This window comes from Dermacentor variabilis, chromosome 6 (genome assembly GCF_050947875.1).
Source record: "Dermacentor variabilis isolate Ectoservices chromosome 6, ASM5094787v1, whole genome shotgun sequence".
NCBI lineage: Eukaryota > Metazoa > Arthropoda > Arachnida > Ixodida > Ixodidae > Dermacentor > Dermacentor variabilis.
This window is the reverse complement of record NC_134573.1, coordinates 99,497,532-99,569,620: the sequence shown is the minus strand read 5'-3', so window position 1 is coordinate 99,569,620 and position 72,089 is coordinate 99,497,532. Positions and strand designations below refer to the sequence as shown.

Sequence of the window (72,089 nt, the reverse complement as noted above, 5' to 3'; positions counted from 1 at the left end):
GAGGCCATCCTGGAGTGGGCTGAGAGGATAAAGGAGGCCTACTTCAAGTAGTTCCTCCCCCCACCCTCTATTCTATTGCCCCCTTCCCTTTAAAGAGGGATAAATAAAGTTTTTCATCATCATCATCTCGGAAAGCGGGCCTTGCACATGGCATGCTGCACCACCAAATGCGGTAGATGTGTAAGAAAGTCAACTTGCAAAATATCCCAGGAGACCGACGGCTGGCTTCATCGCACGCCTCATGCGTGCTGTGGTAGAGCCAGATGAATGGTGGGAAAATATTGTTCTATGCGCTTTTGGCCCGATACATTAAGTCTTCCTGCTCACAACGCCTTCCTTAAGCATCAGCTTACCATTGGTGCAGAGTTGTGAAAATCGAAGACATTATAGAAGCACGGAGACAGAGAGAAAGAACTGCGTAACCCAACTGCTGTAGGCCTACATATACATGGTGCACCGATTTTCCGAAGGGAACACCAGCGCGCGTCACCCCAGCCAAAGACTCCTTTTTCTAGTTAGAAAGTGCGCTTCTACGCCTTGCATATTTGTCCAAATAATGACCACATCCGTCCTGGTTGAAGTGAAGACGAAGTGCTATATGCACATGTTAGGGATATTTCTTTTTGCATTGTTTACGATGGCAGCACTATCCGCCTTTTCCATGTCATAAGTCGAACTTGAACAGCTGTTTGCAAAACGAACTACACCACCATTAGCTTGGCTAACTGCTTCGAGCAAGCTTTAAAACTATGAAGTGGGTACCTAGGGGCAGTACGGTTAAATACATGCATGTATTCAGCTTCTTATTGATTACCATTGATATATGTATACGCAGTCTGTCCCCTATTTCCAGCACTAGTCGCTTTGGAAAGAAATTGTATTGTGCTCGATTCTGTGTTCCTAAAACATCTATGGACAAACGTACAATTTTGGCGGTAAGAGGCCCTCAGTGCCTCGAAAGCTCGCGAGTAGTCATCATTTAGCCGCTCTTTTTTTTCCATTTCCAAACACAACACGCACCTTAGTTAAACTTTTCGGCGCGCAGGATTGCATATTCGAAAAGGCTGATTGCTTGTCACGCCACAGCGTGACGATAGGAGGTTCATGGGATTGGGGGATCCGACGCGCCATTGCGTGGGCGCATTTCACCTATGTTCTGCAATCCTTAAGCCACGTTGTCTCTTCGCTCCCAACCAGTTGTCAGCGGTGGCGCTCCACTCGCGATGGCTCGCGGTGAGGGCGGAGGTAGTGACGTCACGAAGAGGCCCCTGGTGGCTACTGTCGTGACGGTCGCGTGTCTCTTTCTCTTTGGCACTGCGTCGGGTATGCACATGCTTCCTCTCGTCCGCCGACACCTTTGTGGCTAGGACTGAGCTCACGCACGGCGCCTTTGCCCGTGCGGGGAGCGCATACCTCGTGTTGATCCTGTCCGGACGCTAAGCCGAAGAACGGGTGCCTAGTGCTCGCGCGACGTCGCACCACGCCGAGCCGCACTTATCGGAGGCCCAAGCCGAAGGAGATTGCCCGAGCTCTCGCGAGCTGGCCCTTTGGTTATCGCGAGAACAAGTAGCATAGCCGCCGGCAATTTCCTAGCGGCGTGTCCCAGCTTGAGCCTGTGCTGTCGCAGCGACGTGCTACAGGCGCCCCTGACTGTATTTTCCGCACTCGGTGCGGGACCCCTTTGGTTCCCCGCCTCCCCGGGACCGGGCGTTTGTGCAGTGTCGGGTGCCGTCGGACGCAATAAACGCTTTCCGTCAACTTAGGGCAATACTGTGTTCTTGCGTGCGTCGCTCGGTAGCCCCTTGTGGCCCGTGTCGCGCGCCGCGGCGGTAGAGGCTGACGGCTCCCGCGGCCCTGTGGCTCGCTAAGCTCGAACCCGCGGTGGTCGGTACTCCGGTGGGACGCTAAGACCCGACAAGGTGAAAGGAGTAAGCTTTTACGATACAAAATGCCTGCCGCTGGGAAAAAGAGTGTCCATGCATCCTACACGAATGTTAAAGTTAGCGATACCAGCAGTAAAAGTGCAGCTCGATAAAGAGATGTTAACCCGAAGCTTTCTTTGCCTCTTATGATGACTTGCGGCGCGCTGCTGCTGCAGCTGTGCTTTTGCTCGTCCGCGCCGCTGGGTTTCTGGCAACAACACCAGACAGTGCTCGCCTCCGCGCATCCCGGCCGGCACCGCCGCGGCAGCGTTTCACAGGTTCTGCGTAAGGCATGTGCTGTGCTTGCTTTCTACACCGAAAGTACCTATGTACACGACGTCGGTCGTTTATGATTCCTTGTTTTATGGCTTTATTTATTTCAGTCCCCACTGCGTATCTGTGGCAGGGCGGACTTCTTCAGCTTCTTTTAAAGTCTGTCTGTCTATCTCTTCGCCTACAAGGCTATTACGGCCTACTAGTGCACGCAGGAAGACGGCCGGCGTCAACTGTAAGGGCCTATTTACGCTCGAGCCGCCCATCGCCACAACCCGCCCCGCACGCGTGCGGTCGTGCGAAAGATTGCACGTATGAAACACTTGTGCGCAAATTTCGGTTTACAATGTGTATGGTATACACTGTGCACACAGTGAAAATGGTAATTTGTGCACAAGTGCTGTATACGTGCGATTTTTCGCGCGACCGCAAGCGTGCGGTGCGGCTTGCGGCGATGGGCTGCTCGAGCGTAAATCGGCCCTAAGCTCACTGTCACCGTCGCGTGCAACATCATGTGAACCGATCTCAAAGATGTTAGTGACACCAGCACGACTCGTAGGGTCACAACGTCCTCGTTTTACATCAACTAGCTGTAGTAAGCAGGATCAGTGAACGGAGCGAAACTCGCTCCGTGCAGAAAGACTGATATCAAAGCAACAGGTAACGCGAAAATTGATCGTCACAATTTCAAATCGGTTTTATAGTGATGAAAATATATGCCTGCAATTCGGGCAATAAGCATGGCTAAGTCGTTACACAGTTTATGTAAGTACAGAGGCACTGGACGTACTAAGGACGTACGATACGGTGCCACGTTCTCGAAGTTGTTTTTAGTGCGAAAACATTATATGCCCCATTACGCGAAAATCCGGCGATGCAGTAGGCGGCGTCCTCAAATGATGGTACCAAAAACGGCCGATTGCAACGAGCAAAACCACATTAAAGAATGCTCGAATTTACGTCACATTTCTCAAGGAGGTTCCTGTAAACGAAGTAATGCCTTTGAAAAGAATATTAGGTAAATTTACGTCCGCTCATAAGCGCCGCGTCGTCTGCTCAGCGTCTGGTTGTCATCCTGTTACATGCTCCATGGTTAGTGGATTGACACAAACAATGTTTTGACGCCGTGACCATAAGCTGCGTTTACATGCATGTGACAGCAAGGTTTCGCTTTACCTGCACGCTTTCCCTGCCGTTACCTTGCAGCCTCCTTAGCAAGCAGTATGACCGAATGCCCTTACATGTGTTCACCTCCGTCGCAGCGTCTGCTCGGCATCTACTTGGCGGTTGCTAGCTACCGTCATCACGCGCCATGCTTGAGTGCTAGGGTTATCACGTACCATACTAGAAATTATTGATGCAGTGAACAATTTCGCTCTTATAGCGTTCTGCATCGTCAACGCATCACCAATGCTAATGTTGTGGCGCCATCTGCTAACTAGAAATTAAACCAGTTTTATGGCTCGTTGCCGTGTGTGCAATCCTAGCAGCGTGCAAACAAACAGCCGATCTCAATAGTTACGGCAAAACATACCCAATGCTTTTGCCTCAGCTTGAGATGAGACTTACGGATGACCGATTTTGCCGCTTCTTTCTTTCTAACAGGGCGGGGAGCCAGTAACAAGCGCGAATTCGTACCGAAGCGCGTTCTCGGCGCTGTATGGGTACTGCCATGGTGCCACGGTTAGGGTGGCCACGGCATTCTCTGTTTCCTTCAATACCAGCCAGATGCGGCAGATCCGACCATTCACGACCCTCTCCTATCGTTCTTTCCTACTCTCCCCTGTCGGCTCGTGTTACGGTCGTGGGGAAGAGTACCATGTGGGTGGCGCCTCACAGCGGAAGTCGGATGAAGACTGGCGGACGAGTAATAACCTGACAGATGCAGGGACGGAGCGTCTACCACTTCTCATCGGGAAAGGCAGCGGCGCGCGTTCAGACGCTCGCTTTACGCAAGCAGGCATAGCTAAATTATTCGTATCATCCGGGTAGCGTCGCATCGCGGCAAGTCACTGAACTAAGGCGCACCAACGGCTCCCATTGGGAAGCGAGAGATTGCGCTGGCATTGACAAAATAGAGGAGGCTTTGCTCCCTAGTGTAGCCAATAATAACCCAGTTACACCTGGAGCTATATACCGCTGCGCAAGGATGTTGCCTGTGTACGCCTCGTACGTTCGGCAGTGATGCAACCGGCTTCTGAGATAGTGCGTATAGTGTGAGTGTAGTGCGTGCGTCACTGCGTCACGTAACACCGCAGCCATCTCGCTGACTAAACGTGTGTCCTTGTGCGTGCGTCGTTGGCCCGTGATGGCGAAGTCAATGGCTAGGAGGTGGCGCCACGTTATGAGAGCATGAGTGCATAAAAAAAGTTATTGTCCAATTGAATGCGGCTGAGCGGTCTGTCAAGTTATGAACTCCTCTTGAGCAAGCGAGCGCGTTTTCATTTGGCTTTACTGAGGCGCAGTTCAAACGCAGGCGAGAGCTTGCGCGGACAAGGAATTCGCAGAAAAAAAATTTGACCAGCCTACAATACTTTCGCATTCCCACACGCAATCAGACTTAAGTGTCTCTGCCGAATTTTCGTCCTGCAACTGACAAAAACACATGAACACACGCAAAAATAGTTGTAATGACAAAGTTGTTCAGTAATATTTAGCTGTAGCAAGCAGGCGTCGCCTACTACAATTGTATTCTACTGAGAGCGCGTGAACACAAAAGGAAATGAAACGATGTGGCTCGCACCAGGCCATTGCCATGGACAAGCACCCCAATCAACACTTCTTCCTCAAATACTAGCGCCACTGTATTCATTCATTTAGGTGGTGATGATGATGATGATGATGAAAAAACATTATTTATCCCTCATTAAAGGGAAGGGGGCAACGGAATAGAGGGTGGGGGAGGCACTACTTGAAGTAGGCCCAGTGGCGTAGCTAGGACGTCTGGCACCCGGGGCCCGTAGGTCTTCTGTCACCCCTCCCCCCCCCCCCCCCCAGGGTGTAGCCGGCGGAAAGAGGGGTGTCTTCAAACGTATATGACCTCCTCCCCCCCCCCCCCCCACTGGCCCCCTGCACCCGGGGCCTACGGCCTCCCGGCCCCCCCTGTTGCTACGCCACTGAGTTGGCCTCCTCTGTCCCCTCAGCCCACTCCAGGGTAGCCTCCTGAAGGTGGGGCCTCGAGCTGCGCAAGGCAGCCACCCACTGCTCGTCACTAGATATTAATTGCCTAAGGAAAGGGGGAAGGGGGTGCTTAGGGCACACCCACATGAGGTGGTTTAAGTCTGCTTTCGGAGAGACGCAGAATTTTCAAGAGGGAGTATGGTAAATGGAGAGATGAATGCCGTGGAGGAGGTAAGGGAAAGGAAAGGTGCGAGTTTGCAGCTGTCGCCACAGAACTTTATACCTGCGAGGGGATTTGCCCATGAGTGGCGCAAAGGTTAAACTGTCTAATCAGTAGTGTGTGCAGATGTGGTAATAACAAGTGGTAAACAAGTGCTAATAAGCCGATCCTGCGCTGTAAACGGATTCATTTAGATTTCGTCTGCAGCTACCAATGCGATCCACGACGCAGCAAGCCAAACAGCTTGCTTGAGTTTGCTGCGTTAAATGAGTTTGTGGCCAGGTATAGGAAAGAAAGTTGTGTTGCATGACCGAGCGCGCGTAGTCTCGTCTAAACGTAATGCCGAAAAGCATGACCTATACTTTAATTTCACTCTTTGCACTGCATACTCTATGCAACAGCTTTGATTCTCCCGCGGATCTGTACCTTTGATGCGCCCTGGCACCTATCACGGTCACTTGTCTTGTCATGTGTCCCAGACAGTGGCGCGTACCCACTATGGGGGATTGTCCAAGAAGCAGGCGGTTTTCCGTAAGGTTAGAGGTATAGAGTAACTAGATTTGAATAGTGGAGCGTGGGACGATAGAACTGTAATTTAGACTTGCAATGAAAGTATTGGTATGAATCTTGATAAAATAATTTAACGTAAAGAAATGAAGAAATAGAAACTATGGATAATTGTAGAAAATCAGCAAGGTACTCTTTTTGTCTCTCTAATAAAATTGTAAACAGCAAGAAAATCATCCCTGTGGCTGGTTCCCAGTGAAGTTGCCCCAAAAGAAAGAATGTTTGTCGAGGTTAGTGATAGGCCAAGTTTGGTAAATGAGTATTCTAATATTCTTCTTTGTCTTAGAAAGCGGCGGCATGAGAGGAAATAATGTTCGATAGTTTCAGGTGCACTGCAATAAGAACATAGAGGGGACATCGCGAGACCAGACCTGTGTAAGTAAAAATTTAGAGGAGGTATACGGCATCTCAATTTTGTAAAAGATACTTCCAATTGCCTTGAAGGACACCAATTAATATACAATGGGAAGCCAAGATGGTGGAATTCAGAACACGGTGTTAGCATGGATATTGCAGAATTTTGAGATATAGCGAAATTTCTGTACCTTGCCGCGGTGACATAAGCTGATGTCGGCAAAACAGATATGATAGGGCCGTTAAGGGATGCTCGTGCGAGTGAATCTGCCATTTCATTCAAGTGCAACCCACGATGTCCCGCTACCCAAAGCAAACATACTTTTCGTAAGTACGGAGGTATCATCGAACGAATTGTTCTTTGAATTGCTGAATTTAATGATGCAGTTAGTGCTGTGCATACAGATAGCGAGTCGGTCACGATAACAGCTAATGGGTCTTTTTGGGGGAGTTTTCGTAATGCTAATATAATCGCTAATAATTCTGCCTGAAATATAGGTGTGAAGTCGGGAAGGCGAAGGGAGTAGGACCATTGAAGAGATTCAGAGAAGATCCCCACTGCTGCCTTCTCATTGCAAACAGAAGCGTCAGTAGCTACTACGTTGTCAGTGGTTAGCTGGTGCAGGTGGCCGTGTAAGATATTAATTAAATATCGCCTTGGTAATAGTTTAGCATGATTAGGAAATATGTCCTCGAACTCAATTTTGAGGTCTGTAAAGGCATCATTTGAATGGTAAACTTGGTGTATGGATACATCCAGTTTTTGTAACTGTGCTTGTACGAATACTATTTGAGGGCTGTGCAATCTCGACCACGCTACTTGGAAGAACTCAGCAGGTTCAGTGACAAAGGCATATTGCGTACGTCTTTTTGAAAACTCATAAATTTTTAAAAATGTCTGAACCGTAAGCATGCGGAATCTGCAATCTAGGGTGGGTATATGAGCTTCCTGATATAAAACAGCGTTGGCAACAAATCTAGGAAGCCTGAGGCACGACCGTAGAGCTTCTCTTTCTAAAAGTATGAGAGGTTTAATTTTGTAGGCGGGGCCACCGGAAAGTATCACGCAGCCGTAATTCTAATATGTGCCGAACATACATTTTATAGATCATCGGTAAGGTATCCCTGCGTAGTCCAGAGCGACGGTGGCTGAGCCGGCGGACCATAGCTACGGCTCGTTCTGCCTTTGTTTTAATATGTTCAATGTGACTGCGCCAGGTGAGTTTGCCATCGTAAATGACACCAAGGTACTTGACTTCGTCAACTTGAGGAATGGTTTCCTGTCGGTATTGTAAAGTAATTTGCACCTGTGCAGTTAATGGGAATACCAATACCGCACTTTTGCTAATATTTAACGACATGCATAACCCCTCTAGCCATGTCTCCAGCATTCCTAAGTAATTCTGCAACGACTGTTGTAGTGAATGTATATTATTTGCGGACGTAAAAAATGCGATATCGTCCGCGTAAACATAAACGTGTACTTCCGGACACAAAGGAATTGTGCTTAGCAAAGAAGGGTGTCATCCTCCATAAAATTTGTTATACGGCCGTGAAGAACTCTTTCTATTAATTTGACGACATTGGAAGTAAGAGAAATTGGTCTTATATTGTCTAAGTCAAGTCCAGCAGATTTTTTCTTTAATAGTGGAATAATTTTAGCTACTCTCCACTCTCTTGGAACCCATGCATTCTTGAGAGAGAAATTTATTACGTTTAAGAGGTCCTGAGGCGCATTATCAAATAAGACTTTTAGCATTCCTGTTGTAATTCCATCTGGACCGGGGGATGACGCTGGCAGCGAACTAATAATGCGTTCAATCTCTGTCGCTGTTATTATCTCAAAGCCGTCTGCCAAGGGAGGTTTCTTTAGGTTTAAGGGCAATTTATGTTTGAAACGTTGCGCAAATCCTTGAGCAATTTTTTCAAGTGATTCCGATACTTCTTTTGTTGTTAAAACGACAGAATCGACATTCACGGGCGCCGGTATAACTTTACGAGATCTAAGAAATTTAAACAGGGCCTTTTTATTGCAAGACTTAGAAAGGTATGCGTAGTGCTTGGAATCATAATACTCCTTAGCTTTTGAGACTGTTCGTTTAAATGTAGTAGCTATATATGTATAATCAGCCCAATTAACAGGACTTTGGTTGAATAATAGTTTCTTCCACGCTGCTTTTCTACGTTTAAGATCTCGCTCGCAGTCAGAATTCCACCAGGGACAATATGATCCACCCTTAGAGGATTGCCCAACAAACTGAGCTTTTTTTTTATGACTGTTTTAGAATGGAACATAGGCTCATTGCTTTAATATTCCTCTCCATGCCCTCCTGAGGGTGTAAAGCTGATTTTAATGCATTTTTAAATTTTTCGTAATTAACAAAAGTGCGCACATTACTATCTAAACTAGTTAACGGGGTAAGCAGTTCAAAAATTATAGGGAGGTGATCACTGTTAGTTCCGGAGTCTACAGCCTTCCAGGAGGTGACAGACATGCTCGAGGTAGCAAACGTAAGATCTAGGGCAGATCGCGACTGACCCCGTACGAAAGTATGTGCTCTCTAATTTAAACAAGAGAATTGATTCGTTAAGACCCAATCCCACAAGCGTTTGCCACAAGTGTCCGTTCGGAAACCCCACGATACATGATGAGAATTGAAATCTCCCACCAGTAGGATGTTTTTCTGACTACGTGCAATACAGGTATCCAGATAGCGGGTATCTTGCACTCCAGCGGGGAAGTACGTGTTAAATATAGAAAAAGGTGTGCAACCAGGGAGTATTATATCCAGTGATAAGATTTCACAGTCTGGGGACATTATCTAGTATGTTATAGTAGCTCTATGACAGATTTTTGATGAGACAAACAAAACTAAACCACCACCTCGGGATAGGCGATCCAATCGAAAACATCGGAAATTATTTAGATGAAAAGCCTGACCTGCAACAAGTCATGTTTCCTGTAAAATAATAATATCTGGAGAATATTTAGAAATAAGATATAACAAATCTGTTGCAGCGGAAAGTATGGAACGACAGTTCCGCTGAATTACTGTTAAAGTTCCTATGGTGAATAAATCCGAGCAGTAGAAACTGCTTGGTCTAAAACGCTCTCTTTTAAGAAGTCCTTCTTAGTAGGAATCTCTCTATCGTACTTCTTTGCCTTGGACTTGGTGGGAGAGCTAGGTTTTTTCTCTGTCGGTGACCTTGTTCGTTTAAGAGATCGGGGGTCCATATCTACATCTTGATTTTCCATCCCGCCTGTGTCAGAAAGACAGATCTGGTCGATTTTATTAGAAGTTGATGGCTTAGATGGCTCGTTATTTGTGGATGTCTGCGCGGTCGATATTCCAATTGGTGGACTCCGCAGTAGATCTGACACCGGATCCTCACTATTGGCTTTATTAGTTAGTTGAAGCCAAGGAGTTAGTTGGGAGGACAGCGCCTGAACAAGGGAGTCGGTGAGATTTGTCGTGATGCGCTCCATTGCTTTCTCCAATGCCTTTTCTACGGAAGCTGCCACAGCCTCAGAGATTGAGTTTTCCATAGACAATGTTTGACGGGCCGTTATACCAGCATACCCTTGAGATCTGCTCTGAATTTCTCCAATGGCCTCACGACGAGAGCATCGACATCTGTCAATTGATGAGGAATGAAACTGCTTCCTGTGAACGTGACGAAGACTTCTTTTTCGCTTCATTTCAGCCACGATGAGGCACTTGGAGTGATTTGCGAACGGAAGACAAGAACGAAGATCTGGCGATCGCGCGATGCTGCGCAGCCAATGAGCAACCCGACACGTTGACCGCAGCGGCACGCGACGTTCGAAGCACGTTCCTCGCGCAGGTGCACCGGTCCTAGGCCAGCCCAGACGGTCGACATCCAGCCGGCACGATGGACGTATCTACGGACACCGCTACGCTGGGGTCCAATGCCGAAGCCGCCCGGGACGCCAACAAAGCCGCCAGCCAGCCCGAGCTGGGAGACGAAGGCGTCGTCGCGGTCGGCCCGAGGCCATCGTCGCGGGAGGCGGCCAAGCCGTCCGGTGAGGCCACCCGCTCCCCGTCTGGAGACGACGTGGGCTCCCCGACGATGCCCGTCGTCGAGGAGGCTCCCCGCGCCGAAGGCGAGGGCGCGACTCCCGCCGCTGCCGACTCGAAACCCGTCGACGCCAAGCCGCCCGCGGATGCTGAAGTCGCCTCGCAGACTGACGATGAGCCGAGCAAGGACGCGAAGAGTGACATTGCCGACAAGCCCGCGTTCAACGCGGAGCCCAACGCGCCTCCACCGACGCGCACCTTCACCTTCAAGGTGGGAAGCCTGGCGTAGGGGTCCAGGTGGCCTTCTGCTGCGTCAGAAAGGCCCCACGACAGGCTAGCCGCCACCACCCCTCCTCGAGAAAAAATGGCCGCCGCCTGCTCCCCACAGCGTGTCTCTCTGCTCTGCTCCTAGCTCCACACAGTTGCTCTCTGAAGTGGCAGCCATCGCCCAGCGCGGAAGTCGATCTGAATAAAAAAAAATTGTGCTGTCGTTCCCGGCTATCACGTTTCCCGAGTGCTTTCTTTGTAAAGGTAGTGCCTGTCTCTACAGGTTTCATTCGGTGACCGGAGCAAAGATGGCGCACAGGTAAGTTTGCCCTTGAACAAGGGTTAGCATGTTAGTCGCGAGCACTTCGGGCTCAGGCGTGATGTTATATAGAGCATGTTGAAGCCAACATATCTAGTTTTGATTTCAGTTTTAATTTTTTGAAGTGGATGCCGGCTGCTGTCTTTCACTAATGGCCGTTACTGGGCACAGCGAACGCTAGACCCGGATACAGCGTAAACCAAGCTTGCTCGTTGCGACAGGTACGTAAGCACGCTTCTCGCGATGCTGTCGTGATTATTCCATCGTCGCCATTTCATCCCCTTCATTCAACTAGGATCATTCCTCCGTTGTCGTGCCGTCCTTTTCGTTGTGCCGTCTTCCCTCTTTAGTCATCATGGCGTGGTCATTCCTTGGTCAACACACCGTCGTAGTCACATCGTCATCATAATTCAGTCGTCATTCCTTTGTCATCATTTCGCTGTCGCCACGCCACCGTCAGCAAACTGTCATCGTCATGTCATTCTTATCATCGCACAGTCGTCGTCGTGCATTCGTGGTGATATAAAACTGTCGTGATGCCATCGTCATTGTTCCATCGCCTCTATTCCGTCGTCATTCCAACTTTGTCAACGCGCTGTCGTCACTCTATCGTCGTCTTAAAGTCGTCGTTGCTAGAACTTCGTCATCCCATTGTCGTTGTGCCATCTTATCCGCAGCGTCATTGTCATTCTAGCATCGTCATTCCATTGTCGCAGTGCAGTCATCGTCATACCGTCGTCGTCATGCCATCGTCGTCATTGCGTCGTTTCCCTGCAGTCGTCTTCATGCCACCGTAGTAGTTTTATCATCCTCATTACACTGTCATCACCCCGTTTTTGTAAGGCCCCCTTCGTCACGCCTTATCCGCCATTGTGTCGTCGTCATACAGTCGTTGTAATGCTTTCGTGGCCCTTCCATCGCTGCCATGCCGTCGTAGTCATTCTATCACCGTCATTCCATCGTCGTCCCCTATTCGTCGTCGTACGTATAGATCCGCATATTCGATCGGCGGGAGTTTATTTCGAGTGAGGTTTTTCCCTGTGAAAATGTGCCAAGCTTGGCCGTTTGCTTTTTGGACGTGGGGTGCATGGGTGGACTTCTTTTATTTCTCATTCGCGTGTCAATCTGATGATGATGATGACGGTTCCCTCAACAATGGCACAAAGTCACTATGGGGGATGTACGTACTGTTTTCAAAGCAATAAAAGTGTTACGCAGGCGACAATTTATTCGCTTCTAGCAATTTCGGGCACGCAAAGTTTGTACCGGTAATGACCAAAACATTTTTTCCAGTTTTACAACGCTGTTAAGGCATTCAACAAATAATGTTCGATGATTAGAATACTCCGTCATGCGAAATGCGATACGTGTATTCATTTCGCGATATACTGAGGCAAAGAATTTGAGGCCAAAATCACCGCAGCAAATAGCACTGGGCCAGTGCCATCAGCGCATTCGCAGACGCACGGCCTCGTCCAGCGGCAGTGGCAGAGGGAGGAGCAATATGGGAACGCTGGCATGATGAGCGGAATCGGGGCTAGCTGTGGAAAGAGAAGGCGACGGCGAATGCGCGAGCCACTGAGTGGCACGAGAACGTTCGCTCGGCTACGCCGAGGGACGGCGACGAGCCAGCTGTGTATAGAAGGCGACGGCGAATGCGCGAGCAGTGGCACGCGCGAGCAGTGGCTTTAGCGCGGTTACGCTAAGGGACGCCGATGCTGAAACCATGAACGGGCGCCCTGAGAGCTGAGCTCTCAAAGAGGTCTTGAGAACTGACGTGGACGTGACGTCCGACGCTTGGCAATCGTACATTGTAGGTAGAGAATGCTGATTCATGATACGTCATTGCAGGGACGTTAAATTGTCATGGTATTGCATGGAGACGTTTTTAAATCTTTCGTTACCGCGAGAATATGGTCGTTTTTTATAGGTCTCGGGAAAAAAATATTTACCACTACAAATAATATTCCACCACATATTGAAGCATAGCATATTTTACATAACGAAATGCTCTTTCCAAAAACATACGTTGTCAAACAAAAAATTTAGTTGGTAAAACATAAAAATTCTAGAAAGCGCCATTTTTGCGGCCAGTTGATAAAAAAATAACGTGATATTTCAATGATAGATACATTTCAAGGATAACCCAAAACTAGTGTCTGAAAAAATAAGTCCTCAGTACACAGCCGTTCTTCAGATACAAAAAAGAAACTAAGACCAGTTCATCGCTCAAGCCATGCGGTGAAGCAGTTCATGGATGTTGTGAAGCATAGGTGCACTCCGCACTTTTCCCACAAGACGCCTGCTTTCTGTTCAACTTTGCGGATCTCGTAACACATTTTGCAGCTCCGCCTTTCCGGCATCTACTGAGTTATGGTCCAATAAAAAGTCCAACGAATGTACTTCAACTAGTTCGTCTAGAGTCATGCGCCTCTTTCCAGGACCGATCGCTCTCAGCGTAGCTGTGCAACTACAGAATTATGCATCCAAGCATATCTGTTTGCATTTTTGAAGATTGTCTTTATCACCCCGGCAATGAAAAAGAGCAGAAAGAAATCTCCCGCCGTTGTAAACTGCCTTGCGCTGCTCCGTGTTGCTGGGCCGAGATGTGCTATGGGCGGCCTTCTTGGAGTGAACGGGTTTCTTTGCTGCCGATGGCAGCACATCGAAAGCAAGGGAAGTATGCACCCTGAAGATAATCATTAGAGCTCTCAGGTCACGCGTGAACATCGGCAGATAAGCCCGCACAAGGAAAGAAACCGCATAAGGCTGTAAACGAAACTCGCCGTTGAACAGCTGCGGACGTCCCAGGCAGACTCAAAACATCGTCGCTGTCACAGCTTGAACATGCTTTGCTGCCATTTTCGCAATCGTAACTCCAGTCCTCATCACTAAAGTCAAGTGCTATTGCATCATAGTTTCGAGCGCCACGGTTTTCTCGCCACGTGACCGCGCGGGACGACGCTATGGGAGCTACTTTCGATAACTGCGCAGTGACACCGGCAGCACCCCTTGCCGGGATTTTACGCGATAAGCGAAACTGAAAGTCTTGGAAACTAGTTGAAAAATGCCAGATCCACATGCTGGACATGCGGCGGACTTTCAGAAATACACTATGGTTGAATAAAACGACTCGGACTCCATAGCAAAGCTCAGCAGTGAACAGCTGGCGTCATTTCCGGGTAATTATCGCGAAAGTCTAAACTGTTTCTGAAAGTGCAGCGCCTGTACTAACTACTAGACGGTCTTAAGTGAATAAGAAACGGCTACAACATGTCGAAATCGGCGATATAAAGCATCGATCACCGGGCTTCGATTTGAATAGGCGTGGTAACGAAAGTGTTAAAGCAACGTTTTGTGTGTGATCACTCTTTGAAGGAACTTACTGTGTCTATCTTTTGTCCATTAACAACATATAGTGAGAAGAAGAAAAAGCAGAAAGTGCAGAAGGTGCAGAGAAGGAATCAACGTCAACTAGCACGGATTTACGAGCTTCTTTGAAAGGAAAGCCGAAATTATAGCAAGAAACCTCACTAAGCACACTTGAATGAAAATCAAGAGATTCTATATGCAATTACCATTGTATTGAAGCTTAATTGAAGAACCGTTGGCAAATAAGTTTTTTAAAATATGAATGTTTTATTTCACCTTAATAGTTCTCATAATTTCTCCCGTCTTCGTGAACTTTTGTCACACCAACACCACATTGCGTGGGCTAGACTTGCAATTTGTAGTATTTGCAATTTAGCCCTATGAAATACGTTGCAGATATGCCGTAATGTGAACAGTTCCCTGCAAAAGCATGTTGGATACCCGATAAAAGTCAGCTTCTTGTTGTAGAGCAAGTGGTCAACACAGGCATTTAAAGATATTACTATAACCACTGACAACGAGCTTGGCCGCCCTTGTCTCTTCCATGTACTATTAGTCCTTATAAAAAGTCGTGCTATTTTTATTCTACACGTTCGGCGCAAGCTTCACTATAACTACGACGGCGCAAGTTGTAAGCAATGCCTCGACCACACTACCGTCATTGCAGCATGTGATGCAAGTTGTTGCAAGCCGCCACACTTGACTCGCGGCTTTGAAAAAAATATCTCTGGAGATAATGATATCGTTTTGTTATTCTCATTGAATGTGTTGCGTATAGGGTACTATTCACCCGAAAATCTCTAAGCTTTTTCTTTTGCTTGTTAGTGAATGTGCATAATTTTGTAACGTTTATCTTTGCATTCCTCGTCACCTACATCTTTATGGATCTGCTGTTACGTGCTTCGCGCCATGTATTTCATGCGATAATGCGGATCTTACTTTTGTTTATTATGCATTCCATGCTAAATGATCATTGTTGTTTCCTGACAATTTCTATTAGTTGTCCAATTTGGTCAACTAGTAGACGATGCTGACATTATTAACGCGACAGCGTTAAGTAGCCAGTGTCGCAGAATATGCGGTGCCCTACATCGGACGTTGCACCAGCAGAAAAAAAAAAAAAGAGAATGAAAACACCCGTGTACCCCGACCTCTCGTATGATTCAAGCAATTGACTGAGCTAATTGAATTTGTCAAGCTAAAACACGTAGACAAATCGTAAAATATGACTTGCACACAACCTACAGACATGATAGCTCTCTGATTGTAATTTGAATGTACGAGAACACAAAATTCTTTTACGCGAGAAATCAAAGAAGCACCTTCACACACGCAAACCGCCCGCGGCGTCTGCCATATTGAGCGCGCCGGCGCGATTGGTGTTTTGGGGGCTTCGGAGTGGCGCGCCAGGTTCTTTGCATTAACTCCAGCTGGCGCTCGCCTCCGCCGCATTGCGGCCCACTCAAGAGGCCGTGGTTCTACCTTTCTCTATGGTTCCACCACAAAGCTCGCCTTCGTTCATAGCGTTCGCGGCAAGCGTTTCCAAGTAAACATTACGGTTACATACGCTCCAGCTGCCGGGAAGTGTGAGAGGCAGTCAGGGATCTTTGAATGCTATCGCGTTCCACTGTTAAAGGCGAAGCTTAAGCGTCCTCCAGATTTGTTTTTATGCCCATTTCTTATCATAACCATGTGCGCGCGTTCTCATTTTGTGTCATCTTTAGGTGGCACGACGCAGTCAAGCCGGTGAACGGCTTTCTTGTCAGTGCCTCTGCCTATCCTCTGATATTTTACTAAAATGATTTGATTTGAATTAAAGGAGGAGAAAAATCACCTAGATGTAGATGCACCGTATTACATCCTCACTTCCTCCCCGCATATTTTGTTTTACATGCAAACGTAACTGGCCAGCTCTTCAAATCGGCGGTGTTTATCTGACGCCGCATGACAAGTGAACGAGGAAGCCGCCTGGAGGTGAAGAAAATCGCGCGCCGGGGATAGTATGGAGGAGTGCGCTCAGCGCGCGGCAAAGTATCGCCACCTAGAGGAATGTGTAGGTAACGTGGAGCGAAGCCGAGGACGAAAGTAGGCGGATGCGCGCGGGGTTACCTCCTCTGGCAGTTGCTGCTGGTTTCTTATGCGATGGATGCGTAGTAAATTCGTCTCTTGGTAACGCCGTCCTCGGGAGCCGTACGCTACGCTGTGCGGACGAGTGAAAGCGCGCGACGGTGAGCCGACGATGGCGGCTCAATCTCGCGTGCTAAAGGGCAGAAAGCGCGCCGTATTCCGTCGCGCGCATTGCACCACGGCCCCGGGGCAGGATATATATATATATATATATATATATATATATATATATATATATATATATATATATATATATATATATATATATATATATGCGATGACCAGGAATGCATCGGGGCCATTATAGTGATATGCATTCAATCAGTAATGTCATGCATACACTGATATAAGAGTCATCACCATCTTCGGCCTGGTTACGTCCATTGCAGGGAAAAGGCCTCTCCCATACTTCTCCATCACCCCGGTCATGTAATAATTGTGGCGATGTTGTCGCTGCAAACTTCTTAATCTCACCCGCCCACCTAACTTTCTGCCGCACCCTGTTACGCGAGTACATTCAGTTAAAGAAACGATCACGACGGCATCACCGCCTTAAGCAGATACCTACCAAATGTCAGGTCATGACATTCATGCCATGTCATGTATGTACTGATATACACCCAGTCGAAGAAATCAGCACGACCCATCACGACAGTAAGCACATATCTAGTGCCCAAAGCTGGTAAACGTAAGCGGTTGTATAGATAGATAGATAGATAGATAGATAGATAGATTCCAAGTGTAGGCCAAGAATGCTTAGAATGAAAAAAAAAAACATCCGTTGTCTTTTGTTCACTGCAATTACATGTCACGTCACAGTACACTAACTAAGCAGCACGGCTATTCTCGAGCCGAGTGTACCGAGCCTCGAGCGTACCGAAATCTTGGAAGAACGCTAACATAATCCTAATCCATAAGAAAGGGGACGCCAAAGACTTGAAAAATTATAGACCTATCAGCTTACTGTCCGTTGCCTACAAAGTATTTACTAAGGTAATTGCAAATAGAATCAGGAACACCTTAGACTTCTGTCAACCAAAGGACCAGGCAGGATTCCGTAAAGGCTACTCAACAATAGACCATATTCACACTATCAATCAAATGATAGAGAAATGTGCAGAATATAACCAACCCTTATATATAGCTTTCATTGATTACGAGAAAGCGTTTGATTCAGTCGAAACCTCAGCAGTCATGGAGGCATTACGGAATCAGGGTGTAGATGAGCCATATGTAAAAATACTGCAATATATCTATAGCGGCTCCACAGCCACCGTAGTCCTCCATAAAGCAAGCAACAAAATCTCAATAAAGAAAGGCGTCAGGCAGGGAGATACGATATCTCAAATGCTATTCACAGCGTGTTTACAGGAGGTATTCAGAGACCTGGATTGGGAAGAATTGGGGATAAAAGTTAATGGAGAATACCTTAGTAACTTGCGATTCGCTGATATTGCCTTGCTTAGTAACTCAGGGGACCAATTGCAATGCATGCTCACTGACCTGGAGAGGCAAAGCAGAAGAGTGGGTCTAAAAATTAATATGCAGAAAGCTAAAGTAATGCTTAACAGTCTCGGGAGAGAACAGCAATTTACAATAGGCAGCGAGGCACTGGAAGTCGTAAGGGAATACATCTACTTAGGGCAGGTAGTGACGGCTGATCCGGATCGTGAGACGGAAATAATCAGAAGAATAAGAATGGACTGGAGTGCGTTTGGCAGGCATTCCCAAATCATGAACAGCAGGTTGCCGTTATCCCTCAAGAGAAAAGTATATAATAGCTGTGTCTTACCAGTACTCACCTACGGGGCAGAAACCTGGAGGCTTACGAAAAGGGTTCTACTCAAATTGAGGACGACACAACGAGCTATGGAAAGAAGAATGATAGGTGTAACGTTAAGGGATAAGAAAAGAGCAGATTGGGTGAGGGAACAAACGCGAGTTAATGACATCTTAGTTGAAATCAAGAGAAAGAAATGGGCATGGGCAGGACATGTAATGAGGAGGGAAGATAACCGATGGTCATTAAGGGTTACGGACTGGATCCCAAGGGAAGGGAAGCGTAGCAGGGGGCGGCAGAAAGTTAGGGGGGCGGATGAGATTAAGAAGTTTGCAGGGACGGCATGGCCACAATTAGTACATGACCGGGGTTGTTGGAGAAGTATGGGAGAGGCCTTTGCCCTGCAGTGGGCGTAACCAGGCTGATGATGATGATGATGATGATGATGATGATGCTATTCTTAGCGATTATCAAACGTGGCCCTTATGGGTTAGTACCAGCTCAAGAGGAGGAGGAATAAACGTTTATTGTAGAACTAGCACTTTATGATGGCCGGGCCTAAGCCTCCCACGAAGGGACGTCGAGGGCTTGCCTCGCCGCCGCCTCGCGGGCGTGCTGGGTCGCCCAGGTTTGGTCGTCGAAGGCGGAGCTCCGCAGAGCCTCATGCAACCTCGACGAGAGAGTCGTGGTGTTAGTCTGGGTGTACTGTGCTGGGCACTCCCATAGCATATGCGGAAGCGTAGCCGGGTGAATTCCACAGCACCGGCAGTTGGGGGTAGTGTAGACGTCCGGAAATATAAGGTGGAGGCGGGCGGGTGAAGGGTACGTGTTTGTTTGTAGTAGACGCAGGGTGGTAGCCTGCGCCCGGCTGAACTTTGGGTGAGGCGGGAGGAAGATTCGGCAACTGAGGTGAAAGGCCTTAACGAGATCGTTATAAGTTGTCAGACTGTCCCTAGTGTCCAACTCATCTCCAGTGACTCCGGCGCGGTTGACTAGACCTCGCGCAATGGAGTGGGTGACCTCGTTGAGATTGGGGAGGTGTGTGTGGACAGTGCCGGCATGAACCGGGATCCATGTTAGGGAGATTATGCTGTCTTTAGAGTGTGGTGCCTGGCAGAGGATGCGAAGAGCTTGGGGAGAAATACGGCCTTTGCTGAAGTTAGTAACGGCTGAGCGAGAGTCACACACTATGGTGTGACAGGTGGGATCTAAAGTGGCCAGGGCGATGGCCACTTCTTCAGCCGTCTCGGAAGTGGGGGTAGTGACGCTGCAGGCGTGGTGTAGGGCTCCATCGCGTGCGGCGACGGCCACAAATCGTGTGCCATGGAAGTATTGGTCTGCATCAACAAATGTGACGCCAGGTACGTGGGCAAGGGCTTTTATGATAGCTCCGGCCCGAGCTTGGCGCCAGCTGTTACATGAATACACTTTGAAAACGTGGTTGTTACACATGACACTCAGCGGTAAAGTTGTTCTCGTAGGCTCTATTCTTGGATCATTAGGTTCCAAACCGCCCTTTATAGTATAAAAAAGTGCCTCAAACCAATGACTGAAAACAGCAAGGTCAATATAAGTTAACGGATCAAATTTAGAGGTGGCATATCCTGAATTTACCACACGCATTTCTACATGAATTCATTACTGGCCGTCATGGTTTGTCTATATATTGAAAATGCCATTTACGAATTAGGAGCTTGACACCACTCACAGATGTCTATGTGGTGATACCGCTAGCCATTTAATTCACTCCGCGCAAATGCGCAATAAAATCAGACTAGACTACCTGTTTGCAAGGCTACGCTTTATTGTTTCCAGCGCTCGTTGTATACGTTTGTGATTACTTTATTCAATGCAGAGCATCAGTCTGTAGTTGCATGACCGCCCGCTATTCCAAAAGAGCACATACTACTCTGTCATGTTTGGTCTTCTTAGAAGCCAGAACTCGCCGGATGCAGCCGTTGCTTGTCTTCTCCGTAACTATACACAGTCACACAATAATAATACATGCGTGTCCGCTCCTGTATGGTTGCGCGTGGTTTCGCTCCGAAGAAAGTGGTGGAGAAACACAAGTGCCACCATTTCCTTCGCGTCCCTGTCGGCGGTGAAGAGTCTACGAAAGCTAACATATTCGCAGCTTTGTGTTCATTCGCACGTTGGCCACAAAGGAGCGCACTGTGGAAGCTCGTTTGAAGGCACAGATTTCAAGCAGCACGTGTATCGGCACTACGATGAGGTCGCCACGGAGACTGTGTTGTGAAAAACGTTAGGGCGTCATCACTTCGTGCAAGTCACTGACATGAAAATGTTGAAGGTATCCGCCCAAAAACGTTGCCATACGTCAGGCCGACCAACAACACGGTGAGTGTTCGTGCTGTCGTTGCAGCCTCACCTAGGCGACGTGCTGACGAAACAGAGGCCCTTTTCACAGGCAGAGCACTGGAGGATGGCGCAGCCATCGTGGAATCGTCGAGCGGAGCCACGACCGTGACGTTTGCAGGGAGAAGCATTTTATCTTTCATGCGCTCCAACAGGGGCGAGGCCGGCAGATCAAAACAGCTTCCCGCCCTGGGACTCGTTCCTTCGGGACAGCGGCAGTGTCCTCCACGGCACACGGCGTGGGCCGCATCGCACTCTTTCTGCTCGGTGCACTCGGCGCCCAGACCACTGCGAGGAACGCAGGACTGGTTGTCCCGGTTGCGCCGGTAGTCGTCGAGGCAGGCGCAGCGACCCTTGGCACTGCACACGCTGTTCTGAACCGCGTACGAGCACTGCTCGTCGTAGTGGCACGGCCAGCCGATGTAGCCGAAGGAGCGGCACGTCGTGTGCCGCGAGTTCAAGGGCACCGGGAGGAAGTCCTTGCACTCGCACTTGCCGAACGTGCAGAGCGCGTTGCGCGCGTCGCAGTCACTGCTGTCGATGCACGTGTTGTTGAAGGAGCCGGTCACTTCTACGGAAGCACGGGCGTCTGAGTCGTCGATGTTGGTGACGCACTCGAAGCTGTAGTTTCCCGTCGTCGTGGGCAGCACCTCGAGCCTTTGGAGCTTTAGGCGCGAGATGATGACCTTGAGACCACCGTCCCGTTTCGAGAAGGCCGTCTCGGTGCTGATGAACTCTTCGGGTGTCCGGCCGTTCACGCGCCAGGTGACGCTGGCGGCGGTCCTGTAGCCTGCCAAGCAGTACAGCTCCACGGAGCTGTTGTCCATGGGCGTCTTGTACACGGCTGCTCGCTTGTACACGGCCTCTACGTCGGGTACATCGAAGTTAGTCGTCGAGCCACCGCTCACGAGGTGGACTTCGAGGTCCTTGAACGTGCCAAATCTTTTGCGGAGGAAGCCGTCAGAGAGGCTGAGGTGAGACCGACGGGGCCTCCTCGCCACCTCGGGAAGGGCATAGGCTTCCTCTACCACACTTCGAGGGCTGGCAGCGCGTCGCCGTGGTTCCGGGCGTCGATGAGTTTCCTGGTGCCTGACGTTGTCTTGTCGTGTTTTCTTGGTACGAGCCGGCGTAGGCGCGGTGACAGTGGAATGCGTCAAGCCCTTGGTTACCAGCTTCTGTATCAAGTGGTTCTTGTCTAACTTTCGAAGCCTAACGAAAAGCTTCCGGCGCCGGCTTGGGTAGAAGGCCACCGAGAACGCCGTCGTAGGGTTAGCCGTGCTTGTAGACGCCTTTGTAGTCCTTCGCGTCGTAGTGGTGGTGGTACTCGGTGGCTGGAAGAACAGCTTCCTCGTAAAGCGGCGCAGACCAACGCGCCTCTTTCGCGGTACGAGGTTGCCCGGATGGACTCTAATGCGGCTCATGTCAGCCGTGCGAGATTTATTCGTGACGTTGGCGAAAACCTCCCGGACGGCCTGACCAGAAAGTGCGATATGGTTATCCAGCAGGCTGCTACCGTCGTCATGCAGAAGTTCCTGAAACCCGTTAGCCCGTTTGAGAATGCTGCGGAACAGGTCTTCGGACTCTCGAGCCGGCGCCGGCGGCACCGCGGCTTCCACTTCCCGCGGCCGCCCGACGCCGTAGAAGCGCGGCCACTGTTTCGCCAAGTCCTTCTCGTGCGCCTTCAGCCCTTCTTCGTCGTGCCGGAAGCGGTCCTCGAAGGCCGGCGGCAGCTGCCGCTTCCGGTTCTCCTCTTCCCAGGCGCTCTGGAAGCTGCGTGCGTAGACATTGGACGAGCTCGCCGCGGTCGTGACGCACATGAGGAGCTGGAGCAAACGCGGCGCCACAAGCATGGCTATGGCAGCGGGGTGTGGCGAGAGGCGAGGACCGGTTGTTCACCGGGTCCCGGAACGCCACGCCCCCACCAACGGCCCGATGTCACGCCTCGGACGCCACAGCGTCGACGTCTCAGCGTCCTCGTCGCTCCATAGTCATGGTCGCGCCATGCAGACACACATCGGAGCAGCACAACTACCACGCGCCTCGGAAGCCCATTTTCTTCCTTGTCCCCTTTGGTACGCAAGACTGTTCTGCATTTCATGCTGTGGACCCATTATGTCCATTTACTTGTATTTAAGCCCTGTTTGACAGCCTCTCACAAAGTTACCGCACACGCCGCTGATTTTATGCCGATTACGCACTTAAGTTGCCGTTATTCTCACATGAAGAATTTTGAGGGACCGTGGATGAACTGCAGCGCAATTCGACATCAAAGTGCATAGCAAGAGTTCGTGGCTGTCACGAAATATCTTTAATTCCGTGCATGTAAACATAAGCGCACTTCTCGATCATTGTGGCTGGTCCATTTTGCGCGTCGTACATTATGTCTACGACATGTAAAGAAAAACGATAGATAACACGCGAATGAAGACACGTCGCGCGTGGCCGGTTACAAAGTATTCATGTGCGTCTTCGGTGGCGAGGGCGCCAGTCGACTGCTGAAATATTAGTGCCGCTAAAGCTATCATTACTTAGTTCATTGGCCAGAAAATGCCCTTTTCTCATTTCCCTGGATCACTGGTGAAGGCACCCTTGCCACAGTGTGCCAGTTGCTCCAGAAATATTCCGGTCCCGTATTCTTGTGGTAAATTTAGCCCGAATATGGGGCTTCACATGATGCATAGACAGCACTATGTGAGGCCGGATGCAACCGCACGCATTGTAGATGTAGACGTAGATCCTTGTGATATACTGTCACGTACCCACTCTGAGGGATTGGCCAAGCTCACGATGTGGCCGTTAGGCTCGGCCTACCAGTCCCAACGTGGGAGCGGACCGCATTACTGTCCTAGGGCAAAGCTTCTCAGGACCATGTAAATAACGTTCTTTGTCCGTCCGTCCGTCCGTCCGTCTGTCTGTCTGTCTGTCTGTCTGTCTGTCTTGATGATTCGACGCCTTTTCGACATTAGCCCTCGGCTACTGCTCAAAAGTTTACGGGCTGCGCCCACTTCAGCTGTCTATCACGCAACGTCACAAAACCACGAAATCTCACCGCGTGAAAGTGACGCTCACTATTACGCCGAACTAAACTGAATTTTTTTCTGAATAGCCGCCGGCCGTCTCGTTCTGAAAGGAATGAAAGACGGCTGCCGCCGATCGCTCGGGCACTGGCTACTCGAACCTGTCGGAGGGCATGGGTTTATTCGCGTACAATAAAACTTTTTGCGTGCCCGTGTGACGCTATCGAGCACTTTCGGCACGTTTACGACCTCGCTCGGCCAACTCTTCTTTGCTTATGATCCGTTTTAGCGGCATTCTTAACCTTCCGTTGCATGTCACCGCGATTTTCGACAATGCACCTCAAGCTAAGTAAGGGAAAGCGGACCAATCGCAGACGCCGGCACCACCCTCTTCATCCGGTTATCAATTTTGAGCGGTCTGGCTCGTTCCCATCGAATCCCTCTCAACTTGATCGTGCTCCTCAGATTTTGTCAGCCAATTAGATAAGATAAGCCGCTCAGTGTAGGCAATGCTATTCGTTTTTAAAGCAAACAAAAGTGACCTCCTATAAACGAGGGGAGCATTTCATTGGTCTGTTCAGACAACGCTGTGTGGCACCGCCCGATGCTTGCGTCGGCGGTTATGCAAATTTGACGTCGGGACATTGAAATAAAAACATATTGGAATAGTTTTATCTTATAGGGCCCCTGGTTGCAAAAATGTTTGGAATATTCATCGTGCGGCCACCACGAGATCGGTTTGCAAGTCTCGTCTAGTACAGCGCCGGCTAGATTTTGTGGGGCTTCCCACAAAATCTAGAAGGATGTTGGCAATCGAATAATGTACCCCAGGGCCGGTATTTTATAGCGATGCCTTTTCCGATTCTATGCTTTTACAGGCTTTTTGCGCTTGGCCACTGGTCAGAGCGACGGTCTGCCCACATTATCAACGCGATCGGGCGGCTGTGTATGGTGGATGATAAGAATAGCATAGAATAAAGAATAAGGCATCGCTATGAAATAGTGGCCCAGACTGCGCGAGCTACGCATGATAGTATGGGGTAATTTAGAAGAACAGCTGTTCCAACTCGGTGAAGAATTTTTTTCGCCGCTGATGTACGCGGTACCTAACTGTCTCTCGAGGCAAAGTATTCCTACAAAGAGAATGATGACCAAATTCCGTTTGTCTGAGTAGAGACTGTTCTTGAGTGGTTTCCAGGTGTCATTCAGGAATTTGAGGCTGATAATATTGTTTTTGCATGTTCACTGTAATGGTTCTTTTGAAGTGGTAGTGGCAAAGTGAGTCTCGAGCAAACACTATTTACTGTTTAGTTTCCGCGTTTGTTTTGTTTACATCCAGTACGATGCATTTCATGTGCGATACGTTATAGTGTAGTCCATCTTCATACCACAGTTGTCCGCGTACCTACGCGTGAATAAGTTTTCTTGTGATTTATGTAAATTGTGTATTAATTGGACAGCGCACATATAACCTTTTCATCTTAGGTTGTTTCCGACCATAGCGCATACGAAGGCGCTCGTGCGCCATCGCTATAATGCCATCTTCCTTTGTTTGTCATCGTGCCGCAGTTGTCGCGCCATCGTCGTCATGATGTCTGATTCCGCTGTTGCCATGTCGTCTCGCTCATGCTGCCATTGGCGTTACGCCATCCTCTCCATTGTCGTCATATACCATTGTTGCTGGGTCAGCGTCGCCGTCCCGCTGTCATGCCGCGTACGAGAACATGCCGACGATGTAATTTCTGCCCCCGCCATCATCGAACAGCCTATTCTACGCCGACAGTATACTTCTAAAGTGTTCTATTGCGTCTGTTTCATGTTTGAGGTCCGTATAGGCCATTCGATTACGATTCCAGGACAACAATTTTTTTTCACCAAAATTAAATCCGAACCGCACCATCATCACACCGCCTCACTTGGGTTGTATAACATTAGCAAAAGTTGTTTTGGCAGCATGATTGCGAAGGATTTATTTTTATGACGTTGGAAATGTTGGCACCACCTGTTGTGTCACCTGTTTCTACACTGACAATTGGTTATTGAACGAGCAAAGGATGACAACATGAGGTGAAAAAAAAAATGTCCGAGTACACCTAGGCACTGCTTATGAGAAGCGAATGCGGAAGCTATTAATGTCCAATTGAACGCCGCTGAGCTATCCTTCGAGTCGGGAACTCCTCGCGGACACGCGAGCGCTTTGAGACGCTTGGCGCGTGTTGATTTGGCTTTACCGAGGCGCGATTAGAACACAGGCGAGAGCTTGCATGGATGAGGAGCGCGTGGATAACACCGAGGAACGTGGAGTTGCGAGAGCGAGAGCAGAGGAGATTTGACGTCGCAGCGATGCTCTCTCCCCTCACGCAACAGTTGGCAGCTGGCGCGCTACTAAGGGCAACAGGTGTTCCCTTTCGCCCGCTCGGCCCCGTCGATGCGCGCTCTCCCGCCGTGACCTCGCAGCCAATGGGAACTCTGTCAAGGCCCGCTCGAGACGTATCGTCGCAACCAATAGGAATTTAGGTGTCCTTTCGCTGCTACAGACGCCGGACGCCGGCTTTCTTGCTCAACGAACCATTTGACACTTTCGCATCAAAGCATGGTCCAGCGGTATAGTACGTTTCTTAAACATGTTTGAGCGCCAGTAAATAAACAAAAGAAAAACAGACACAAGAAATGTTAGGCGTACATAGTTACTGGTGCTTTCAGATGCTAGCTTAAAAGATATGAAGGAAATACAAACATTTTCAACTTTGGATGTATTTTGTTTCATTACCGACTACTATAAGTAATTACGCAGATTCTGTCTGCAGACTAGGTAGGGCTAGCACGGAGGTTTCTCCAGTAGCATACATTAACAGTTCTTTCAAATTCGGCTCCGTACGCGCAGTCAGACTGCCTTCATCGGCATTATCTCATTCGCACAGCACCCTCCCTTCCGTGCTTTGTGCTGCATTCTGTAACACCAATCGTAACGTCGGAAATATCAGCTAAAGCGCGCGGCCAATTAGAAAGAAAGAAAGCGAGTGACAGCGAACATTTTAATGAAATGCAGAAATTTCCGCCGGCGTGTGTAAACTCGCCTACATGATGTTCTGCATGTGGGGGGATGAGGGATTGAAAGGCTCTAAGAGATAATATAGGGCGGAAGATAAGGCTGCAGACTCAACTACATTTGACATGTACCGAAAGCGAATCATGCTTTGTGTGACTGGCTTATGCACCGTGTGTGTATATGCATAAATGAATGTGGTTTTCGAGCTATGAATATGAGTATTAAGAGCAGCATCTTATAGGAAGAAATGATTTCAATTGCAGGGAATTACACATAGCCTGCATATCATTGAAAGAACAATTATATGCGCATCCCAGGCGCATTTATGCCGTCGGCATCACCATCGCCGTGATGTTCCATATAAAGTCCAATCGCGATAACATGGTCCCCGCGCGTCCTATGCTATATGTGCGAGAGAAACTTGCAAGGGTCAAGAACGATCGCACCTCAAACACGCACGCGCAAGGGAGGAAAGCTGGGAGGAACCGCGCCGTCTTCCTTCGCGCGCGAGACACTGGAGTGAGGGGAGGAACCGGGGGGGGGGCGCTTACTGCTCCACCAGACGCTGCGTATGGTGCGGCCGCGCAGACGCCCTGTCTTGAAAGCGACATGCGTGTGGACAAAGTGCACCGAGCGCTGGTAGCTTCGTATGCGCTGTGCTTTCGACGCTTCGTTCGCATTGAAACGAGAGGCAGCACGAAGGTTAGTTCGCTCGCAGCTGCTGCTGCGCTTCTTCACGCCAGCGTTTTGACACCGAAGTTCCGGGGTCATCGAGTGATACGTTTTCATGCTTACCTGTTAGCGCCTGATACCGTGCCGGCTAACTTAGTTGTTAAGCGAATGTTTACAACTTGATACGGCCGATAACATTACCATGCTTACTTCGTATAGCCGTCGATTAATTTGCTGTCGCAATCGATGTTTCGCCTTCCCGGCGAAACTGCCGACTCTTTATATACCCATATTTACCTGTAGATATCAGTTGCATATTATTTGTTTAAGCATTCATCCTGTTGCTGATACGTCGCTTTTGTCTAGTGCAATAGCGGATTGAAACCTGCCAAACGTCACACCACGCTGGCTTGCCAGAGAGAAAGGGTGTTCTTTGCCGCTTGTCGACGCATGCATCCATAGTTTAATGGTTTTAACATCAGGCTTGTCTGGTGGTGGTCCTGTGTTTGAATCCTGCCGTTGGACTATTTTTGTCATGCACATTGAAAACGCCTTAATTTGTTGAAAATTACGAGTGTGTGAAGTCACACAGCCAGTTTCAGCAAGAAGTACGAAGTTTAGGCAAGTTCATGTACTAACCACCATTGCCATAAGGACTGGGTCACCCTGCTTGCAGGCTCTCATAAATACTAGCGCCAAATTTCCTTCCAGTAATTATTTTATGAAACTTAGTGCTTGAAACAGTCAACTTCGCGGCACCTTTCCTAGATGGCGCCGCCATCCCATAAAACGCGTTTTGCGTTAGAAGAAAGATTCGTGTGAAAAAAGTGCCTAGGACTTAGCATGAATGCTTCACTTTAAAATTTGGTAAAAAGATGAACTTGGTATTTGCACGTAAAAGGCTGAGTAATGTGGAAAGTTGGGCGAGTTGTTGACTAATCATCACAATATGTGGATGAAGCAGCGGGCTGAACGGGATAAAGCGGATAGAACACAGGGAAACACGACACTCGCTCCAGTTGCAACTCCTTTATTTTTGACAAACACCTCATATTTAATACCCACGCACTTTCGCGTGGTTAAAATGTTCTAGACAAGATTGAAAGCCCGTTTAAATTTATACACCCACGCGCACTCTGGCCTCAAGGATAGACAACATATTCAACACGGTGTGCTCTAAGATTGCCACTCTAGCACATTTATTTTTTGTAACGCTCTTCTAAACAAGTGACATCACGATGGCCGAATAGACGAGGTAGCTGACTGATACGGCGCTATTTTCTTTTGATAATGCGGAAGGTTTCTACTATTTCCCTGGTTAACCGATCTTTATGTTAAGAAAGAACTCTATTGTCAGGTAAAAGCGTCAAGCACCCACATAATGAACAATGCCCTTGATTGTGAGAATGTTTCGTGCTAGTGACCTTTTGTGCTACAAAATATTGCATACTGTTTGGCCCTGTCTTGAGAAAAAGTATACGTAGGGCAAACGGCTAGGTGTATGAACACAATACTTTTGGAACACAAAAGGTCACTGGGGGGAAAGATTCCCACAATAAAGGACATTATTCATAATGTGGGTGCTTGTCGATAATACGTGACACTACTACTACTTTTCACCATAAGGATCAATGGACCAGGGAAATAGTAGAAGCCTTCCACATTAATAAAAGTAAAGAGTGTTGCAAAAGTCAAACATATCTTCCGCTGAGCCATCGTGAGGTCACCTATTTGGAAGAGCACTAGAATAAATTTGTCAATAATAACAATAAATGTGATATGGTTGCACCGATTGGAGCACACTGTACTATGTACGTTGTGCATACTTCACGCCTGGGTGTGAGGGGCCATATAAATTTGCCATATCAGTTGCGACATAAGTTGCTTTATTCTTGTTTTGCATATCTTTGAGGCGAGAGGGTGTGCAGGTATATAAATATCAAGTGTTTGTTGCGAAATAAAGTAGTTGTGACTGTAGCGAGTGCCGTGCTTTCTTGCGTTCTCTCCGCAGTGCCCCGTTCAGTGCGCAACTTCACCGGCACGGTATGACGTAAAACGTTGATGGTCATGCTACATTAAAAAAAAATGTAGGCTACGTGAAAATGATGTTTGGGCGCTCTAATGCAAATACATAGCATTTCATAAAGCGTGTCGAGTGAGCCAATATCCGGACGATAAGCGAACAAATAGCTTAAAGCTTGTAGCTGCGTAGAAGGACAAGGCAAAAGACCTAATGCGCCTCTTAGAATCAGCGCGTCGGCCCTAACTACGAAGAGCACTTAAGAATGTAAAGTCTAGCGAGCTCCTCTCCTAAACTTCCGTTTTCGAAACACGCTTTCCGAAGGTAAACAACAAGGCGGTGCACACGCTTGCACTACTAGATTTTGTTTTTGCACCTGACAGCCGCTTTAGCATTTCCAGGTGCTCCACGTGGGAATGCTAGAGCCGCGACACGTACGTGCCCCACCCTCGGAGACAAATCCGTGATGTCCGAACATCTCTGCCTGCGTCGAGAGCGTACACAATAGGGGGGTGTGGTTATTCGTTTGCGCCGCGCAAAGAACGGCGCCCGCGTAGGAAGTTTATCCAGCCGTGTTGACGTCGGTCTCCGAAACTCTCCTTCAAAAAAGAACGAGGGAGTAGCAGGTTGGCGGCGCGGGACGGGCGACGGCGGCGCTGTAAGCACGCTGTATTTTAATCCGCTGCCTTGCCGATGCCAACAGCAGCACGTGACCCTTTCTTTTCTCTTACCGGCATGCACCCACACTCTGTCTTGCTGGACGCGCTGATGGAATAACGGGCCGCCGTTGCGCCGCCTCCCGCGTATGAGCGCAGATTTTGACATGTGAATTTCTTTTTCGTATACAATCCCATAACGACAGAAAAGGTATCATGAATTTTTTTCCCTAACAGCACCGTATTAGGAGATTGGAGCGAAGATTTGCGATCCTTGCTGTCTTCGACACTCGTTGACCGCTCAGAACCTGTCCCTCACAATGTTCCCGTGGAATGATGTCTTCTGCGTCCTCGTGCTGGCTGTCATGCTTTTCGGCACCCCAGTTGGTTCCTACGACGAACAGTGCGGGCCCGTGTTCAGGAGCAACCGACGTTTCGGTGCCAAGCACCTGAGCCGTGAGTGTGGATGGTTTTTCGGCACCGACGCCCGTTTGCGGTCCGTGCCGCGTCGAAAGCAGGCTGAGTCCAGAATCTTGGCTTTCACGAGCGTATTACTAATGGCAAAAGTGTGCACACCACATGAACTCGTTTGCAGTACCACTCAAGATTAGATCTTTATTTATTGTAGATGCGTGGCTACACAAGCAGGAACCGGTTCAGAAACATTTTTGAGCATAGGACGCCTGAACCTGCCCTAATATATAAAAAATATACTTGTGAAGTTTGGCGTCATCAAGCTGCACAATGAGCTATGAAGGACGGTATTGTGAAGGGTTACATAATAATTTTCCCAATATAGCATTCTTTAACGTGCGCCCAAAGCCGGGTACTCGAGCACTTTTTACATTCAGCACCAATCGAAATTTGGTTGCGGATCAGCTCGTCTTTAGCAGCAACCTGTCACAATATATAAGCGGATAAGTGCTCTAGTATGCAGTGAAACCTCGTTATAATGAAACGGGATATAACGAAATAATGGATATAATAGAGCAAATGAAATTACACTTTTCATAGAGATTCATAGTGCAGTACATGCAATAATGCATATTAAGAAGTAATTGATATACCGAAGTAACTGTGGCCCCAACTTCAACTTGCTATAACCAAGTTTAACTGTACTTGTGCTCGAGAAAAAAAAATGGCATCAAACATTTCTCACACGTCAGCATTCTTCAGATGCCCTCCATTTCCTTTGAGGTGAAACTCTGTGGAGCATCTAATATTCGACCGACAATGAGAAAAAACCTGTACAACTGTTATTAGCGCCTATTGCAGGATCTTATATAAGTGACAATCTACAAATACCCCATGCCTCACGCTTTAAGCTTTGCCAACACATCCCAACTAACATAGCCATCCCCTCCAAACATAAACTCGGTCGCATACACAGTTCTTTCAAAGTATACAGCTTAGTCTAGCACGGACAAAAGGCGTGACTACTGGGACTTGCAACACAGTAAAGTTTTCTGTGCAGGAAAAGAACGGCCCACGTTTTATATAAATTATTTGCGTCACATATTCAAAGCAAGGTAGTTTTAAGAGAGAGAGGAGTACAGAAAGGAGTGAGCTCTAACAAGTTTGCAAGATAATATTGTGTGACGCAATCTGGAAGACTGCGGTGTCCAGGATGGTGGCAACGAAAGCAGCAGTGACAAGCAATTCATTCCGTGACAATAATATGGCCGTAAATATGGTAGTCCTAAATAAATAGCAGCAGTGGCATTGTTTTATAGGATGCATAGTGGGTTAATTGTTTAAAGGGACATTAAAGGCAAATACTAAGTCGACGTGGACTGTTGAAACATCATTCCAGAAACGTCGAAACGCTTGTTTTGTGCCAAGAAAATACTTAGTGTACGAGCAAATCGCATCTGAAGGGTCCGAATACCTTTAACGCAATTCGAATTTCCCGCCACCAAACTGGGGGAGTGGTGACGTTGCATGCGCCATCACGTCCTTTTTGCTGCCGTCGGTGAGCAAAACGGCGCCCGAATGACGGTGGCACCCAGCCAAGACACAGTGGCGGATTTGCTGCTGCAGCTGCTCTTTGGTCAAGTGGTGTAGACCGTTCGGGCATCCCGCGACTTCACACGCAAGTTGAATTGCAAAACCTGCGCACCACCACGCGATGGCGAAACTAAGGAAAAGCGAAAGCGTGGGCGGCGCGGAGTCGAGTGAAAACAAAACCTTTCGGCCACCCGCGTCGTTGTCAAGGGTAACTTCAATTAGTCCTTTTTTCGAAAAAATGAAATAAAACTGGACAAGTAGCATTTTATTACGTCTTATAACACAATTCAAGCATGTATTGTGCAACGAGTGGTTGAGTACTAGTGACAGAATTTAGCTGAGTGCTTTTGTCATCGGGCAAGTACTTGAATGCCCCGGGGGAGTTTGTAATCATGTCCTGCATTTGCATCAATTTCTCGATAATTAAGGCTCTGTTGGCGACAATAGTGACGCTTTAGAGATTCTGTAGGACTTATCTATCACTTTAGCTTGACTTAATATTTGCCTTTAGTGTCCCTTTAAACATTATCACATAATTCATGTTTCTTCTATTTGTATTTGCTAGCTGTAACCTATGTTTCTTTTTCAATAAAGCGGCTGTAACCTCTGGCAATCGCATTCTTTAATGCCATATGCGCAGCCCATTAAAGAAAAGGCGTTAGAAATATGAAAAAGGTGCTACTGAAAATTCATGCAAACTAAAAGAAAGAACAAAAGAAAAGCCTATGCGGCTACAAATATTTTGATGGTTACAACTAATTAAGCCATGGAGCCAGAACGTGCGGAAACACTAGTTTCACAGTTAGAGTTTAGAATAAATGTACGTGAGCACGGATTTCTACGAAAGGCGACAGTCATCGTTAGACGGTTCCTGCGGCACTATTTTTTTGTATATTGCATATTAGACGATGCGTCTAAGTGTTCCTAGATGTGTGTCTTCGTGGTCTAGGTTTTCATGCAACGAAGGCCACTTGTCCACATATTTGTCCAAATTGAACGTTTAGTAGCAAGCAGGGAGTTCTTCTAAGAATACTTCTAGGTTACTTTATACTTAAGTCGTAAAGAATGGGCTGCCATACATCGTATTATAGTTACACGCAGGCATTCTTCACAAAAAGAAAAGAAAGAAAAAGCCGCTTAAGTGGCCTATGGAACTTGTCATCCGTAATTAACTGTTCGTAATCTGTAGGCTCGTCTGTCTGAGTCCCGGCGCATTTTCTCACGTTTGTCTTCTGTCTCTGGGACACAGCCATATAAAATCGCAAGCGTTAGTTGCAGGCGCAGAGACACTCTGGGTATTTCACATGGTGTTTCACATAGAGAGAGAGAAAGGCAAAGGAAAGACAGGGAGGTTAACCAGAAAGGTGTTTCACATTTTATTTTTCATGGTGAAGGAGTAAGGGCAGCTTCAGACCAAAAGTTTCCGCATGTGACTTCTTCCCCACAAATGATATTACGAGGAACGTAGCCGATACACGCGGTAAAAATAGAAAGTGTGTCTCGGCGGCGAGCAAAATTTCGGCCACCAAAAATAGGACGAACATAAATGAGACCTGAAGCAGGTGGGCATTCAGGTAAGAAAGAAAAAAAAGCGAGCAAGTGATTTTGCCACCTGCATTATGGGCTTGAAAATGCAACGATCGCCACTTGTTCGCATTCGTTCACTAGTCGCGCATTTTTCATTCGGCACGACTTAAGATTAAAAAGTAATTACGCCAGTATATATTGTATTTTACAATCTATAATCAGTTTGAAGCGAGAGGTTCTAAGCACTACGTCCCAGAAGCGCTTTGTAAGTGCTTAGGTAACACATGCATCGTACACCGTCATCTGTATTGGAAACCATTCAAAAGGAAAATTAATAGCACCCTTAATTTTGCGCATGTGTACTCGTAGAAAGTGATGGGTGTTTGTCATCATCATGTCATGTTTATCAAAATCATCCTATGCAATAAATAACATTGCATAGCTACTAGGCAGACAAAGGAACAATCGTGCATAAAGTTAGTTCGAAATGGTCTTGATTATGTATGGTTCCCAGGAATTTTCACAAGTACTTCGGGTGACAGTTCAGCTCTGTCAATAGGGTCTTCTCAAGGCCATGAACTGTCACGCAGCCGAATGTTCATAACTGATTTGCGGTGCAATCGAACTATTGAATCAGTCATCGGAGTATGGCCAGGTCGGTTTAGTATTATTGATTTCAGAACTCTCAAATTTCGCACGTGTGTTCAAAAAGATAAAGCAAATAAATTGAGTGAGGACTTTCTTCACGCCAGCAGAGCTTTAGTTTTTTTTTTTTTGGTTAGGTAAGACAGGCTTTCTCATGATTGTACTCACATTGACAGGCAGCTGCCGAGATGGCGATTCAGTAAGGCTTTTTCGCAGCCCCTTTCATTATTGCACAAAAATGAACCAGGCGCATTTTTTTTTAAGTTTAGAAAATACGTTTTGTGCGTCAGAAGATTCCAAGAGAGCTCCCAACGGTCGTGTTCGGTGAAGGTCATTTGATAAAGCAGTTATTTGTAGGCGAGGCTTAAAGTGGCAGGGAATATTTTTCTTGTGTAGAGTGTCCCCGTTTTTCCTGTCACTTCGGCTTAACCATTTTGTCAGCGTGCTCGGTAAAAAGTGACACATGCTTTATTTTTCTGCACAACGTCTCTTTGACGCAATTTTATCGTAGCAATAAACTCGCTCGTTACGGCGACACAGCTGTTGTAACTTATATGTAAGCACAGTTGCAATCCGTACGCGTAGTTTTCACAGGGTGCCACAATGTTTTGTCTTATAGTGCCCGTTTTTCAACGTCATTGGCTTGTTTCTGCTGCAGGAGCTTATCTCTTGCGAGAAACACAGATCACATATTGAGATACACAAGGAGCACTTAGATTACGCATGTATGATGAGTGGATGATGACGCATGACAGCTGACCAGGCGAGCTTCTGTCGAGCCCTTCGATAATCATTCCCGAGAATAATCTTTTATATCTGCTCGACCTGCCTTGTTCACATCCTATACTTCGACGAAAAAAAAATGTCAATTAGGTTTGCTTGCACTTGAACGACACATCTTTGGGTGTGTTGAATGCAAATTAAACGTCGCCTTAGGTGACGCCATAGAGGAGGAGGAAATGGGAAGGGTTAACTTCTTTGAATTTAAGAGTGCCATTTTTTTTCTTTATGCAGAAATGTCCACCAACTCAAAGGAAGCCATTATGAAGTGCCGGAACATATCAGAAAGCGCCGCGCTTGAGGTGAGCCTGAGTCGCAGTTGTTTGCAGACTGCTTGCTTCACGCCCTTTTATGCTTTCCTTTAACTCGAAGCATTCATTTCTGGAAACTAGTTTCTTTACGGTGAGTAGGCAGTTCCTGTCTTGCCTCGTTTTGAGCCTTTTAAGTAAACAGTTGCGGCAAAAACAATCTTAAGTGATTTTGAAAGTCAGCGGGAGTATTCTCGTATGGCACTGTTGCCTATATGCATGCCGTGCCGCGGTCCATGGCAAACCATACGGGCACACCAGCTGACACATTAAACCACAACGCGTTATTTCATGACGTGGCAGTCTTGACCTAAGTCAAACGCGGCGTGGCACGCCCCTTTTTTTTCCCCGCTATGTGCACCTGCTCACGATGGCCTCGTGGCGCGTCTCTATGCTGGGCGAGCCTCTTCCTTTCTCTGTTACAAATCGCGTCATCGCGACTGCTCACCTACTGCGCTCTCCACTATCACCTCCGGACCTGCGCTACTTCCTCGAGTCTCCTACTCTCCTCCTCAATGCGTCATATTATTCTCTCCCGCCATAGAGGGAGAGACACTAACCATAGAGCATTAATGAAGTAGCTAGAGAAAGGTACCGGTTGAAAAAAAAGAAAAAGAAAACACCTGTTCGAGGGTGGCACAAAACCACGATCCCTGAGCACAAATACCCGATGCTGCTATCTATTCGGCCACAAAAAAGACGTACATCACTCGCTCTGGCCGTGTGGTCTAACCCACGCAAACAAGGATCAAGACTCCGCCAGGCTACAAGAAGCATTACGTAGCACGGACCTGGCGGAGCAGCTCTGGGCCGTCCAGCGAGCCCACGATGCGGCCAGGGAGTTACAACTCCCGGTCCCAACGTGGGAGTAGCCCGCTCTATGGGACCTTGCGTCCCGTAGCTCGCAGGACCTTTCATTAAAGTTATTCAATCCAGTCCAAAATGCGTGCATACTTCTTTCGTGCGAACACCGACTAGCGCTGCGAGACGATGGACGCGCGCGTCTCTTCGCATAGAAACCGTTTCCTTAAAGACGCGAGATGAAGCGCACGCTAACCCCAGACGTATGAGTGGTACGTGCGAATACTTGCCAACCTCAGCACTCTCCTTCGCGCGAGTCGCGTCCAACAGCAACACGTTGCATACGAAAGGGAGGGCGGGCTAACTCCTTAGGATAAATGATGACTACGAAGTGTGTCGCTTGACGATCTACCAAGCGAGTCATAAAACACTTACCAACTGCGTTGTGCATGCGCGCGCGAGCGCTTGTGAGTGGTTAATACTTGAGGCTGCCGTGTGCACTAGCCGACTGTTTTTCTTCTGTTGCCAATAAGTACCGATACAGGTGCTGTATTTCTACGGAAGGTACCCGATTTGCCTCTTATTTGCAGTTGTTCCAGTTTGTGCGAAAGGCTGCTTCTCAGGTCCTAACGAACTTCGCGTTGCTTCGAGGATTAATTTAGCCTGACGTGACCCTTTCATTCAAGCAAGTTACCTAACATACCCACATGTCAAACATTATATGAAATAAACACATAAGTCCCAGCGCCCACAAATAAGCTAATAGCCAGACGCAGCAGTAGATCTGTGCGTACAAAGATCGATCATATAGATGACGTCTATTAACACACAGTTTAAACTACGTGGACTCGCGCTCAGGCATTCAGCCAACATCTGAAGCACAAACGCCATGGCCGGAAATGGAACCGACGATTCAGCTGGGCTTATGTTCATTTACTGCGGGGGGGAGGGGGGCGGGGCATATCATCTGTTTCTACCGGGCGTGACATTGCACTACAGGATGTGGTAATTTACTGTGTTAGTTAATTGAGATGGCAAAGCGAGTTTGACTGCAGCATTGTCGCATCCGTTTCGTTGCGCCCTCACACTCCTTCAATCGTCCTCTTCGCACTTGCAGAGAGATGCCCAGTTCGAGGAGAGGCGACACCTGTGCATCGGCCTCGTCTTCCCTTCGGTGCCCGAGGAGCAGCTGGAGGAACACCTGTGTCGGTTCACGAGGATGGACGACAGCGAGGACGTTCAGAAGCTGCGCAATGTGAGAACCTTATCGGGACGCAGCCCCTTGCTGATAGTTTCGGTCGAGTGCAAGGCTGGAAAGACCGAGGCTTTTTGATTAAACACGCTACTTTTGGAACGCTGAAATGGACTTGCAATCCCGCAAAATGCCAAGCTGAAGAGAGGAAGTCAAGTTATAGCGATTCTAATAAGCAGTGCTTTGCGTTAGGACCTGATCCTCCCTGAGATAACTTATGAAGAATTATCAATTAAGGAACTGAGGCACGAAGTTATTTGTAACTCCACAAACAGCAGATATCGCACTTGTGTAAACTGCGTCTGTTAGAGTATCTCAAATAGATAAATTTGATAAACGAGTTCACAGCTTACGAGAATTTGTTGCAATGCTTACGAGACTATTGAAAAAGTCGTACTCATAAGCTAGTAGTACACTTAAGAGCGGCGTATACAGCATAACACATCAATTTTGGCCACTTTAGGTGTCTCAAGATAGGCGTGGCTTCCAGAATAGTGATATCATTATTTCTTACTGATTGCAGGATGAAAAGTTAATAGCTGCCACGTTTTTTTAACTGTCCAATGTGGAACAATTCTATTAAAGAACTGGACAGTTTAGCACGATGGGGGAAGCATTGAAAGCGATAGCCAGGTTTCAAAAAAGCGATAGGTAGAAAGCGATAGTAATAGAAAAAAATGCTATAGCATGAGAACAATAGACAAAATTGGACACCACATAGGCCGAAATTACAAAGCGTTTCATTCGTAAGTGCTCTTTGCCATTCACTGGCCGCCTTATTTGCTAACCCATGTCCAGCATCAGAAGAACTTCACTTTGGCATAGTTGGTGTTTACTGCATATCATATTGACCGCAAATAAAGGCGGGGACAGAGAGAGAACACATAAACAGCACGGGCGGTAAACTTTCAACTGTTTTATTCACGGCAGCCCGTGGGCATATATAGGCATATAGAACATGCACATATCGCAGCAAACAAGAACACTCATGAGCCTAGCGTGGCAACCAATTATATAGGAAATAAAGAAAACGAATTATAAATTATAAATTATAAAGGAAACAATCTAATAGAGGTGTTACTAACACAGTCTTGGCCTTTATTTTTTATGTGATACGCTTCCATCAGTTCGCGTGCAGTCTGGTGCGTTAGGACGCACCAACCAAAAAAATATCTTGCATTTACTGATCACAAGGTATTTTTACTTTGTTTCATCGACTCGCACGCGATCATACGCTTGTGTCGAAGCTGTTGAGAGAATTAAGGCACTTGAAGATCACAAAATACATGATGGGGCGTGTTAACAAGAAAGCTATGAAGGAGAAATTTTATTAATCAAACTGTGATGATTATAAAGAAATACGAGCACTCTCATAAATCGAGCTGAATATCAAATCATATCAGTCGCTTGAGCTAAAGGAGACGTCAGTAGTACTTTTGTTCCCAGAGTCGAGAAGCTAAGGCTTACTGCCCAGCCGTCGTGTCCAAACCGCCGTGCATAGGGAGGCCGACCTGATTTCAGATTCCCAGCCATAGTTTACCGTAAGTGAACAGCTAGCTACACGACTATTCGGTGCAGATGTGCGCGCTTTTTTTAAGAGGTTGCGTACGCCTGGTAAGCCTTATGCACTGGGGCTAGCATAACTGCACAAATGCGAAGAGTAACATCAACGCGTAACTGAAAATGACGAACAAGTAAACACTGTGAGGATTGGGAGGTCAATCCCACTGCTCGTAACCAGTTGTCAAGATTGGAGTCGGGCATGATTTAGATGGTAGCTGCCCCATGCCGTCGTCCAACTTATCCACGCTGAGGACGTTGTTGAAGGGAAGGACTGCTTCTCACCGAGAACGAGGAATATGGGTTTATTTACAGTATCTACATAAGGATGTTGCAGTTCATCAGTGTAGCATGACTGCGAGAGAAAGTACAGTGAGCAGCCGCACAACAGCGATTTATAAACACTCGGTCCTCCCTCGATCCCTAGGTGAGGGAAACGTTCTGTATACTTGTCTGACCCCTTCCTGTATAGATATCTTCCTACTTCTCTTGTGGAGAATTAAGGTAGCTGTGGAATCTATGTAGATACTATCCAAGGGATTAACGTAGGCGTCCTGTACTCCTTAATTACGTAATGCCTCCATGACTGATGGTATCTCTATTGAATCTCACACACACACACACACACACACGCACACACACACACACACACACACACACACACACACACACACACACACACACACACACACACACACACACACACTTCCGCACAGGTTCACGGTCCCCAGCGACGTCAGACGGTCTTCGCAGAACTCGGGGCTTACGTCAGGAAAGGCGCATTTTATTCCCCGATCTGACCCCCGCAGCGCGACCACCGGTTCTCTATTATCTTGCGTCTTGAAAGGCGCGTGGGACGTTGCAGCCAAACACGTTTCCTCGGCAACTCCCCTGCTCGCGGCAGACCAGATCGGTGGTGGCGTGTTCAGTCATAAAGCCTGGTTCGTCGAAGGAATCTCGGCAATCCATTGTCTCCCGCACACAGTAGACTTAGTGACGCCGTGTGGCTTGAGGATGACGGTGTCTTTCCAAGAAAAGTTGACGCCGCTGTCGCAATAGGCTGGCAAAACTTGCACCTCAGCGGGCCGTTCTTAACAAAACGCATGCGCAATGACAAATGCATACCAGCCTGGAAAAAAAGAATAGAAACGTGGCAGCGCACTCAATTCAGAGGCAATGCGGCGAGTTTCCCCCTACTTCTACCTCATCGAAGTGGCCAGAAGTCCAGAATGCAAATTTATTTGTCGGCGTAAAGAAACGACAGTGCACATTCTGTGCGATTGTGGTCGCTTCAGCAACGCGCTCGACAAAACTAACAACCATCTCCTTAACTGAGACGAGAATTCTTGTATCCTGGTCTCCGCCGACGTCGGCCCGGACTGCTGTAACATCGCTAGTGTTTTTTGAAAGCAACAGGACTGATCGAAAAAGTGTGGTTTACGAACTGGTGGATTGTTTTTTATCTTCTCTTGTTTTGTCATCTTTTCTGCCCTTACCCCATCCCCTGGGCTGAATAGGCAACCGGACAATTGATCTGATTAACCTCTCTACCTTTCACTCCATGCTCTCTCTCTCTCTCTCTTTCTCTGAGAGTTCTCAAACGTTCATTTGAGAGTATTTATTGCGAAACAGCACCATTTCAATTTCGCCACAACCGGACACATATCAACAGTACACCGCCGAAATATTACAAGCTTGAGATGCTTCCTTGTGTTTAATTCGGGGAAGAAAAAAAGAACTCCATGAAGTGTACTGGAAAGGGGCGCTAGTCGCACAAACATTTGCCTTCTTTTTCTTATTTTGTGTCTTTAAATGTCATATTGATGGACGTAAAGCATACGTGAACCACCAGCAAAAGACAACATAAGCGCTCACATTTGTTCTGCAGATTTGGTGCTACAGAGCAAAGCATTATGTCGCTGTTATGGTGCTGGAGATTACAAAAGTCTGTCGTTCAGTATTATGTAAATAGAGCAGTGGAACACATGGTGAATATAAACGTATGGGCTGAATGCTATGTAGAAAAAAAAACGATAACAAAAAAAGAAACAAAGGAAAAGAAAAACATGGCATGGAGTTGTGCGATTCCAGCTCTTGTGAGAGATTGTTCCGTGAACTTTCTATTCATCATAATCATCACCATCATCATCATCACCACCACCACCACCACCACCAGCAGCACCACCACCACCACCACCACCACCACCACCACCACCACCACCACCACCATCATCATCATCATCATCATCATCATCATCATCACCACCACCACCACCACCACCACCAAACAGCCTCTGTAACCTGTTCGTTACTACTTCAAATGGAGGTACCGTGGTGACTTTGGGTACTTTACAGGTCCGTATAAAATTCTTCTGCTGATTTTACTCTATCTTCGAGATTGCTGATGATATTACCCTGCTTATCTTTCAGTGCACACATCTTGGTTTGTTCTATGCGAAGTATCCTCTCTGATTTCATGCTGCGTCCATTTTTTACTGCTTCCTCAATCTTTCTCACGTTATACTTTCGTATATGTCTTACTCCAACCTGCGCTATGCTGGGATCGGCAGAAAGAATGAAATCAATTTCATTTCTTTTTTGATCAATAGGGCTTTTCCAGGCACACTTCTTGTTGCTACGCTTCCAGAAGAAGGTGTTCATTATTCGCAGCTTATTCCTTTCCGCGAATTCTACCAACATCTCTCCTCGAATGTTTCTAGAATCGACGCCGTAGTTGCCAACTGCCTGTTCACCAGCCTGCTTTTCCCCCACTTTTGCGTTCAAGTCGCCCATTACTACGGTATATTGAGTTTTCACTTTTCGCGTCGCTAATTCAACATCTTTCAGAAACTTACCTATTTCATCATCCTCATGACTGGAGGTAGGAGCATAGGCTTGTACTACCTTTAATCCATACCTCTCATTAAGTTTGATTACGACTTTTGCTACCCTCTCATTAATGCTGTAGAATTCGTCAATGTTGCCCGCTATGTTCATATGGATTACGAATGCTACTCCGTACTGCTTCATATCTAGAAGTCCTCTATAGCAAAGGACGTGGCCATTTGTCAGCTTGGCATAAGCCTCACCAGTTCTCCTAACCTTATTAAGGCCAATGATATCCCAGACAATTCTTTATTGTTCCTCAGAGTCCTAGCAAGCTAGATTCACTTGAGAGAGTTCGGGTGTTAAATGTTGCCAGCACCAGTTTACCCGTAGAAATTACTTAGGTTTTGTTTGGTACGTTATATTACTTATTTTGCAGTTAACAGCATGTCTCAAGCAAGGTCACGATGCTTTTGGGAAGGTGAGTGCATGTTTTCTGATACTTGACAAACTAATTAGCAGATATTTGTGCTACTGCTCGTACATAAAATTGGGCCTAGCACGAGGTTACAAAACGCATAATTATTGATTGATTTCTTCAGCCTCCAATGAGATCGCAGCACTTTCACCGTCACAACTGCAACATGTTTTACCGTATTACTACGATCCTATGCAAAACCCCGCTCATAAAAGTCATCGCTAATTGTGCCACCTCTTACACTTCTTGAAAAGAAAAATAATTAAAAGTTGTCATGGGGAGAGAACGAGAGAGCGAGAGCGAGAGAGAGAGAGAGAGAGAGAGAGAGAGAGAGAGAGAGAGAGAGAGAGAGAGAGAGAGAGAGAGAAAGTAGCGGAAAAGGAAGAAAGCTAAGCTGGCGTGGCCACGCACGTGTCTGCTCTGTTTCTACTCGAAGGTGCAATGGAAATGGGAGAAAATTGAACAGTATTCGCGCTCTGCGGACGTGAGATACTAGGCAGGTGCCGCTTCTTCAACCTCAGCAATGAATCTCGCTACCCCTGCACGCAGCTTTAGATACCGTTATGCAGTTGCAAAAGGCTTAGCGTGACCCACACGCAAAACCTGTGCGGTAAGCGCGACTCGCACGGCATTGATGACAGCATTGCGTGCCGCTGTGCTCTACTGATCTACATAAAGCATGAGCACAAGAGCTACGAAAGAAGAAAAATAAACGTCGCGTGAAAACGCTGTCAATGCTGCCAGGTGCGTGACTCTCAAGGGCGATGGTGTTGCAGAAACGTGTACGCCTCCATAGTTGAGGCTTTGCGTGGCAGCGTTTCTCCAGTGACCCTTCGTCCGTTAGGCGCCGAAGCATGGAAAATCAAGGACGCACGGATTCGGGAGGGGGGGAAGGGGCGTGGGGGGTATGGCACTGCTCGGTTATTGCGGGCACGTGTGTAGGAAACGACTTTGCAAGAGAGCGAAGGCATTGGGCGCAGACTTTTTCTTTCTTTCTTTTTTGAAAGACCCCCCCCCCCCCTCCCCAAGGTATTTTTTGCGATTTCCCAAAAGTTCTGCCTGTCCTCTTGCTAAAAAACCAAAAGGTTCATTCAGGCCTTCAGAGAGGTTGAGCGTGTTGATAAGTCCAAAATTTGAGAAGTTCAAGGGGACAATACTTATCCTACAAGAAGAGCTGCGGCTGTGGAAGCGCTCCGATGAACAGAATAAGAAAATGTCAGCAGCGGAAGGACAGTACTGAAGCATAGATCCCTTTCATAGGCATGGGGGTTCAATGTTGCCGTCTAAGACATATAAAGAGCTGTTATCAGTTAATGTGATAAAGCATAAGCGACGGTTGCTCCTGTCATAAGCTGGGAATAGTTAGTTAGGTAGTGCTTTCCAGTTTTTGTGAAGCTTCGATAACCGAAAGAGAGAGTGCTTATTTACGAAAATCCACGCCGTGCAGATAATACATACGACCAACGTCGATAAATATATATATATATATCTCCATATAACTAATTATTAAATATTTAGTTAGTTAGGTAATTATTCAGCATATCACATTATTTAGTTAAAAGATAACCGTTCATGGCAACGTTATGGCCATTCCAGCTAGTTCGCGTCGAAAAACACAAACGCATGTGAACGTTTCGGCCGAGGAGCGGCCTCTGTCACACGATGAAGGCGGAGCTGCCTTGCTTGCGATTGGTACTTGGCGAAAACCGTCCACGAATGACGTCGAAGTATAGGCGTCCTCCTGTTTAATGCCAAGTTGAATGAGCTTACATTTCGCCTTATCATAACCACACTCGCAGGACGAGCGTCAGGTGCTGGAGCTGCGGGCATCACGAATCGAATGCATGCAGAAATACTTCCCGGGTGATCCACGAGGCGTCCAGGACAGGAAGTACGCGAACCTGGTGAAGCGAGTGAACGCGCTGACCCACAACGTGATGTACACAAACCAGCAGGCAAGTGTTGCCTGTCTCACTGGCACACCGAGAATGACGCTGCCACTTTGAGAGCATTAAATAATTTCCTGTGGACATCAACATTGTGGACCGTTATTAACCTGTGTAAAAAGAACGTCTGTGTCGTTATAAGAGCGTTCCTTATTTGTACTGTCACTGCGTACAAGTGGTGCTATACTGGTTGGCATTCCTACATGACTGTTTCTTTCTAATGTCACTGTGTTATGCGGGATACTGGGGCACTATAACGTATAACTATTCCAATATGTTTCTATTCCAATCTTCTGACGTCAAATTTGCGTAACCACCAACGCAAGCGCCGGATGGTCACCCGCAGGGTTGTTTGTTCATAGGAGGTCACTTTTGTTTGCTTGAAAGACGAATAACATTGACTACACTGAGCGGCTTGTCGTATCTAATTGGTTAACAAGAAGCGAGGAGAACGCTCAAGTGGAGAGGGATTCGATGGGGCCGAGCCACTGCACTGAAAGTCGATAACCGGATGAAGAGGGCGGTGCCGGCGTCTACGATTGGTCGGCTTTCCCTTACTCAGCTTGCGGTGGCTGGTCGAAAATCGCGGCGGCATGCAACGGAAGCTCAAGAATGACCTTAAAACGGACCCTCAGCAAAGAAGAGTTGGCAGAATGAGGGGGTAAACGTGCCAAAAGTGCTCAAAAACGTTACACGGCCACGCAAGAAGTTTTATTATACGCAAATACACTCATGCTCCGCGGCAGGTGCGAGTAGCCAGCGTCTGAGCGATCAGCGGCAGCCATCTTTTATTTCTTTCGGAACGGGGCAGCCTACCGCTATTCCGAAGAAAATTCAGTTTTGTTCGGCATATTAATGCATCTTTATCGTGTACACGTCACTTTGACGCGGTGAGTTCTTGCGGTTTTGTGACATCGCGTGACAGGCAGGTAAGTGGAGCTGCCCCAAAACTTTTTACCGATAACCGAGGGCTAATGGCGAAAAGGGGTCGAATCAGAAATAACTATTTTTCTTTTTTCTGTCAAATCATGCATAATCAGTGTGTACACATCATATCAGATGGGGAGGTATCGCGGTTTTCGTGACGTCGCGTGACAGACAGGTGAAGTGGGGGTGGCCGAAAAAAGTTTTTTGACCAATCGTAGAGGGCTGATAGCAGAATTGCAATAGAAAAGTTTGGAACAGTTTTACGTTATAGCGCCCCTGTTGCTCGCATAGGTGCATTGCCAGTTTTTCTTTGTAATGTCGTGGTGCTATTTTGACTTGAATTATATGTGCTAGCGTAAGTGTATGTTGTACGCAGCGCCTATTCAAGAGCCAAGGAGTAGCGGGCGCTGTCGTTTCGTGCCAACATCTGCTGATATCATGTCAAAAATAATAATAAAAAAGCAATAGAACCTGCAACCCACATTGAAGTTTAGTTATCTCTTGGGACGTTTAGTAGTGCTGCGAAAACGGTGGGGCGAAGCGATATGTGACAGCAGACAGCGCACAACGTCGCGTTCAGCCAATACCCGCCCTCGTCCTTGGAGTGCTCTAATTAAGTTTGACATACTTACTAGCTGGAACTGTTGCTTTGACCTATGGCGAACTAGGAGCGTCTTCAGCAGAGTTTCCTTTCTTTTTTTGCTTGCTTTATAGGAGAGCAGTACAGAGAGGCACATGCTAGCGAGTACAAACAATTCCTTTGTTCACAAAGGGATTTTTCTGGGGCAAGGAAAGAACAGATAAACTACAAAAGTAAGCTATTTTTGTTCAGCACTTATTTACGGCGAATACATAAGAAGGGACATATACTTGTACTCGAGACACCGTGACACGCTAATATAAGAAATAAACAACTTTACAAAAGTAGAAATAATCAAGAAAGATTATAGACGAACCACTCAAATGCAATGAGTGCCGCTACGTATATTCAGCAATCTGTTACCTGGCGAATAATTTCGAGTCAAAGCTTTCAACGTAAAGCACAGACACCACTTGCCGCAATGCCGAGTGCGGGAGAAATGATCTGCAGAACGGGGTCTACTTTCTGGCTTCGCCAGAAAAGGGGCGCTTCGTCATCGTGCTGAACAACTAATGTATCTCGACGTGGCGATAATAGTACGGTTCACGTTTCTTTCAGATTTTGTTCTGCATGCGACAGTATCAAGTTCCGGAGGAGGTAAGTCTGTCTTTGGTTTCTGGAGACCAGTATCTCGCACGTTAGTCATTTGTCTCGAAATATCATTTTGAAAGCTCGACGCTGAAGGTAAGGCAGAAAATCATGGCTACAGTGTGACCTTTCAAGAAGAAGAAAAATAGTACAGCATATGCTATGTAGAGAAAGAAAGGGAATCGCACAGATTTAGTAACATGCGCTCTCGAAATATTACTACAGCTATGGAAATAGTGAGACCCAGTAGAAATATAAAAAAGAATACTGTGAAATTCACTACTTGTTGTCAAGATCACGACAAGAGCAGTGCTGCCAGTTTAGCAATTTTTTCGCTGAATTTAGTGACTTTTTGATCCACTTATCGACATACCGTTCTATTTATTGACCGGCGACCTTTTTTTTTTAGCGATGTGACAGAAAAATAGACGACAATTCAGCGACTTCGAAGTTAGGACAATCGCTACATAAGTAGCCTTTTGGAACGCACTTTATTATTCAAAAGCTACTTGTGGGTTCTGAATTCTGGGGTTTTACATGTCAAGATCCCGATTTGATTATGAGGCACGCCGTAGTGGCGGATTCCAGAATAATTGTGACCCCTAAGGGTATTAACGCGTCCGCAATGCACGCAAATCGGGCGTTTTTCCATTTCGCCCCCATCGAAATAAGGACGCCGCAGCCGGGAGAGAGCTACTTGGGAGCAGCCGAAAAGGCCTTTATGACGCATAGATTCTGTGACCGTGATCAAGGCACAGCTACCTTGACAGGATGCACTCGTACTAAAAAAATTCGTGTTATTTTTATGCGTCACTCAAGCGATTGGAATGGATCCTTCTTCTTCGTGTTCAGCATTTTTACTAAATCCGTTCGATTGGGTTACATTTCCAAATCTTACGGTGAGATTTAGAACGCTACAGAAAAATACGATATATCGACTGTACAAAAAACGTAGACATAGGATTGGCTGGGCTCGTTCTCGTGCGCATGAACACACTGCTTCCTTATCGCATGGATTTTGGACAAATCGGTCCTGCCAAAAGCTTTCCGATAGACCAAGGGGCGGAAGCGTAGTTTTTGAGCTGCATAACGGTCACATAATTGTTGCTGCGTTAACATGCGACCTTGTGAATCTTGAAGAATTTTGTCAACCTTTGAGGAGTGCCGAGAACTAGAATTTTTTCGGAAATAAGGTGGACCATGAGCTTTTGTATGCTAGGAAAATGAGATTGTTCATTCTTTTGAATCGTGCTGCAATTTGGAATCTCATATATTGAGGGTGAGCTCCGGACATCAGCTGTCCTGGTCCGTTGTTTTGGAAGTGTAATAGTAACTGATGTGAAAGCCCGCTACAACATGCTTGTAAATTCACTCTTTATTCCTCACTCAGACGGACATTCCAATTGCGAAACATAGTTCGATAAATGCTTTCTGCCATGCTAGAGTGTATTACAGTGTTGCAAAATGCATATGGGACATAGAATTTACTTCAATGTTCTAGCGACAATTTCAGCTCCCGATTCGCTTCAAAATTTAGCAAGACTCTAGCTCTAACTTTATCATACTTTAGCTACACGCTTAAAAAAATAATGACAGCACTGGACAAAAGCGTTGGAAATTTGGTTTCGTTCGAATACTTCAGTTTAAGTGTGATGGCAATGCCGCAAGCATGAGAAAGCTTTGACGAAATTAAGACGACTTCTGCTTTTCTACAAAAGAAAACAAATCCACTTCAATATCTGGCTACTATGAAAGTGGCCGAATGCGTGGCCCATTTTGATCCCATGGCGATCGAATGATGGTGTGCAGAAAGCACACCAGGTACACATCAATCAAGTTGAATGAATCAGTATATTGAAGTATTGCCCAATTTTGTGGAAACGTCCAGTTGGAAGAACAGCGTGCTTACTCAACTGTATGCCGATAGTTTTTTAAAGTAAATATTTAACGAAAATGGCGGTTGGATTGGGTTAGGTTGGGTTAGCTAGACGCAGAGGACTTGAAAATTAGGTTTGGCTGCAACAACCAGACACTTACCGCAAGCTCACGGCTACGATACAGTCAGTATTTGCAGTTATATGGCCTGGAAACATACTCTGAATATTACATTGCAGCTGACGGGTTTGAGTACGTCATTTTGTTTGCTCCAAGAAAGACCCCTCCCCCCCACTTCTTGATGGCACATAAAAATACGAATGGCTGTGTTTGTATACGCCGTATCATTTGACCTTGTGAGGAAGACGCCCGGGAAATGTTGCACATGCTTTCGAACATTATCAAAAAGTGTAATTAAATGCACCTTTTTTTCGTAGTCGAATGCGCTTTCTTGTTAGGCTTACATCGTATGACTTATAAATGAGGTTTTCTTCAGTTGATGGTTGTTGACGTCCTATGGTGAGACACCTTCCTTCGTCCAGGAAGCCTTGGCGCCAAGCCGTCTAGTTCACCCGGTCGACTAGATTGCGTTGGTCATCCGGGTGGGGGCTGGTCAGCTGATTCTGCCACTGCTCGATGGAGGAAATAATTTCTTCCTACCTTTTTGAACTCTTGTGCTCGGCGGAGAATTGAGGAAAGCCTAGATAACGGTAAATACGTAACAAGTGGACATCGGTATATATAGCGTACAAACCGTCTGAATCAAGGCAGAGGTACTACGCTACGTGAAGCAATTATTAGGAAGGTGGAAGCGGATTCAATCTCACGCTGGCGCCAACGAAAGATATTGACTTCATGAGTGATTTAAGACGAAAATGAAGGGCATGAACCGTCGAATTCATTCTCAGGCTCACAGCATCTGAAACGACAGTGTCTACGTCTTCGGCCAGAGGAGGAGGAAGAACATTATTTAAGAAGAATACAAGAACGCGAGTCGGAAGCTTCGAGGCGCATGATCTCAACCACTGCTTCTCGAAACGCTAGCTATCATGAGGGAACAATGCGGGAACGCTGCCCTTATCACCGATACCTGCGCGCAGTTATAGCACCGGGAGCGTTGATACCAGATTCATCTTTGGGATCGGCGCACACCTTTATACTTCACTATCTACGGGAGATGCGGAAAAGTGGGTGAACTCGCCCAGAAAGACATTGTCTTTCAGTGAGAAAATGCGTGCATTGTTTAATACTGCCAAAGAGAAACTTAGCTATTGATCCTGTCTCGGCACACTTAATTACTGGCTGACACGTCTCCCTGTTTCCGTTACGACTGGCTAGAATATATCCATTTGCAGAAGAATGCAGCACTTTCCTTCACGGACTGTTCGCAGAGTAAAGGACTATGCGCTACCGTAGATGACTTACTCATACCGCAGGGACATTGCATTTTCACGAGAGAGATGTTTTGCTGTGTCATAAAGTTTCTTAATGGCAGTGATCTATTTAGCGAAAGTTGACGTTTAGCAAGTAATCCTAACCGTCACCAATAGTACGATCTCATTTGGCACGGGGTGAACTTGGCAGAGTGCTAGCATTTTACCTGTAATATTATTGTAATATCATTCATCTCTTTTAGTAGCATTGTCTAAACGCTTCTAGTGCACGCGGGGTCTAGCTGTGCGACCTCTTTATCATAAAACTTTGAGAAGAGACACTGAAGTGGAGCTGTTGCTGGTGCGGATTTACAGGGATAGCTGCACGGGTAGTTGTTGTTGTTGTTGTTGTTGTTGTTGTTGTTGTTGTTGTCCTGAGTGGCCGTGGCACATACCCACAGTGGGGGATTGGCCAAATCCCCTGGTGTCATTTTCGTCCTACCCCTCATCCTCCTTTTCTTCTGCGCTTTCTCCAGGAGGCGCGTGAGAGGAATAAGGCGAAGGCATCCTGCATGAGGCGTCTGCTGCCGGACGTGGCTCCAGAAAGGTTGGAGTCTGTCTTCGTCGAGTACTTGAAAAATAGGAGCGCCTACTTGGATGATGCGGTTAGTGGCTGCTTTTAGCATAACCAATAAAGTTTAACAGTAGTCGTCTATATTGTACTGGAATCACACAGTACAGCTCTTTTGAACACTTATGCGAAGAAAGTTTCTGCCTTTGCAGCTAACCCTCTGCTCCTACTTAGAGACTCCGGCAGGTAAAGTGAGTATAAATTTTCCGTTTTCTCTGAGGTAGGCACTGTATAAAGGCGCGTTTTTGAGCAGATCATTCCAATATTGATTAATCTAAATAAAAAACTTCTTTGGATACATTGACACGCGGGATGTTTTTACGGCATATCGGAACGCCCAAGTTATTATTCGACAGCAACTTAAGTTCCCAAAACTTAATTAGCACAGTCGGCCTCGTCAGAATGTTGCACATCGTGCAGCAACGCATTCGCACTGTAATTTCTCGACAGCGCATGACTGCTTTGTTCTTGTTCTGTACTGAACGATCAAGCTTCAGCAACACGGTGAAAACAAGGGCTCGCTCACTCTAGCGTAGAAAGTATCGGAACACAGACAATACCATTTGTGACAGAAGCATGGATTTCGAGATGTCATACTGCCTACACAGGGTTGATAGATCCTGCAAATGGCAGGTCTGTAGGAAAATGCTATGGCAGACTGCACTGAAGAGAAAGTCAAGGGCGTTATTTGAGTTGTTAATTAAGCGCCATCTATCGGGTGCGATTAGAAATTATTCTAGTCGCGCAAGCAGAAAGACAGCTACAAGCAGGCGCAAGGACATACACATTGCGCCATGCTTGCGTTTTATTCCCGTGTTCCTGATTGTGCTACTGATAATGTGATAGCGATATTGCAGAACTTGTGGCAGCGAAAGGCGCACGGTGGCCAGGCCAAAAAAGAAAAAAAAAAGAAATAAACTAGACAAGAAAACTTGATGAGCAATTCACGCCGAGCTTGTAAGTGCGAGTTGCATCATGTTTGATCGGCACTGATTTGAACACCGGGGACTCGCTATTCTCTGTACCACAGTCGTTCGCTTAGAGATGTCGGTCGGGGGGCGCTACCGGACATCTAGGGGCCAAGCACAATTAAATAGATCCAATGAAGTTTTATCCATACATATATCAATCCGTTGACAGCATTTGGGCTATGTATCTTCGTGCCTTGCAGTGGGCCAGAGAAAATATGATGATCAGCCACAAGTGCATCAGAGAAGTGCTACCTGACATGCCCAGCCGTGCCCGTTCGGCCTTGTCTTTTCGTATAGGCCTGGACGTGCAGGAAGAGGTCATGGACAAGGTTCGTACAGTAAAGACTTTCGGTCACCGGCGACCGTGCTCGAGTACGCTCGCCGCTAGAATATTTAAGTGTCTCCAGTTAAAGAAACGCGTTATGAACGTGCACATTATACGCTTAGACGCGTGCGGTAAAGCAGGAGCCAGCAGCGGAACAAATAAGGCGTCAACTGTCACTGTACGGAGAGGGATGTTCGAAATGCGCAGGAGGGAAACGAGTACACAACGGGCCTTTTCTGTAAACTAAATTCATTAATTGAGACTTATCCATCAATCGCTCATAATTATGCACCCGTGCACTTTCGCAAAACACGCTGCTCAGGCTGCGGGTTGAATCCCAGCCGCGGCGATCACGTTTCGATGAGGGTGAAATGCAAGAATGCTTGTTTGCTTAAATTCACTCTAGGTGCACGTTAACTAACTTGAGGTGGTCAGAATTATTGTGGTGCCCCCAGCTCCGGCGTTTTTCATAGTCAGATAACGGTTTTGTAACGTAAAACCTAGGAAATTCTATTTCACAACATAATTCACAACTCTATGAGGAAAAAGAATAGTGGTATCTAAGGAGCCATGTTTCTATTTTTAGTTACAGCCACATGACGACAACAGACACTGAAGCAAAAAAAAGCATAGGAACAATCCTTTGTTACTATATATATATATATATATATATATGCTGAAGTATTAAGAGAAAAATGAACTCAACGTGGGAGGTGAACCAAATTGGCGCCGGTAGGAGGCTAACGAATATTTCTTGCATTTCGCTTGCTGCGTTTTACCAATTAAGGTACAGCCACGTCCATCCTCCCGTCCATCGTCTTAGGCATTTGCGCATGCGCGTACAAGCATACAGCTCTGGCAGCGTTAGCCAGTGTCCTCTCATGGCCATGGCGCGTATGTGGAATATGTTACGCGACGAATGATAGCCAGGTCACCTTAGACCATTAGGTTCATTCGTCTCTTCCAGAGAGCTGCGAGTGCGAAACTAGTCGCGAGAAACGTGGCTTACACAAAAGAGCGCGAAGCCTAATTTAATATGCGAAGCCACGTATTTTACACTGTTCGTACGGGTGGCGTCAATGTCTTAAACGCATGCGAGAGCATTGCCGGCGTACACTACCGCAGACGGCCACATGAAAGAACTGCCAGCAGTCTCCGAGAGCGTCGATAATCCGACCCTTCACAAGCCTAATACGAGTTTGATCTACAGAAACAACCACACAACGGTGCAGCGATGATAGGCTATGGCGTCAACGTGAAGGACGAAAGCAACCATGCAACGAAGGTGAAAACACCAAACATAAATTGAGCAGAGGTAGCCTTTGCGGAGAAAGAAGAAGTCGCATATATGTTGAGTTGTCTGCTACCCTCCTCGCAAATATATAACACCGCTGAGGGAAGTCCTCAGTGTGTCCTTCTACGTTGCAGTTCCTCCGTGCCCAATGAAATGCAAATAATGTGGCACCGGATATGTATGAAAACAGCCGCAGTTATCAAAGTTCCTGACATGGGACGTTTCCTTCTTAATTGATTGTCCTTTGCAAAAAAGGAAACACGGATTAGTCTCCCGCTGACAGCATAATATACAGGTCCTGCCCTGATGGCATACTCGTCATGAAATGTGCATGTGGATGCAAGTTGCATTTTCTGCCACAGTAGCGTCATTGCAATACGGGCTGAACAGAAACAAAGGAAACGGGGCAACATCAAAACCTACATCCGTTTAATTTGTTTTATTTGCGCGTCATTATACTTACGTTCTCAGGCGCTCAAAGTATCTAGGAACTGTGCACTCCCTTGCCTTTCGTAAGCGAGGAGAGTTTCGGAACCTGAGCCTCGCATCGAAAGTGAGGGGCACCACCGATCTTATCATAACATAAGTATGACAACGACATGGGTAGCTTTCGTTGACATTTGTTATCAATATGTCACAACCACGCCTTTTGTGAAATACTGCTCAAAACATGTTTCAAACATTGGTACCAGTGCTATGGAATAAAGTAGTCTTCTGCAACATTCAAAAAGATCCCTTCATATCGTGCTTCCTTTTTTTACGGCGTTGCTGTGAATGATTTTTGTTGACTGGGTAAAAAGTATTCTACTACTATCGACGTGATGCGTGACAGTGACATGCTCCCCGGAAGTGCTGAAATGCTGATTATGCATTTAAAGAATGAACTCAACACAAACGTATTTCGAACTCTCTTTCAGGTGTTGCGCTGTGAATCGAAAGGTGGCACGCCGTTAGCGGTAAGGAATCAAATATGAATCTCGTCATCTGGCATGCGAGTAGACACTCCGGTTACAGCTTCTAGTTACTCAAAAGACACATATAGACACCCTGCGTCTGATACCACCCTGCACGTGAACTCTCTCTTATTTTACCAACGCCTTCTCGTGCTATCTTGCCGAATTCCCTCTCCCACGTTTAAGGTAGCGAAACGGAAATTCATGTGGTTGAGCTCCCTATCTTTCCTTGCTCTCGCTGTCGCTCTCTCACGCACAAAAATCTGCACTACTATGGGTAACAACGCTTCAGCATACGTCTATACGCATTCGCAGTTCACCCTTTACCGAATACTGGAAACGCCGACGAAAAATCAACACTCACGGTGGCGTAGTGGTGAGAAGCTGAAGGCAGTGAGAGCTCGCTGAGCCAGCATCGGACTGAGCTACTGTGTTCTGTGATTTATTTTTGGGGGTTCCAAAGCGTCACATGGCGATTGAGCGATAAACTAGTGACGTCAGCAGCAGCAAAACTTCCCATTGGCTGCGACGCCACGTCACGTGCGTGCCTCTCACGCTCGTGACGTGGCGTCGCAGCCAATGGGAAGTTTCGCTGCTGCTGACGTCACTAGTTTATCGCTCAATCGCTCACGCTCGGGCCGCTGGCTCGCGCTTGCTGGCTCGGGCCTGGACGGATAAGAGCTAGCGAAAGGGAACACCTGTTGGCGGCGGTATTGAGTGACGGAAGAGGGCATCGCCGGGTGACGCCATGTCAGCCTACGTACCTCGTAGGGATACGAAGTACGTAGGGTGAATACGTACCTCCTAGTCATAGACAACCTCCTGGCGTAAATGTTCCGGAAGAAACGCAGTCGGTCGTAATGAACACCGTATGTTTCATTTCCTATGACCCGAACTATGATGCATCAAAAATGCGTTTATAAAGCTACGTGGTTGAAACGCCGCTACATGAGATCTAGTAACTGCTAGAGCTTCGGATCCAGTGTACGGGACTTTATGAATGCTAACATTTCGTACATAGCCGCAGAACTCTGTACATATGTTTGGACTAAGAAAGAGCAACTTAGTAGGCTGTTTCTGAGTAGAAAAAGCCAGAATGCCGAACCATTAGTACATGCAGCCATCTTCATCAGCAACCGTATGCCTGCAGAACTCGGTCTCAGGAAAATACAAAAACTGCTACGCTTGTTACGGAGAGATAGAAGTGGTTCTTGTGGAGAAAAGAGGAAAGGCTGGCAAGTAAGCATCCAAGTAAACACTGGAGCTCTTAATAAACCTAGTAGCCTGCGGAAACTGGAGCTGCTACGTTTATTAAGAGCTCTAGTGTTTACTTGGACGCTCTCACCTTTTCGAAAATTAAACTATTTACTTTGCTGTCACACGCTTCTAGTAAGTCGCACTCGTTCATCCCTTCCGAAAATATGATGTCTCTGTCTCCCCCCCCCCCCCCCCCGTCTGCTTTTTTGACGTGCTCTTGTAGTACTCCATGTAAACACTGAAGAAAGGAGGTTAAACGAGGGGCCCGATTTTTAATAGTCATATCGTAAGGAGCCAACAAACACTGACACCAAGGACAACATAGGGGAAATTACTTGTGCTTAATAAATGAAACAAAGAAACGATAAATTAATGGAAATTAAAGTGGATGAAAAAACAACTTGCCGCAGGTGGGAACCGAACCCACAACCTTCGCATTTCGCGTGCGATGCTCTACCAATTGAGCATATGTGGGTTTATTGACCGGTTGCCTTCACCGAAAAAGATCACGTTCTCGTGACGCCTGCGGCAATAAAGGACGTTCCACGTCCGCCACCAAGGTCTGTGAGTGGTGGCGCTGGCTAACACTCCCAGGGTTCTACTAGGACACATAAATACCCAAGAAAGTGGATGGGAAAACAGCGCCGCGGTAGCTCAATTGGTAGAGCATCCCACGCGAAATGCGAAGGTTTTGGGTTCGGTTGCCACCTGCGGCAAGTTGTTTTTTCATCCACTTTAATTTCCATTAATTTATCGTTTCTTTGTTTCATTTATTAAGCACAAGTAATTTCCCCTATGTTGTCCTTGGTGTCAATGTTTGTTGGCTTCTTACGATATGACCATGTAAACATTGTCTTTTAAGCATTCACAAGTTGCGGCAATGTTCTGATGCATGTCCCGACTGCACCACAGTTTGAAGGCATGCTGCGGCCCGAATACCTGCACTGTCTGTCCGTTCGCCGCAAGCGTCCGATTAATCTCGAGATGTTCGATTCCTCAACTGTGTACGACAATCCGGATCCTCAGCAGAAGGTGAGTACCAGACTGGCACAAGGCACTCAGAAAGACCTCGGTTTCAGTGAGGAGAACAGTAACTGAGCAATTTTCTATAGCTCAATCAGTCACTCAGTGTAAGGCACACTCTTTGCATATATTTGGCAAGTCTGGCATCAAACCATGAGGTCGTTCAGGTTCCTGTGGACCCTTTCTGTGCAGAGACACTTTTTTTTTTACTGATGTATCTTAATTGCCCTAGGTAGTCCTGTGGAGAGCCCGAAATATATGCATATCGGTTATATAAAATAATCTTGAAGACATTGCTGGACGATGAAATTCTTCAATAAGTAAACAATGTCCCAGTGCCTCCATTACATGCGCTTGCGCAGAAGTTCGTTCAAAATTTTCAGTCCGCTACGTGTTTAAGCGTGAACGAAACTGCAGCTGCAGCACCCCGGGCCTGAATGTAACCCATAAATAGACACTGAAATGTTCTTTTCTCACCTAAGAAAGACGAATTCATAGAACCCATTTAATTCTATCTATTAGGTTTCATTGACTTCTTTTTATTCTATACTTGCGTCATTTAATACCACAAAGGCGTTGAGTATGTATAAACAAATACTGCTTTTTTTTTCAAGCACGCTGCAACTTAAAACCCGGAGCAATCGGTGATAAATATTTTTTTCTTATGAGAACTAAGAAGGCTTAAATTGGAAAAGCCAAGATTGTTCGACGAGGTAGAAAAATAAATAGATAATTTGTAAAGTACGCGACAGGTTTTAAGCTTTTGCTAGTGACTTGTTACTTTACAATAAATATCACGGAAAAGTGCAACATGTCGGGCATAGTACCACAAATTTAGTTTTTTTAGTGGTAATTAGTAGAACGCATTTGCTAAGTCACTCATAGGTTGTTCATTCTTTTTTCCGAGAGGCATGAACATGCATCAAAATGTCAACCGGTGAAGAACAAGCAAAGAAGTAAGACGTGTGCTTTCGCACGCGTGAGTGAAATTGCCCGTTTTCTGTTTGGCTTCTTTCCTCTGACGTCATCGTTTTGCATCTTGCCCGTCTTTCTCTCCATCTTTCCATCTTCCCTCTTCCCTAGTGCAGAGTAGCTGGGTAGGGTAATGTACCTCCTCAGGCCGACTTCTCTCCCTTTCACATTATTAGCCTTTTCTCCCACTCACTTCTCCCGTATGACCGGCATGCAAGTCGTTTACTGCTACCAAATCAATACTATCCGATCAGTGATGCTTTCAGGGTGTAAGAAAAACTAGAGCTGGCGGTACACGATTTTGCTGGATGTGCTTCTCATGCGTTGTTACCGTGCGAAATATGTAAAAATGATCTGAGAACGACGCATATTTCTCTCACGCATAACTTTCTAAGATCATTAAAGAGTTTGACTTGGTGCATAAGACTGCACATTAATCTCAGAGCAGTTTCCGAAAATGGAGCGAGGCTTGATACATCATAAGAGAATATCCATCAGTATAATTCGGTGAGTATTCGAATAGATCAATACATGTTGAAATACAGCGGATTTTTCGAATACCTCGCTAATGGAGTGACGTCATCATGATGCAGCCACCTCCGACAGATGACACTGTAGTGGCTGTTCAGAGTTTTTCCAGGAGGAAATATTGCAAAGCTCTACTAGACATTCTTTAGAGGCCTGTTTTGTTAACACGTAGACGCTCTTATTTTCTTTTACTGAAACGCTAATGGATTTCACACGTATTATTGCAGTTGACCCTGTGCATCATGCATAAAAGATCCTCCAGTGAGGTAAGCCTCATGTCGAAACAACCAAGTTTATGTGCGTGACTTTGTATGTGACTTTGTCTGATGACAGTAATATTATTTTTAAGCAGACTGTACTTTTCAGGCATGCTGTACTCCCTTTTTCATATTTAAGGCGTGAAGCCGTAGAATCTGCGCAATCAGTGCCATCTGCTCCATCAACAAGTTTAACTCCATTTTTTCATATGGGTTAAGTTTCCAACTCTTAAATAACGTGGAGTGAGACACCTCCATCTAGCAGTCGCAGGGAAAAATTACGTAGTTGGTGAGCGTTGATATTTCACAGAAGAGAGCAAAATCAGTCGAGGTGGTGATCAACGTACGCATATGACATTCATTTTAGCCGTTATTTTTATCATTTACTTTCGTGGTAAGTCAACCCAAACGAACCCTCCGCGCCGTCTTTTGAGGATAATTAATAACTTATAACTCTGACGTTAAGACCATAGCTTCGTGCAGTTTTACGATACCCGCCCATTCATTACCTAATGCCTGGAAGCCACGGGTTCAGTAGAGCGGCACCACATTCTCAATAATTTTATTCCTATTAATGCTGGAGCATGGACAACTTTCGCTAATGGAGCTGCTGCCCCTCCACGTCCGCTCCTTTGTTTCCGCATGACATGCGATATGAGAGAATGTTGACGTTGCCATAAAGATCGCCCATAAACGTTGACCATGCTACTGGTGGGAAGGGAATGCCCTCAAGTGACTCCTTTTCGCACCACTGGGCTGGCAATAAAAACATAACACATGGGGCTATAATAACGCAATAGACCTCAAAGCAGCCATATTTGACAGGGGGACCACGTGGTAGCCTTTCGCAGCCGCCAATAACGCACGACTCTCGTCAGCTCTGTCACGCCAAGGAGAGCTTCCCGTTGCCGGCCGTGCCGAGTGAGATGGATGGTGCAGCGCCCACGTTGTTACTGCTAAAGGTTTCATCTCCCTGGCCCTAAGCCGAGCACTCTAAGCTAGATCTCTGGCCACATATAGCATGTAGTTTTGAGCGGGACCAATTTGATCAATTGCGAACGTATAAATAATCTTTGCCGCGCAAATATTCTCCAACCTAATCGAGTTGTTAAGTTTGGCCGAGCACACATCCTTTAGAGATGATTGACGACATTAACGCTAGTAGCAATCGATCTGACAGTTAGTGCGCAAATGTGGATGGTATGTTCTATATAATGGTTATTATGAAAGGTTGTGCCTACCCTGGGACACACACTCAACGGCACATACCTAGTGATCGAAGTTGGCGTAAAAGAAGTTAAGTAAAGAGCAGCACATGCCCAATGTCAAAGCATCCAGTGGCAGAAGTCAGTGTGAAACAGGTGCATTGAATACGGGCGCATACGCGGTCGCACATATCCAGCGACCCAAGCTGGCGTCAGAGGGGCCAATTGAAGAGCACCACGCATCCAATGTTAGATAGCAACTTACCCAAGTTGCTCCAGCGGTTGGCCTTGAACCCGGTTCATTCAGCATAATATCCCTATGCATAACCAATCTGACTGCGTACTGCCCAGTGATCGAAGTTGGCGAAATAAAGGTTAGGCGTGAACATACATAGATAGGTAGATGCCTACCGGCCTATCGCAAGTCGGGGGAAGCTCCCAAAGAATGTTCATAGCATTAAAGCATTCCTTGTATCGGTTGGCGACATGCTCGCCTTACTATACAAAGCAATAGGAAAGCTTTTAATGACATTCTTCTCGCGATGAAAAGCAGTTGTGAGGTGCCGGTCAAACCTACGAAAAAAAAGTGAAAGCAAAATTATATTTTCGAGCTCAATGTACCGAAACTGCACGTTGCGTTATGAGGCACGCCGTATTGGAGAGCTGCGGTATAATTTCAACCATCTTCGGTTCTTTAATATGCTCCAAAAGCATGGCACACGAGTGTTTTCTTCATTTCGTTTGTGTCAGATCGCGGAGAGGAGTCGAAATCACAACCTAGTGCTTAGCCCCACAATGCCATACGCACCAAGCCACTAGGGCGGGTCAAAAAAGAAATCAAATGGAAACCAATGAGCGCATCGTGATTGAATACCCTTGCTAACTCGCTAGTGTAGTGATTTCATAAGTGCAGTTTCAATAATCACTCCAACAACGCTGCGTTTTATTTGTGTCATTTTACCATGTGACCCACAACTAAATTTCTTCTCATTCGTGGCAGTGCACCATGTTGCTCCAACGTTGACAGTACGATAAGTACGAAACGGAGTATAGGTTTGTTTCGAATGGTAATTGTTAAATCTCGGGAACCTAAATGTATGTATCAATGGCGCAAAAGAAAGCTCCTTCTCGCATCGAATTTTATTATAAAATTACGTCCCGTCAGGTTTCACCTGATTGTCCCCGAGTGGGCCTAGCCAGGTGGCGTTGACTTTAGTCGCGTCTATTGTGGACCGAATAAAGTTGTTTCGCTCGCTCGCTCACTCACTCACTCACTCACTCACTCACTCACTCACTCACTCACTCACTCACTCACTCACTCACTCACTCACTCACTCACTCACTCACTCACTCACTCACTCACTCACTCACTCACTCACTCACTCACTCACTCACTCACTCACTCACTCACTCACTCACTCACTCACTCACTCACTCACTCACTCACTCACTCACTCACTCACTCACTCACTCACTCACTCACTCACTCACTCACTCACTCACTCACTCACTCACTCACTCACTCACTCACTCACTCACTCACTCACTCACTCACTCACTCACTCACTCACTCACTCACTCACTCACTCACTCACTCACTCACTCACTCACTCACTCACTCACTCACTCACTCACTCACTCACTCACTCACTCACTCACTCACTCACTCACTCACTCACTCACTCACTCACTCACTCACTCACTCACTCACTCACTCACTCACTCACTCACTCACTCACTCACTCACTCACTCACTCACTCACTCACTCACTCACTCACTCACTCACTCACTCACTCACTCACTCACTCACTCACTCACTCACTCACTCACTCACTCACTCACTCACTCACTCACTCACTCACTCACTCACTCACTCACTCACTCACTCACTCACTCACTCACTCACTCACTCACTCACTCACTCACTCACTCACTCACTGCTCGTGTGCGTGGCCATTCATATTTTAACCATTCCGCAGGCATTCATGGAGTACAGGCAATACCGAACTTCGGCAGCAAAAGAGGAGAAGAGGGTGCAGGTATGAATACTTTCTTGCTCTTTCACTCGCTTTTTGAGAACAAGGCTTCTTAGCTGACTTCACACCGGTATGGCATATTTGATATACGATTATCTTGTAGCCACTTGCAGAATAAAAATAACGGTCTTTGGGTGCTTTTAGAATGCCGTACCGAGTCGCAAGAGGTATCAAAATTGAGGTCTCAACGAAACAAGAAAAGGGAATTAGTCGCAGAGTAGGGAAAGTTATTTGTACTGTCGTCATTAGCGCCAATATAGTCAAAAGTAAACCAAATTACGCTGCTATTCTGTAAAGGCTGCACCGCCGTAGATATAAACATCTTGTGGCAAAGACGCCGCACGGCACACGTTTGGAAAATGGGGCGAGTTTGCATACACTCAGTATGGCTCATGCGAGGCAATAATGTCTCCAAAACGCCTTCGGCGTTGCCCACAAGAAGCGATAATTAGTCGCAAAGTAGGCCAAATTCACTGTACGGATGTATTTAGTGCCAATATAGTAAATAATTAACCACAGTTTGCCACAGGCTGCACTAGTATGTGCCGGGTTGAATCAATTTGCCACTTTGTCAGAAAAAAAGAAAAAGGTCAGCCAAGAGTCGACGCTAAAAAAATAAGAAAACAGGGTCGACATAATTGCGCGTGAAATAGAACACGAATAAGATACGACATGAGTGAATGATAAACATGAAAGAAATATACGGACCCATGCACTGTGGGAATGGATGTAAGCGAAGCTGTGTGCTGTTTGCCTTGATTAACGATAATTGGCGGCGATGCTGATAGTAAACGTTTAATTTATTCGGCGTTCAGTCCAATACGAGAGTGATGAGTTGATGTTGAACGTTACCTTGCATACACCGCTGCAGTTTGTCTGCGTAGTACACAGAACACACAGGGAGACGTGTTTGCTTAACGTGTTGTTGTGCACCATTGTTAATATCGCTTAGGTGATTGGAATGCGGCTGCCGCGTTCGGGATAAAATCAGCGACCTCGATCCTTGCCCTATCCAAAAAGATACTGTGGTGGGTACAGAAGTGTTGAACGTGCGACCGCTCCCGTATACCGTCGCCTAGAGCCTACGGTGGTGCTTTAATGTGGCTTTGCGTCTGCATGGCTTGCCTCACTTGTCCGCTTGACAAATTTGCATGTCGTTTATTTTTCAGAAGTAGCGCAAACGTACCGTACCGTATCTTCAGTTTGTCCAAAGCCGTTGTGTCTATAGTAGTAGCGTTTCCTTGGCTTCTCACCTCATTTTCCCTCCTGTATTCCACCCCTCACATGTATTGGAACTGCGAGCGAAGAGTGACATGGCTGGTTATTAGAGACATTTAGCAGTGCCAACTTACCGTATTGTAAGTGCGGTAATACCGCACAGGCTTTCCTGACAGCGCATGCGCGCACTTGACCGTACGGAAAAACTTTCCGCACTGCATACGATCTTGTAGGATCGATTTCTTGGACGCCGTGTATTTTATGCCTATGATCGTGTTCTGCACATGTTTAATATTATACCCCTAAAAATAACGCGGAATTGCTGTGATTACTTATTCTTGTATAAACTAATTAACAACCACTTCTCCTGTCCACGGTTATTGTCAGCCGTAACGTTCTGTGTGCTTCGCCCTAACTTGCGTAATCCTACCATTTTCTACGTGAACTACCCTTGCACCTCTAACGCAATGACACGTCTTGTAACACAGCAACATATTTTGCATCATGATCTTTGTATAATCAGCTCTACTACTCGCTCGATATCTGACTTCTGTATTTAATGGATGGATGGATGGATGCAAAACTTTAATAGCTTCTGTATTTAAATAATTCAATTTTGGTTGCGCTTCGTGCAACTGTTGTTTGAGATATTCTGTTTTGTTTTTCAGTTTTATGTTCTTTGTGTAACACAATTGCACCAATATTAAAGCATAAAGCTGTTCTGGGGAAGTTTCAAAAAATAAATATATGAAACGAAATACTAGACGGTAAGGCTGGGCTCGCATCGTGTTTTTCGAGCCGAGCAGCACCAAGCCGAAACATGGCGAGAAAATGGCGTCTGCCACAGAGTCCACGTCGTGCATCTCCGCGGCTCGCGTGCTGTTTTCACCATGGTAAGACCGAAGCAAGAGTTAACACGAATTAAGTGGCAGCAAGTATGATTTCTCTTTTTACCGGAAGGTAAACTTCAGCTGAACTGAACTTGTGGCCGTACCCTTCCTAATAGGCGAGTAGTATAGTCAGGCCGAATGAGTAAAAAAAAAGGATAGTAAAAAAAGTAACAGTCATCTAAAGGAAAAACAGAACATATAGACGTGGCAAAAAGACAACAGAAAACAAAATGAACACTTCGGTTTGGTGGCGCCATCTAGCGACGTAGAGTTGACTTAAAGGAATGCAGAGTTTTTATTGCAGTAACTAACTATATTCTACTTACCTGCTGTTGTACTGTGTCGGCAGCGGTGTAAGTTGCAAGTATCTCTTTCAAATATTGCCTAGGTAAGAACACCTATGTAACAAAAAAAGAAGGTTTCAGGTATTGTAGGACAAATTGTCACAAGATGTCGCTACCGGCCTTGTCCCTGGTTTCAACGTTTGCCGTAACCAGGCACCTTCGTGAAGAATAAGATGTGTATGGACGAGGTAAAGCTTTCTAGTATTCGCCAAAATGAATATTTCGCGCTCAGCACATAGTTATTGTATTCTGTAAAGCCTGAATGTCAGCCACTATCATTATTTTCACGTCACCGTACGCATAGAGGCAGACACGCGGCTAAAACGTCTTCAGTCATCGTGGCAGGTTAGTACGGAACGGTAATTTCATACCGTATACCGCCCTTGCCGCATGGTAATAAAGCACTGCTAAAACTCTCTACTCACTTGTTCGTGACCGCATCGGTTCTATTTATTCTATGCGTTCCCTCCCCCCCTCCTCCCCTCTACCATTCTATCTACCTCCATCATGCACGTTAGCTTCTATTAACGTGCAAGTAAGCGCTGCAGTATCTGCAATGCTTTTGTGCGCAGTCACGGACAATTACATCCATCAGGAAGCTAATGTAGCGACGCTCGAGAGGGCATTGTGCACGTGCGATGCGATGAAAAGCTACAAACGGGTTTCTTGCGTCGACTTTCTTCTCTGCACGCTCCTTCCATGTATATACACGCTCTGAACCACACTCGACGCAGAGTGCAAGACAGCAGCAGCAGCAGAAAAGTCAATGGAAAAGGCAAAGAAAGCATCGCGTAATGAAAAAGCAGAAACAGAGAATAGACACTTCGAATTCACAGAATTATTTGAACAACCATGTACGTTTACCTTGCCTTCTTCAAAGTTCATACTTTGACCTTTTCTTTTAAAGGAAAGTTTTACTAAGGAACTCCTATCTAAATAAATGAGAAGAAATCCTATGGCTAGGCATACACAGTACCGTGTTCCATTAGATTTGTTGAATTTGAACGAAATAGTTACAACGAATCTAACTGAAGGAGCAGATTTCTAATTTACACCACCAGTATTTTTAAAGAAAAAGCGTCACGTTTACGACGCTTTAATTGAGCAACGAAAATGACTTCGAAATTTTGTTAACGGTACATACTGAGAAATATAGAGCGAACGAAGTTGAAGTATTGGTATACACGACTGGGAAATATGCTACTGTGAAGAAGAAGACGCGCCTCGCGGCACAGCCGCATCGCCAACGCGCGGCTCGTCTCGCCTCGCGCTGTTGATTGCTGGCGTCCGTTTGGACAGTTTTTCGGGCTGCTTCGCCGTCCCCGGTTGCTGTGCCTTTACATTAGGCGCCGCCAATAAACCTTTTCTCAATTGGTGGAGGTGCGGGGACTCAAACCCCGTCGCTTGAAACCCTGGAGCTGAGATCAAGAACGCTACCACCCGCCATGACCGACAGCTCCTCCCAAACGGCACCGACGCCACAGTCCATCACCTGCACCGGCGTTCCACGACAACGGGACCCCAAGGTCTTCAGCGGTGCAGACGACGAAGACGTAGAAGACTGGTTTGCGTCATATGAACGGGTGAGCGCACACAACAAGTGGGATGATCCAGCCAAGTTAACTCACGTCATCTTTTACCTGGCTGGTGTTGCCCAACTGTGGTTTCACAACCACGAAAGTGACGTGCCCACATGGTCAGTCTTCAAGACAACCTTTACGGAAGTGTTCGGCCGACCCGCTGTTCGCAAGCTGCGTGCCGAACAGCGCTTGCGCGCCCGCGCAAAGCAGACGGCGGAAACGTTCACAAGCTACATAGAAGACGTCGTGGACCTTTGTAAACGAGTCAACGCCGCAATGCCCGAAGCTGAGCGAATTCGCCATATACTGAAAGGCATCGATCACGGCGCATTCCAGATGCTCCTAGCCAGGAATCCGCGCACTGTGTCTGAAGTTGTCAGCCTGTGCCAAAGTTACGATGAGTTAAGGAAGCAACGCGCTTCGACTCGGCGTCCTTTGGAAAGCGACGAGTTGTTGGCGAGCCTTGACAACAAGTACGACCCATCCTCATTCTTTCAGCGGGTCAAGGACTTTGTGCGTGAGGAAGTTGCCCGCCAACTTTCTTTAGTCCCCTTCACTCAGGAGCCCACCTCCCGTCTTCCAAACTCGCTCCGCACCCTCATTTCCGAAGAGGTCGCCCAAGTTGTCCCTTCCGCACACCATCAGCCGCCTGCAGCCGCGAATCTCAACTCTACGCGGGCAATGCAGCCTGTCGCCACGCCTCTCACCTATGCGCAGCCAGTCCTGCCTGTGGCCGCGCCTCTTACGTACGCGCAGGCAGTACGTAGGCCTCCACCGGCGTCTTTCACGACCCAGTCCCAACCGCTGCCACCGGAAGTCCATGCTACATCTTGGACCGCACCGCGAGCTAATCCTTGGCGAACACCTGACAATCGACCCATCTGTTATTCTTGCTGCACTCCGGGACACGTCGCTCGATATTGCCGCCGTCGTCCTCAAGCGTTCGGCGACGCCTCGCGGCCCTTCCAGTACGGCAGCCAGCCATTTCGCCGATACGCCGCTCCTTCCCCCCAACCGTATGCTCGTGCTGACATCCCAGAATTTCCTTCGCGTCGCTCGCCATCCCCTCGCCGACGCTCGCTCTCCCCAATGCGTCGGCGACCCGCACCACCTGACCAGGAAAACTGAACGTCGCAGTTCAAGAGGCAAGAACTGCGCCCCATTCGAACTGTCCAAGTCCTCGCGCCTCTCCTGCTAACGTGGTCGAAATTTGTGTAGAAGGTGTTCCAGCATTCGCTCTTGTGGATACCGGCGCAGCCGTTTCTGTGATAGCCGCCAAACTGTGCCGTTCGCTGCGCAAGGTGACCACGCCGCTTTCTGGACTGTCGCTTCGTACGGCAAGCGCGCAGCACGTCACTCCGCACGCAGCCTGTACTGTGCGTGTGCTTATTCACGGCATTGTTTACATCGTCGAGTGTATTGTTCTTCCCACCTGCTCGCATGACGTCATCCTCGGATGGGACTTCTTATCCAGTCATAAAGCCGTGATCGACTGCGCACGCGCCGAAGTCGAATTTGCCCCTTGTGACGCACCCTTGGACGAAGATTGCGACCGCCCTTCTAAACTTACCGTGCGCGAGGACACAGATATTCTACCTGGCTCCTTCGCCCTCGTACCCGTCTTTTGCGATGCCATCGCTGATGCAACGGTCCTTTTCACGCCGTCCGACGTCTTCATGGGCCGTAAATCTCTCCCACTACCCTTCGCGACGCTTGACATGGCTGGCGGCTGCAGCAATATATACTTTTACAATCCCCTCTGTGCGCCTATTACGTTGCTCGTTGGTGAATGCCTTGGCTTCGTGGAACTCCTCGACTCTTCGTCTTTGGTTGACGTCCCTGGCGACTCTTTTGACGTCGACCCCGGCCAACCATCTTCGATGTCCGCGCTTGAGGAAACGTCCAGGGTTGCGTTCTTGAATGCCATCGCCGATATCCTCACACCTGCCGAACGCGCCGACCTTCTTGATCTCCTGCACAAATTTAGAAGTTCATTCGACGTTTCACAACCTCACCTGGGCCGCACGTCGGCAGTGCAGCACTACATTGACACCGGTTCACATCAGCCGTTACGTCAACGACCATATCGCGTCTCTGCCGAAGAGCGTCGTGTCATTACCACCCAAGTCGAAGATATGCTGCGCCGTGATGTTATTCAACCTTCGCACAGTCCCTGGGCATCTCCTGTCGTTCTCGTTCGCAACAAGGACGGGTCTATTCGCTTTTGCGTCGACTACCGTCGGTTAAATAAGGTAACGCGCAAAGACGTCTATCCTTTGCCGCGCATCGATGACGCCCTCGACAGTCTTCAGGGAGCAGAATTCTTCTCGTCCCTTGACTTGCGTTCAGGGTACTGGCAGGTCCCGATGGCTGCGGCCGATCGCCAGAAAACCGCATTCATTACGCCTGACGGTTTATATGAATTTAAGGTGATGCCTTTCGGGCTTTGTAACGCCCCTGCCACCTTTGAACGACTCATGGACAACACGCTGCGTGGCCTCAAGTGGTCTATATGTCTGTGTTACCTCGACGATGTCGTGGTTTTCTCGCCTGATTTTCCTACTCACCTGCTCCGCCTCGGACAAGTTTTGACCTGTCTAACGAACGCTGGCCTTCAACTCAACCTCAAGAAGTGCCGCTTCGCCGCGCGAGAGCTCACCATTTTAGGCCACGTTGTGTCCAAGCACGGCGTTCTACCCGATCCTGCAAAACTTCGAGCAGTCGCCGAGTTTCCGAAGCCTCAGACCATCAAAGATCATCGAAGCTTCGTGGGCCTATGCTCATATTTCCGGCGCTTTGTTCGAAATTTCGCATCGATCATGGCGCCATTAACTTAGCTTCTACGCGGTGACGCCGCCCTCTCCTGCTGGTCCCCTGCATGTGACTCCGCCTTTGCTACGCTGCGTCGTCTTCTCATCTCCCCACCTATTCTTCGCCATTTCGACCCGTCAGCTGCAACTGAAGTACATACAGATGCCAGCGGGGTCGGTCTCGGCGCCGTACTCGCCCAACGAAAGGCGGGCTACCCCGAATATGTAGTCGCCTATGCGAGTCGCACACTGACGAAGCCTGAGGCCAATTACAGCGTGACCGAGAAAGAGTGCTTGGCTTTAGTATGGGCACTTGGCAAGTTCCGACCATATCTGTACGGGCGCCCATTCGACTTGGTCACAGATCACCATGCGCTTTGTTGGCTCGCCAACTTGAAAGATCCCACTGGCCGCCTAGCCCGTTGGGCACTACGCATCCAGGAGTACGATATTCGCGTCGTATACCGCAGTGGACGCACACACTCCGACGCAGATGCCTTGTCTCGTTCACCTTTACCTCCAGACTCGGCCTGCGCAACAACTTCCGCACATTCCGTGTCATCTCTCGACATGGACTCCTTTGCAACCGCACGACGTCGTGACCCGTGGATCGCTTCTCTTTTCGACTATCTTTCTGGATCGTCGACCATCCCTGTATCCCGAACCCTCCGACGCCAAGCAGTTCATTTTGCCATTCGTGACCAGCTGCTGCACCGACGCAATTACACTCCTGAAGGTCGTCGGTGGCTTCTGGTGGTTCCCCGCAGCTTAAGGTCTCAAATATGTGCCGCTTTCCACAACGATCCGCAGTGTGGCCATGCCGGAGTCTTCAAGACGTACGAACGAATTCGCCACCGCTACTACTGGCGCGGCATTTACAATTTTGTTCACAAGTTTGTTCAGTGCTGTCTTGACTGTCAACGCCGCAAATCGCCGCCTTTACGCCCATCTGGTGCCTTGCAGCCGCTCCCGTGCCCTGCCACACCCTTCGATCGCGTCGGCATCGACCTATACGGCCCGCTTCCTATGACACCAGACGGCAATCGGTGGATCGTAGTTGCTATTGATCATTTGACACGCTACGCCGAAACTGCTGCTTTACAAAGTGCTACAGCGCGGGATGTAGCCTCTTTCGTCCTACATCGCTTCGTGCTTCAACACGGCGCACCTCGGGAACTCCTCAGCGATCGAGGTCGCGCCTTCCTCTCCGAAGTCGTCGAAAGTTTGCTTTCGGAATGCCATATTATTCATCGGACAAGCACGGCATACCATCCACAGACTAACGGGCTCACAGAGCGATTTAACCGCACACTTGGTGATATGCTCTCAATGTACGTGGCATCTGATCATGGTAACTGGGACCGCATCCTTCCATTCGTCACGTTCGCGTACAACACCGCGATCCAGGCCACTACGGGATTTTCACCTTTCTTCCTCTTGTATGGCCGCGAGCCTACGCATACCATCGACACGCTCCTTCCATACCGTCCTGACGCCTCCGAGTGTCTACCTGTTTCCGAAGTCGCCCGACAAGCCGAAGAATGCCGCCAGCTAGCGCGCTCCTTTACGGCAGAGCAACAGCAGCGCCAGACAGAAAACCGCATCGACACGCATCCCAACACGACCTACGCTCCAGGCGTTCTTGTGTGGTTGTCGGTACCTTTCCAAACGCCGGGGCTTTCCTCGAAACTCGTCCCAAAATTCGAAGGGCCTTACCGAGTCTTGGAGCAAACATCCCCGGTGAATTTTCTCATTGAGCCCCTGTCACCACCTGAAGACTTCCGCCGGCGTGGACGTGACATTGTCCACGTCTCGCGTCTTAAGCCCTACCACGACCCTCTGCCTCCCGATTCTTAAGGTGCCAGGATGGCTCTTTTTGTCCGGGGGGAGATTGTGAAGAAGAAGACGCGCCTCGCGGCACAGCCGCATCGCCAACGCGCGGCTCGTCTCGCCTCGCGCTGTTGATTGCTGGCGTCCGTTTGGACAGTTTTTCGGGCTGCTTCGCCGTCCCCGGTTGCTGTGCCTTTACAGTAGGCGCCGCCAATAAACCTTTTCTCACTACTAAATTATAATTAGGATGTTCGCAAAACTTCTGCAAAGATTGTATCCATTTACTCTAAGCTGTAAGCTCACAAGTCACATTCGTCGCTTGGGTTACTCTAACAGATTCACTTCAGGAACTGCGATATTTGTTCTTGGTGTTCAGGTAGGGATTTGTAAGCTTCGTGCTTCACCTTTTTACGTCACTGACTTTCGGCAAGTTCTGTAAAAGCTGCTAGCGACGACATCGAAATTCTACTTCGTGCAGTCGGCACAATTCCTGCAGTATTTCTTATATGCAATAAAGTTTATTCGACTTGGTCCAGCATTTGTTTAATGACAACATTGCTTCATTTTATTGACGTAAGCATAGGGAAATCGGGGTTAGCTCTTGGCTAAAGTCCGGTGCCGATGGTGTATCGGAAGTGTGTCAATAGATCATAGTAAACTGCAAGGGCATCTTCACACCGTGTTTACATTTTTTTTGTAAGAGTGACACCTCACAGCGAAACGACGGCAGAAAGGAATTCTTCACTGCTCATAAAATATGTAGCCGCAAGCGAATCAATGTGGTCTGAAAGTGTGATGCTGCAAGTGGCCAGTGGTACCTATGCCCTATGGAATGTTTTGATGGAACGCTTTGACAAAACGGTTAAGTCCCGGGAATTGTTTCTTTTGTACTTCCTTTACGTCACTCTAATACATGACACTAATTGTATATGCCGGAGACGTACAGCTCTGACCAGAACGTTTCTGCGAAACTCGGCCTGTACTTTGAACGTTATACTCTGTGTTGTAAAGTTCGAACCCTGTATACCATGCAACATTCCTCACACTACGAGGCGCATTAGAGACGATGCAAAAGCAAAATCGGGACTCCTGCACAGGCCTAGGTCCGACGAGCGTAGTCACTTATGTTTGCGTGTGAGCCAGTTGGGGACGTATTTTTCGTAGCAGTGTAGTGTGTAACAACACATACAAAACCTAGGAAGAACAAAAAAGAAATAGGTGAGCACTCTGCCCCATACCATCTCGTTTTTCCTACGCTTTGTATGTACTGTGACGCTTCTACAAAGAGCATGGTGTTCGTAAATGCCAATGACAGCCTTCTGTGCGCACTCATGAGAGTGTTCGTTCGAAAGAAGACCCATGCGCAAGGAGAAGCATCTTGAGTTCAATGGAACTTGAACTCGAAAATATCAGCGTACCGTCAGGAGGCAGTTATCTTATACGTCTACCTCCAGCACGACCGGTCGTAGCTGACTAAGCCCACGTAACCTAGCCAAGTCTGGGCGAAATAATTTCGCGACACCTCTTGCAGTGCGTAGTGCAATAAATGAAACCCTGGAAGTTCACTTAGGAACAATCAGAAATCACTGCATATCATCCGGAGCGCGTGAGGCGGCTGCTTTTTCTCATACAGTTTTTATTGTACTTAAGATATTAAATAAGCCAAACACATAGAAAGAATGTTACACTCAAGTTAAATGCTCGGATCTATTTAGATTAAGTTTAAAATTATGGTTATTAGCTTAATTTCGGGTAAAGGGTAGCCTGACGTGGTGGGTACAGATAATTCAAGATCTATACGTGTCATGAATATTCCTTAATGTTCCAAGCCTTCAGAAAGTACCCCGCTTTCGGAAAATGCAGTCAATGATACATTTTTCCATGAAGGTATTGGACATTGGTGCTAAAGTCAGTGTCAATTCAACTAGCATAAGCTTAGTTTGCACTTTCGGCTTTTTTTTTTCGCTAACAAACGTTCATTGCACGTAGGACTGCTACAACCGGCACTTGGGCATTCCTGTTCGTTGGACCGCGATTTCTGGCAGCGCAGAAAGCGACTTTGCATCAGATGCAAGCACTGCCGTGTACAGCGAGGTGCCTACGGACGAACAGCCGACGACTGCTGCGCCACAAGAAGACGAAGTGTGGAGCACTGTTGTCCCCATGACAGCTGCGACGAGCGAGCCGGACACCGTCAGGTCCGAGTAACCGTCGACAGTAACGCGGCCGAGCGAGCGTGATGGAGACTTAGGTTTGAAATTGCGAATAAAGCAGGCCCAA

General features: G+C 47.3%; 2 protein-coding genes across 2 annotated transcripts; both read left to right on the top strand.

Annotated features, from left to right (window-relative positions):
* The first annotated feature begins 10,267 nt into the window (after positions 1–10,267).
* On the top strand, positions 10,268–10,997 carry LOC142584285 (uncharacterized). The gene has a single exon (XM_075694424.1). The coding sequence runs from the start codon at positions 10,351–10,353 to the stop codon at positions 10,783–10,785; it is 435 nt and encodes a 144-aa protein (XP_075550539.1). The 5' UTR covers positions 10,268–10,350; the 3' UTR covers positions 10,786–10,997.
* A 19,200-nt stretch (positions 10,998–30,197) lies between these two features.
* LOC142586228 (uncharacterized) lies at positions 30,198–56,213 on the top strand. Its single transcript, XM_075697479.1, has 12 exons — positions 30,198–30,298; positions 30,389–30,607; positions 35,345–35,412; positions 37,337–37,474; positions 42,297–42,338; positions 44,135–44,290; positions 46,407–46,445; positions 50,221–50,349; positions 50,468–50,506; positions 51,487–51,615; positions 53,823–53,861; positions 56,028–56,213. The coding sequence occupies exons 2-12, from the start codon at positions 30,472–30,474 to the stop codon at positions 56,211–56,213; spliced, it is 1,101 nt and encodes a 366-aa protein (XP_075553594.1). The 5' UTR covers positions 30,198–30,298; positions 30,389–30,471.
* Positions 56,214–72,089: the final 15,876 nt, after the last annotated feature.

Bases quoted from the DNA above. Each gene is read 5' to 3' on its own strand.
- LOC142584285 (XM_075694424.1), top strand. From the start codon at position 10,351: ATGGACGTATCTACGGACACCGCTACGCTGGGGTCCAATGCCGAAGCC.
- LOC142586228 (XM_075697479.1), top strand. From the start codon at position 30,472: ATGTTCCCGTGGAATGATGTCTTCTGCGTCCTCGTGCTGGCTGTCATG. The intron at 35,413-37,336 runs GTGAGCCTGAGT...TCGCACTTGCAG, and splicing joins CAGAAAGCGCCGCGCTTGAG to AGAGATGCCCAGTTCGAGGA. The intron at 46,446-50,220 runs GTAAGTCTGTCT...CGCTTTCTCCAG, and splicing joins AGTATCAAGTTCCGGAGGAG to GAGGCGCGTGAGAGGAATAA.